General features: G+C 40.4%; 2 protein-coding genes, 2 non-coding genes and 1 pseudogene across 4 annotated transcripts; 3 read left to right on the top strand and 2 right to left on the bottom strand.

The window, feature by feature from the left end:
* Positions 1–12,710: 12,710 nt before the first annotated feature.
* On the top strand, positions 12,711–12,817 carry LOC112089995. Its single transcript, XR_002901354.1, has one exon. It is a non-coding gene; the product is annotated as a small nucleolar RNA R71 (small nucleolar RNA).
* Positions 12,818–28,185: 15,368 nt separating this feature from the next.
* Positions 28,186–28,292, bottom strand: LOC112090109. The gene has a single exon (XR_002901465.1). It is a non-coding gene; the product is annotated as a small nucleolar RNA R71 (small nucleolar RNA).
* Positions 28,293–59,378: 31,086 nt separating this feature from the next.
* LOC112089957 lies at positions 59,379–59,630 on the bottom strand (annotated as a pseudogene).
* A 1,941-nt stretch (positions 59,631–61,571) lies between these two features.
* On the top strand, positions 61,572–67,706 carry LOC112089744. The gene is made up of 6 exons (XM_024160497.1): positions 61,572–61,767; positions 65,709–65,870; positions 65,982–66,208; positions 66,260–66,849; positions 67,092–67,167; positions 67,242–67,706. The coding sequence occupies exons 1-6, from the start codon at positions 61,572–61,574 to the stop codon at positions 67,704–67,706; spliced, it is 1,716 nt and encodes a 571-aa protein (XP_024016265.1).
* A 343-nt stretch (positions 67,707–68,049) lies between these two features.
* Positions 68,050–68,585, top strand: LOC112089743 (uncharacterized protein At4g04775-like). The gene is made up of 2 exons (XM_024160496.1): positions 68,050–68,247; positions 68,304–68,585. Exons 1-2 carry the CDS (start codon positions 68,050–68,052, stop codon positions 68,583–68,585), a joined length of 480 nt encoding a protein of 159 aa, XP_024016264.1.
* The last annotated feature ends 3,504 nt before the right edge of the window (positions 68,586–72,089 follow it).

Genomic DNA, 72,089 nt, shown 5'->3' with positions numbered 1-72,089 from the left:
ATATTGATTTATATATTTTTATATCATGCGTACCTATAATAAATTGATGAAAGAACATCAACGACACCACCATTGCTCCTTCGAGTGCCTCTACCAATAACAGGGTCATACCACTCACATTTGAAAAGTATGATTTTCAAATTTGTCATCCCCTCATACTCGAGTTATATGATATCAGTTAAGATCCCGTAAAAATCAGATTCATCAGATGCATCAGCGTAGTTTTCTCCTTTAACACACACTCCAAAGTTACATGTCTTCCGTGCCATGCCATGGTGCTGTGTATGAAACAAATATCCTCTCGTAAAGTAAATCGGCTAGGTTTTGGCTTTATTGAATGGTTCGTGAACTATATCCTGAACCCAAATATGAAAAGGATTTGTAGCGTTCCACTAACTAACCTGCACATGTAAATATGGATTGATTATTAATCTGTTGATAGAAAACGTCCATAATTAGTAAAAATATAGAAAACATACATAATATTTCACCCATGAAGGATATTCATCAGCTCTTTTTGCAGAAATTTCTTTATCAGAGAGTTGTGGATATTTTGTGAAAATGTAATCTTCGAACATCCTGTACAACACAAACATATATTATACAAGAAATGATATTAGATTATATATCTGAAAAGGCTGAAATTCGATATACCTCTCAAATGGTTGAAAGTAATCACAATTTCGCAAAAAATATGCATGTGCAATTTTGTGATATTTTCTGAAAGCCATATTTCATGCATTTGCCCACTTGGCCAACCTACGTATGTAAGTATATCTGGAACTCCAGGGACATCATATACAGGGGCTTCACCTTCGTCAAATCTCATTAACCTGTCCCATTACATCATAATAAATATAAATTCACATATTAATGTGAAATTACCTTGTGGCCAATATTGAATTATAAATATGAATTCACACATTTGGAGTTTACCTTGATTTTGTTTTTATATGATCGGAAAAGTAGTGCTCTATAAAATAAGCAATCTCGTCGTTGATATATGATTCAACAGTTGATCCTGATGCATATCTTTTGTTCGTCGCTTTTGCTTTCAGTTTTTTGAAAAACCTTTCAAAATGATACATCCACATATACTGCACAGGACCTCCTAATTCAGCTTCATAAGAAAGATGTATAACCTAAGTGCTCCATTACGTCGAAAAATGATGGTGGAAAAATTGCATAAGATTAAGACTATGTTTTTTTTAGGATTTGGACCCTGTTTTTTTGCAAAGTTCTTGAACATAAGTCACGAAAGAATACTCCAACACCTATATATGTTATAGTTCAATTATAAATAAATTACTATAATCAGAAATTTTACATGTACTATTAAATAGACTATAAAGTACCTGATAATGCTATGTGGACGTTATGGTCCAAGAGTTCTGAAAAGATAAATGGAAGTAGCCGTTCCATAAAAACATGGCAGTCATGACTCTTCATGCCGGCAAGCTTTCCTTTTTCAATATCAACACAAGCAGCTAAGTCTGACGCATAACCGTCTGGGAATTGTACTGCTTTCACACATTTCAATAAGCTTCTTTTATCAGCTTCTTCCAATGTGTATACCGGAAAAGGAGCTTCTTTTATCAGCTACTCACTAATCATACTAATCTCTCTAAAACCTTTGCAAGTTGAGAAGATTGGCATGATTAATGATGAGAAATGGAGATGGAGAAGATGGATGATGATGGGTTTGCAGCTTTAAACACATAAATATCTCAATCTCTCTGATTAAAACTCACAAAGGGGTGGAAGATGAAGATAGAGATGATAGTTAATGATGGATTTCAGCTTTAAACCATAATTACTCTCTTGATTCAACTCAGAAAATGAAGATCTCTCTTACAAAGTTTAGGTTTTTCACAAAAGAGGCAAAGAAAAACAAAGAGAATAAAGCTTAGTCTGCTGGATAATGCTAAAAACATATATATAGGTAGGGTTTCTTGCTGGGCCAACCTAGGACAAACTAGGTTTTGGCCCGAAAAAGGTCCACAAAAACGTCATGAAGCGAGAATGTATCGAGGTGATTTTGGCCGGTGTAGGACGTCGATACTTCTTCGGCGATTTGAGGCTGGTTACACAGAGACACTACACCGGCTGAATTCACCTCGGTGTGGCGTCAAGGATAGCTTCAGTGGATCAATACCGAGCAGAATTCAGTCGGTGCAGAACGTCGATATTTCTTCGGCAATTTGGATTCCAAAAGCCAGCCAAAAACGTCAAGGTTCCAAGGTAATACCGACCAGATTTTGGCCGGTATTCCTTCTCGATATGAATGTGGACCGCTTGCGCAAAATCCTTCATAACTCCTTGCTCACTGCTCCGAACCTCGATCTTCCACTTCCACGAACTAGATGACGTCCTTATCTCTAAGTTTGGTGAAGGGACGAACCCCGTATGACATTTTCAAAGCCCCCGTCTCGTCGGTTCTTTGAGGCGCATCGCGTAAGACCTGAACGGGCCGCGAGACATGTGTTCCTTCCGATGGCGATATCTCCCAGTTCACGGCTCCAAATTGTCTGATTCCAAGTGTTCCGGAAACTAGACTCATTCCTATTGATTCTTGATGAAGACACCGGAGGTTGAATCGCATTGCAAGTCCTTCGTCCCACGCGATTAAAGTGAAGGTCTCGTCTGCACCAAACCATCTGTCCGAGTTGATGTACACAGGTGAGGGTTCCTCCATGATCCCAGCTCCAAGTTGCTCCCAAAAGTCTCCAAATGACCTGAGAACACTCCGAAAATTCAGAACACTCTAGGACCTAATGCAAATCTTAAACAAAGGTAGAACCAAAGACAAACTCTAATAAAACTAGCTAAATGTATGCATGAGACTCAATATTTGGACAAAAATGCAATCCTAATCATGACAAAATATGAGTATATCAACTCCCCCACACTTGTCCTTTGCTTGTCCTCAAGCAAACAAGAACAAATGAGAGAGAGAGAGGTTGAATGTATGGGAGTTCATATTTCTTTAAAGAGAGATCATCATTAAAAGAATTCAAAGCTCATTGTTTAAGTTACCAATTCTAGACTGCAATGCAAACTGGTTTACTCATAAAAATTAGCCATACTTGTCACCAAATGAACCAAACTCAAGCACCAACCTTCACAAGCATTCCTAACCTCAACCTTTTGACATTTATTTAAAGTTTCAAGTGGATCATGTTCATGCAAATCAAGTGAATTCATTTGGCTTGGGACTGGGTTTTGAGATTAAAATGATCTTAATCAAGTAACTGGTACTCCATGCAAGGGGATCACTCAAAAATTAGTAGACTTCAGTGAAATGCTAAGGGTAAAAAGCAATGGATGCATACAAAGATAGAACTGCATCTACCCCACACCCAAAATGCTTTTCACACTCAACTTTAAACCTCTCAAGACTCTTTCTCTAGCCTACTCACCCCAAATGGCATTTTGTCCTTGACACTCAATCAGCTCACATTACTCTCTTCATTTCATCTCTTAGGAGAATGCTTTCTTTAACAACTACTTAGTGAGTTTCTTTCCTTAAACACACAAGCTCTTCCTTAGTTCAGCCTCTTTTTTTGAATCTTTTCTCTTTCTTTTTTTTTTTCTTTTCATGAGGCTCTTTTCATTTTAACACATGAGCTTTACATTTCAGCACACACTCACTTTCTTTCATTTAAGCATTCATTCCCCTAACCAATCCGGTTCTTTCCACTTTCATCACTCAGATATTTTTTTTTTCTTTTCAGCTCACATTCTCAAAATCAATGCTCTCACTTTCACCTAAACCTAGACTAGCCCTTGATGTTGGACTAGTGTCTACATGCAGCACTATCTTTGTCGCTCTAAACCCAACACTTTTTACCAAGTCTACTAGAAACAAGGCCTCACAAATCATGCACACAAGAAGGGTGTTTAGGCTTCAAAGAAAGGTTTGGCTTAAGGCAGGGAACTGTCTCAAGATGAGAGATCAGTTATTTGAGCTAGCAAGAGTGATAAAAAGGGATAAGAAAGCTCAAATATGTATGTGGTACCCATGAATTCACAATGATATGCACAAACATGATAATTAGATGTCAAATTCAAGGGTTCTCACTTAAGAAAGGTTGAGGCTATTCACAACTTGATTCAGCTAGCACAAAAGTACTGAGACACCAGTTCAAAGCATGGTTCACACTTGATTTCATACCAGTTTTGCAATGCTTTAAGGGACCAAGCTCTTAAAATGATGCTCTCTTCAAGAAAAAATCTATCATTACTCCCATTTGCATATGATGCAACCTATATGAAAATGCAAACTAGACTCAACCTAAAATGTGAATGCAACTACATGAGCATTTTTTTTTTTGTGAATTTTCTTTTCAGATTTTTCAATTTTTTTTGTTTTTATATGCACTTAGATGAATGCAAAATGAGACTAAAAGTGAAAAGGAAAATAAGAGCAGGATAAACATGATTAGTAAACACAAAACCCCTCCCCCACACTTAGATAACACAGTCCCTTGTGTTATAAAAGCATGAAGGAGAAGTGCAAAGCAAAATCACAAAATGCAAAGAGAAAATAAGCTAAGCTAGATGCATATTTACAAGGATGGAGTGTTACCTTCTCAAGGACTTAGAGATGGGGCTGGAGACCCCATGGAGTAGGATGGATTGCTAGATTGGTCTGAGGGAGATCTCATGGCGTCCCTCTTGGCTCTGACCTCGTCCTCCTCTGAGTCTGGTGGTGAATTGTTCTCTGATCCACAGATTCTAAGTAACTCCCCTTGGTGAGAGCTCTCGCCAACTTCTCCTCTTTGGAACCTCTCAAGTTTTGTACTCAGCTTCTTGATTTTAGCGGCCATTCTCTTAACTGTGGTTGCCAAAGTTTTCACTGTCTCCACCAGCTTCTTGGTGTTCTTGTCCTGCCACTTGTTCCACCTCTGTAGGTTCTTGGTTCGGTAATGTGCAGCAACAGTGGCATCATTGGGCATCTGACCATTATAAGAGTCAAAGAAGTATCTATGACTCCCATACACTGGATCTGGCAAGAAGGGCTCTTCCTGAACCGGTTCCTGATCTCCATCAGCATCATTAGCAGGCAGTCTCTGCTTCCACAACTTCCTGATAGTTATAATGGGAGGATGGATCTCTGGGTTGTAGTGCTGATCCTTGGTGACATAGAAACAAATGTTTTTACTTTCAGAGAGTGAAGTGAGGGAAGGATTAGGCAGAAGGACTCTTACTTTCACCTTCTTATCAATGCTAAGGTTATAAGCAAAGGAATCACCCACATCACCTTCAAGAAATGTAGTCTTGGCCAAATGAAGAGCATCCATTAACTCAAAACCGATTTGTTCACCTCTCATCTCAACTCAAGCACTCAGTAAAATAGGAGTGATCAGGCCCCCTATGCGCATGGAGGGTGCCTTCATTTTTGTGTCATGAGCCCATTTCCTAATTGAGAGAAGGTTCTTGACTAGAATGGCCGCCATTGTTGGTTTGTGAGGATCACCATTAAAAGTCATGCCACTGCTGAACTTAGGCATCAAGGGTTTAAGACCTTCTCCAATGAGCATCAACTCCTCATCATACACTGTTGAGTACTCTTTCTTTCCAAGGAAGGTGTGAGCTATGATCTTGTGCACCATCCTGAGCATTGGACTCCTGATACAAGCTGCCTTTGTTACACCAGCTGAATAATCACCACTTTCTATTGTCCCCCATAGCTGATCCAGGTCGGATCCATAGTAGATCAACCTTCTTGAACACGTCCTTCCCTCAACAGTGAACCCAAAGCATTCACTTATCTCCCTAAAGGTCATCTCATACCGCTCTTGTCCAATTTTGAATGCTATGGTTCCAAAACCATCTTCAAGCTGAGCTGGTCCAATCTCTCTATAGAAATCAACCTGTAGTGATGCAAGAAATTGGCAAGTCATCTCTTTGTAGGAGGGGTGAGGCGTTTCTATTAAGCTCCCAAGTCCAATGGATTGAAGCACTGCCTTTACATCTTCAAGAATACCAAGTTTCCCCAAGATTTCAAGATCAGGGAAGTAGGTTCCTTCATGTGCCACAGCTTGGAGTTTTCTGAGATAATCTGAGTAAGCTGGAGGTTTTGGCTTTGGCTTCTTCACCACCTTCTTTTTCTTTTGGGGCACAACAGCTGGTGAACCCACCTTGCTCTCTTCCTCACTAGATTCCACACTTGGGCTCCTCTCAAGTCTTTTCTGTTTCCCTCAAGCCCTTGAGCTTGAAGCTCTTAAAGCCGCTGCTTTCCCTTTGTTTTTAGACCCAGCAGAAACTGATTGTGACCTTTCCCCTGAACCAGATGCAACTGCCTTGCCATTGTCCCTTCTTGGTACTTTGGGCTTCAAAACAGGATTTCCTCTTGCCATGGTACCTGTTTCAACAATTTCTCAAACAAACAATGAGTTTCTAGAGAAATAAATCCTTGAAATTTCCAAAATGATTTTTTCTTGAAATGAAATCAATGGAAACAAATCAAGCAAAATCACATTAAGCATTCGCAAGCAGTACCAAGAGATTCTCACTTCAAAATAATTTTCTAAAATCCAAATTTCAGCTCAAGAACAACAAGTTCTAAAGAGAGTCTAAAATCACGATTCAAGAAACAATTGGGTACCAGTGAGCTCGTTTCTAGCTACCCACGGCCTAAACTTCAAGGTTCTAACAAGATTCAAGCAATGCATACTCAATTCCACAAAAATTTCTTCAAGAAAAATCAAGAAGACCAGCGTTTTTGGTTTTTGAACTCAAGAAGCAAATTAAGCAAAATGTACCTTGGAGTTGGGTCAAATGATGACCAGAAAAATTGATCCACAGCAAAGAAATGAAGCTCTTTGAGAGCAGCAATGGAGGTTTTTGCGAAAATGAGAGAGAAAGAGGATGGGAACCGATTTTTTTTGTGTGGACCACAACTGCTTTTGGTGTGTGGGAGACAGCTGTAGGTGGCTGGAGTCTTTGACTTTGACCGAGCTACCCTTTGGACTGCTGGACAATAGGCTGCACCAAGGTCATATCGACGTGCATTTCCTCGGTGTGGAGGTCGGTGTCTGTCTAAATTTTCTTCCTTTGTTGCACCGAGGTCTTGCACCGTGTAGATTCACCTCGGTGTGGAGCATGGCCTGGATCCTCTCTGTGCTGCACCGACCTCAATCTGCTCGGTGTACAGGTCGATATATTCTCGGGATTCTGAGCCTGTTTACACCGAGCAGAATACCGAGTGGATTCTGGTCGATATGAATGCATTCCTCAGCCGAGTTCTCACCTTTTCTCTTCTCCATTCCTCTTAAAACTGCACCTGGACCTCTCTAAAACCTGTACACACTTGGACGAAAGATTAAAAAATCCTAAAAAAAACAACCAAAGAAAGCAAGAAAAGAAGCTATATACAAGGATAAGCTTGGGGTGTCTCCCAAGAGCACTTTGTTTAAAGTCTCTAAGTTTGACTTTGATACAAAGTTTATGCTGATGCTGGATCAACAAGGGGAACTGATGTAGCTTCCTCCTTCTTTTGTGAGATTAAGTAGTGCTTGATCCTTTGCTCATTGACCACAAACTCTTGACCATCCTTTCCTTCTAACACAACAGCTCCATATGGCCTCCCCTCAAGGATCTTAAAGGGACCAGACCATCTAGACTTAAGTTTTCCAGGAAATAGCTTAACAGCAGCACCAAGTCACCTTCCTTGAACTCCCTTCTCAAAATCTTTTGATCATGTAGAGCCTTGGTCTTTTCTTTATAGATCTTGGAGCTCTCAAAAGCCCCCAACCTGATCTCTTCAAGTTCATGGAGTTGAATGATCCTTTTCTCTTGTGCTGTTTTGATATCAAAGTTCAGCAACTTCACAGCCCATAATGATTTGTACTCCAGCTCAACAGGAAGGTGGCAGCTCTTCCCATATAGCAGATTGAAAGGAGATGTCCCAATTGGAGTCTTAAAGGCTGTTCTATAAGACCACAATGCATCATCCAGCCTTTTGCCCCAATCTTTTCTGCTTGAGCTAACAGTCCTCTCAAGAATGGCCTTAATTTGTCTATTAGACACTTCAACCTGGCCACTAGTTTGAGGATGATAAGGAGTAGCTACCTTATGTTTCACTCCATGCTTCTTCAGCAATCCCTCCAAGGTTTTGTTCACATATTGAGACCCTCCATCGGAAATAACATCCCTGGGTACTCCAAATCTTGGGAAGATTATGTTCTTGAACAACCTGACCACTACCTTGTAATCATTGGTAGGGGAAGCAATAGCCTCAACCCACTTGGACACATAGTCCACAGCCACTAATATGTACTGATTCCCATAAGATGAGATGAAAGGCCCCATAAAGTCCACTCCCCAACAATCAAAAACTTCAACCTCTAAAATTGGATTTTGAGGCATCTCACTCCTCTTTGAAATGTTCCCATGCCTTTGACAGGCATCACATGCTGAAACAACTCCTTGAGCGTCCTTGAAAATTGTAGGCCACCAGAACCCACTCTGAAGAACCTTGGCCACAGTCTTGAATGCTTCCATATGACCCCCAAAAGCTGATCCATGGCACTCTTGCAACACATGTTGCATCTCCTCTTCAGCAAGACACCTTCTATACAGCTGATCTTTGTTCAGGACATACAGGTAAGGTTCATCCCAATGATATCTCTGGACATCTCTGAAGAACTTCTTTCTGTGGTAAGCATCAAGTTCTGGTGGACTCCACAAGCAAGAAAGTTCACAATATCAGCAAACCAGGGCATTCTCTTCTCTTGGATGCTATCCACTTCTTCAAACTCTAAGTAAGAGTTGAGCACCATCAATGATTCCTCAGGGAGACTGTCATTAAGAGGGACTTCAGAGTCCACTCTTAACCTAGAGAGATGGTCTGCAGCTCCATTCTCTATACCCTTCTTGTTTTGTACCTCCATATCAAACTCTTGAAGTAAGAGAACCCATCTCAAAAGCCTAGGTTTGGCATCTTTCTTGGTCATTAGATACCTGAGGGCTGCATGATCAGTATATACAATGACTTTTGATCCCACCAGGTAGCTTCTGAATTTATCAAATGCAAAGACTATTGCCAGCATTTCCTTCTCTGTGGTAGCATACTTCTCCTGGGCAGAATCAAGGGTTCTGCTGGCATAGTATATGACATGAAGTCTCCTGTCTTTCCTCCGGCCAAGCACAGCTCCCACTGCATAGTCTGATGATCAGTCATAACCTTAAAAGGAAGGGACTAGTCTGGAGCCTGGACAATGGGTGCACTGACTAATGCATCCTTCATCTTCTTGAAGGCTTCTTCACACTCAGCATCAAAGACGAAGTCAACCTCTTTACACAACAGCCTTGTCAAAGGTCTGGCTATTCTTGAGAAATCTTTGATGAATCTTCTGTAAAACCCTGCATGCCCAAGGAAACTCCTTATCCCTTTGACTGAAGTGGGAGCTTGCAGATTCACCATCACTTCCACCTTTGCTCTGTCAACCTCTATGCCCTTCTCAGAGATCTTATGCCCAAGTACAATCCCTTCCTGCACCATGAAGTGACATTTCTCCCAATTTAACACCAGGTTATGCTGCTCTCATCTCTCCAGGACAAGTGAAAAGTTAGAAAGACAATCGGAGAAGGAGGAGCCATAGACTGAAAAATCGTCCATGAACACCTCCACCTTCTCTTCAATGATGTCAGAGAATATATGCATCATGCAACGCTGGAATGTGGCAGGGGCGTTCCAAAGGCCAAAAGGCATTCGCCTGTATGCAAATGTCCCATAAGGACAAGTAAATATGGTCTTCTCTTGGTCTCTTGGATCTATGGGGATTTGAAAGAATCCAGAGTAACCATCTAGAAAACAAAAGAAGGGATGGTTTGCAAGCCTCTCTAGCATTTGATCAATAAAAGGCAAAGGAAAATGATCTTTCCTAGAGGCTGCATTGAGCTTCCTATAATCTATACACATACTGTGTCCAGTTATAGTTCTAGTAGCAATCAGCTCATCCTTCTCATTTCTTATTACTGTCATTCCCCCCTTTTTGGGCACCACATGGACTGGTGAAACCCATCTAGAGTCTGAGATTGGATAAATTATCCCAGCCTCTAGGAGTTTGAGAATCTCTTTCTTCACTACCTCTTTTAAGTTGGGATTCAGACGCCTTTGGTGCTCTATGGATGACATAGACTCTTCTTCTAAGTGAATTCTATGAGTGCATAGGGAGGGTGAGATACCCTTTATGTCATCCAGAGAGTAGCCAATGGCTCTCCTATGTTTCCTCAACACTTCTAAGAACATATGCTCTTGGTTCTCTAACAGCATATCATTGACAATGACAGGATATGACTCATTGAGACCTAAGAAAGCATACCTGAGCCCCTTAGGAAGAGGTTTGAGTTCCACTTCAGGTGCTTTGTTTGCATCCCAATCTTTTTCCCAAGCTGTTAGAGAGGCTTGTTGTAGCTCTTCTCCTTGTGATTCACCCTTAGCATTGTTGTACTGCCTCTGAACCACCTCAGAACCCCTTGAGAGCCCATTTCCTCCTTGGCCGCCGTGTTCACACCGACATGATTTTGCTTGGTGTGGGAGATCGATATTTCTTCGGCGTTTTGGACCCTCTCACACCGAGCTTGCACACCGACTGAATACACCTCGGTGTGGTTCAAGACTTTGTCTCCTTGCACATAATTCTGAGACACCGACCTCATTTCACCCGGTGTGGCTGGTCAATATGTTCTCGGCATTTTTTCATCCCCCACACCGAGCTGAACACCGAGTGAATCCTGGTCGATATGAATGCAAGGTCTTGACACAATTGAGCTTTTAAACCGATCTTTTTCAGCCTCTGAACCTTCATAGTGCAAGTTCAAGTAAGAACTGGTGCTCCTCTCTGGCTTGTGAGAGTCTAAAAGCATCATGAGCTCCAAAGCTTCATCCTCAAAGATAGCCATGCTCTCCATGTTCCTTTGTTAAAGCTATCTGAAGATGATCTTCTGTATTTAACTCTTCCAAAAGCTCATCAGCAAGCTCATCCATTATCTCAACATAGAAGCATTGCCCTTCTGTTGTAGGATTCTTCATCATGTCTTAGATATCAAACTTCAGCTTCTCTTTACCAAGTTGAAGCTCTATGATGCCACCTCTCACATCAATAATTGCTCTGACTGTGGCCAAGAATGGCCTGCCCAAAATAAGAGGATCAACTGGTTCCTCATCCATCTCTAGCACAACAAAATCAGTTGGAACCTCAAAACCACCTATCTAGACAGGCAGATCTTCCAACATCCCAACAGGTAACCTAACTGATCTGTCTGCAAGGACAAGAGAGATCCTAGCAGGTTTGAACACTCTAAATCCAAGCTTCTTCGCTATGGAGAATGGCATCAAGCTGACAGATGCTCCCAGATCACAAAGGCACCCAGAAAACATCAGGGGATTTATGGCGCAAGGGAGTGTGAAGCTCCCTGGATCAGTTAACTTTCTAGGGATGGACTTTCTCTGAATGATGGCACTGCATTCATGACTCAATACCACCATACCTTGAAGCTCTTTAGTCTTGTTCAGAATTGCATCTTTTAAAAACTTACCCATCTTTGGCATCATTAGAAATGCATCAATGAGAGGCATTGTGAGTAGTGTCTCATTGAGAGCCTTCTCGAATACAGCTCTTGCCTTGTCTACAAGCTGCTTCTTGAATCTCCCTGGAAATGGGAGCTTGGGTTGGTATGGAGGTGGTGGGACATATAACTTTTCTGGTTCAGGTTCCTTTTCCACCTCTTTACCTTTTCTCTCCTTGATCTTTCAGCAACTTGATCATTTTTTAAGGCTGCCTCCCCCTCAGTTTGATCATTGTCCTCAATGATCACATTGTTGTGCTCAATACCAGGTAGCTCTTTCCCACTTCTCAGTGTAATGGCTTTAGCATATTCCTTGGGATTGGGTTCAGCCTTACCAGGTAGTTGTCCTTGGTTCCTTGAGGTAGAGGCCTGGTTTTGCTTCAATTCCTTGATGTCCTGCTGCATTGATGCATACTGGCTTGCAAACACTTGTTGACCCTGAAGCAGATGTTGCAGAATCCCAACCATATCTGACCCCATCTATGGCTGCTGGTGAACAGGTGCTGACTGGAACTGATGTTGAGCCGGCGCTTACTGTTGGAACTGTGGTGGACCAAACCGTGGTGGTGCCTTTGGTTGCTGTGGCTGACCATATTGCTGTTGAGGCTGGCTGAACTGTGGCTTAGGCTGGGAAGAACTCTGAAATTGAGGTTTAGGCACAAAACCATGTTGGGGAGGATACACCTGATCTTGTAGGTTTGCCACATTGGTGCTCCTATAAGACAGGTTGTTGTTGGCATTGTAGTTGTTGAACCTTTGGAATCTGTTTTGGTTCCCAATGTAGTTCAACTCCTCGTGTGTCAAGCCTTCTTCATTGATGTTCTCAAAGCTTGGAGAATCATCATACTCACCAACATAATGAATTGGTTTTTGAGAAACCAATTTCAACTTGTCTAGTTCACTCCTCAACTCTTTCACTTCTCTAGTGAGCCTCTGTTCTGAGCTTGACTGATCTGTTTGTCCTGTCATAGTCTTCACCATAAGTGTCACTAGACATAGCTAGGTTCTCAACAAGTTCCATAGCTGATGTAATCTCCTTTGCCAAGAAATTTTCATTGGAGGCTGTGTCTAATTGGTTCCTTATCTGTGGTAGAGCTCCTCTATACAGTGTGGAAAGTAGAGGAGCATCAGAGAAGCCATGGTGTGGGCACTGATTAGTATAGCTTCTAAACCTCTCCCAAGCTTCACCAAAACTTTCATTGTTGTGCTGCTTGAAGCTTGAAATTTGGTTTCTGAGCTTTGCTTGTTGGATAAGCTTCAATAGCTTAAGGCCCAAGATATCCTAATTAAGTTAGAATTAGGAATAAGATAGGCCAATTAGGATTAGGAATAGAAAATGAAATCTATACATATATATATGTTTGTTGAGCTTGTGACAAACATAAGAGAACCCTAGAGATTGTTTAGGTTTTGAGGAATTTTCCTAAGCAATAATAAAGAGAGCTAATTCTTTAATCTTGTGTTCTAAGTTTCTAAGTTCTTAAGGAACTACATTGTGGTATCAGAGCTATAGATATCGGTGAAGGAGAGGAAGCTAACCTAAAACGATGGCCGGCGACGACGATTCCAAAGGAGAGGAATCAAAGGCGATAACCGCCACAGCCACACGAAAGGAGACGCCTCCTTCATCTTCTGGGATCCAATGTCCCATGCTTACTCAAACGAACTACACGGTATGGTCTATGAGAATGAAGGTGACCCTACGAGTTCATAAAGTCTGGGACACAATCGAACCTGGATCGGAAGTAGCAGAGAAGAATGATATTGCAACGGCACTGCTATTTCAGTCGATTCCAGAAAGTCTTGTGCTACTAGTCGGCGATCATGATACACCAAAAACGATATGGGAAGCAATCAAGTCGCGGAATCTAGGAGCAGAAAGGGTAAAAGAGGCACGCCTCCAAACCCTAATGGCTGAATTCGAGAGGCTGAAGATGACCGACACAGACACTGTCGACACCTTCTCTAGCAAGATTTCGGAGCTAGCCTCAAAGTCTTCAGCTCTAGGGCAAAAGATTGAAGAGACGAAGATGGTTAAGAAGTTTCTTCAAAGTTTGCCAAGAAACAGATACATTCAAATAGTCGCGTCTTTAGAGCAGGTCCTTAACCTAAACACGACTAGATTTGAAGATATAGTTGGACGGCTCAAGGCGTACGAAGAACATATCAAAGAAGAGGTTCAAGTCGAACCTCAAGGAAATCTGTTGTTCACAAACACCGCGACACAAGGGAACCAAGCAAATCACGACGAATCACAAGGTCTTGGAAGAGGTCGAGGCCGAGGAAGAGGCTCTCGAGGAAGAGGCCGCGGAAGAGGCAACGACAAGAAGGATAGATCAGAGATTGTATGTTTTCGGTGCGACAAGCAGGGGCGCTTCGCTTTGGTTTGCCCTGAACGAAAGAAAAAGCTTCAAGAGTTGAACAAAGTTGAAACAGAGGAAGCAGATGAAGTGCTATACATGCATGAGATCATATTCCTCAATGAAGAAAGGGTAATTCCAAAGAATTTTGAGTCCAGCGAAGGAGAAGAAGGAATATGGTATTTGGATAACGGTGCAAGCAATCACATGACTGGTGTGCGATCCTACTTCTCGGAGCTGAATGAAAACATCAAAGGAAAGGTTAAATTTGGAGACGGTTCATGTGTTGATATCGGTGGGAAAGGATCAATTCTGTTTGAAGGAAAAACAGGTGAACAGCAGCTACTAACAGATATATACTTCATTCCATCACTAAAGAGCAAAATACTTAGCTTAGGACAAGCTACAGAGAACGGTTGTGATGTTAGAATGAAGAGAGACTATCTGACATTACGAGATCCAAGTGGACGACTTCTAGTAAAGGTAACTAGAACCCCAAATAGACTCTACAAGATTAGCCTCAAGATAGGAAAACCGATCTGTCTACATTCAAAAATCGATGAAGATACATGGAGGTGGCATGCAAGACTTGGGCATATCAGCTTCAAAACGATCAACACGATGTCAGTGCTTGAGTTGGTTCAGGGCTTACCCAAAATCGCATGTGAAAAGGAGCTATGTGAGTCTTGCTTGGTTGGGAAGCAAGCACGTCGAGCCTTCCCAAAAGCAACTCAATATCGAGCAACCAGGGTACTAGAGCTTCTTCACGCCGATTTGTGTGGACCCATATCACTGGTCACTCTTGCTCGAAACAGGTACATCTTTGTGATCATTGATGATTACGCACGATACATGTGGATGATCTTAATGAAGGAAAAGAGTGAGGCATTCGAGAAGTTCAAACGTTTAAGACTCTTGTTGAGAAGGACTTCAACAAAACGATCTTAACATTGAGAACAGACAGAGGTGGGGAGTTAAACTCGAAGGAATTCCATGATTTTTGCAATCAGAATGGAATTAAAAGACACTTGACAGCCCCTTACACACCACAGCAAAACGGTGTGGTGGAAAGGAGAAATCGCACACTAATGGAGATGGCAAGGAGTATTCTCAAAGCAATGAGAGTTCCAAATGTCTTGTGGGGTGAAGCAATACGTCATGCAACATATCTGATAAACCGAGTCCCTACAAAAGCATTGAAGAACCAGACACCATACGAATGCTTGAGAAAAACGAAGCCAAGGATCGATCATCTTAGAGTATTCGGATGTGTTGCTTACGCAAAAAACGAATCTGTCAACTTAAGGAAGCTCGATGATCGATCAAAGACTCTTGTGCACCTTGGAATCGAGCCAGGATCTAAGGCGTACAGGCTCTATGACCCAACAACTAAGAAGATCATTGTAAGCAAAGATGTTGTTTTCGATGAAAAGAAAAGTTGGAATTGGAAGGGAGCCGATGAGAACAGCAATTCTGAACCGGGAATGTTTCATATGACATGGGGAAGTGAGGTAGACGAAGGACAATGACCATACTCTTCCAGCAATCACCAAGAAAACTCTGAGAACAAAGCAGAACCGGTACAGGAAGCTGAAGAAGATAGCACAGTCGATATTCAAGAGCAGGCAGAAGTAAGCACACAACCTCATCTGAGACGATCAACGCGAGAAGTGAGACGCCCTAAACGTTTCCATGATCACGTCCTCTTCTCAGCTGATATCGAGTGTGAGATGCTTCTGCTTGCACTAAAAATGAACCAAGAAACTTTAGTGAAGCAAAAGGCTCGGTTCAGTGGACAAAGGCGTGCGAAGAGGAGATAGACTCGATAAACAAAAACAAGACATGGAGTCTTGTAGATAGACCAGTCGGAGCAAAGATTATAGGGCTCAAGTGGGTATTCAAGGTAAAAAGGAATGCTGATGGGTCCATAAATAAGTTTAAGGCTAGACTAGTTGCAAAAGGGTATGTGCAACAAGAGGGAATTGACTTTGAAGAAGTCTTTGCCCCTGTAGCTAGAATAGAAACCATTCGGCTACTTATTGGTCTAGCCGCATCTCATGGCTGGGAAATCCACCATCTCGACGTTAAGACGGCCTTCCTACATGGCGAACTATGCGAAGAAGTGTATGGCTCACAACCAGAAGGATTTGAAAAGAAGGGAGAAGAGCACAAAGTTTTCAAACTTGTTAAAGCTCTGTATGGCTTAAGACAAGCACCAAGAGTATGGAACACTAAGCTTGATCAGATTTTAAAAGGAATGAAGTTTAAAAAATGTTCAAGAGAGAGTTCTGTGTATCGCAAGGAAGAAGGAGCTAATCTTCTAATAGTTGCCATCTATGTTGATGATCTCTTTGTAACAGGAAATACACTTGAAATCATCAAGGAGTTTAAACAGGGGATGTCGACGAAGTTCGAGATGTCAGATTTGAGTAGACTTACTTACTACCTCGGCATAGAAGTCAAGCAAAGTGACAAAGGAATTGAGATCAAGCAAGAGGCATATGCACGCCGAATATTAAAGGAAGCTGGCCTAAATACGTGCAACCCTACTCATATACCAATGGAATTTGGATTGAACATGTCTAAAGGTCAAGAAGAAGAACCTGAAATCGATGCTACCTTGTATCGAAGAAGGATCGGCTGCCTAAGGTATCTCTTGCACACGAGACCTGATCTTTCTTTCGCTGTTGGGGTGTTAAGTAGGTACATGCAAGTTCCTAAGGAGTCACACAGTCAAGTACTGAAACAAGTACTAAGGTACCTCCAAGGAACATTGTTGTTTGGTCTGAAGTTTAAAAGAGGAGGATCTAAGAGGATTATTGGCTATAGCGACAGCAGCCATAACGTAGATCCTGATGATGGAAAGAGTACGACCGGACACGTCTTTTACTTTGGTGATTCGCCAATCAGCTGGTGTTCAAAGAAGCAGGAAAGAGTTGCTCTGTCTTCCTGCGAAGCCGAGTTCATGGCTGCCACGGAAGCTGCCAAACAGGCGATTTGGCTCCAAGATTTGTTAAGTGAAATCACGGGTTGGAAGGTTCAAAAGATAGTCATTCGTATTGACAACTAGTCCGCCATTTCACTTACTAAAAATTCAGTCTTCCATGGCCGGAGCAAGCACATCCACAAGCGATATCATTTCATCCGTGAATGCGTCGAAGAAGATCAAATCGGAGTCGAGCATGTACCGGGTGAAGAGCAATGCGCAGACATCTTAACAAAAGCCCTTGCAAGACTAAAATTGAATAAGATGAGAGACTTGATAGGAGTTCAAGATCTTTCTGAAGATAACTTGAAGCTTAGGGGGGTGAATGTTGGATAAGCTTCAATAGCTTAAGGCCCAAGATATCCTAATTAAGTTAGAATTAGGAATAAGAAAGGCCAATTAGGATTAGGAATAGAAAAGGAAATCTATACCTATATATATATGTTTGTTGAGCTTGTGACAAACATAAGAGAACCCTAGGAATTTTCCTAAGCAATAATAAAGAGAGCTAATTCTTTAATCTTGTGTTCTAAGTTTCTAAGTTCTTAAGGAACTACATTGCTGTCCTAGAGGTAGAGAAGAACTTGGACAAAAATGCTTGCTTGCACTGCTCCCAAGTCTGAATGGAGCCTCTTGGGAGATTCTTCTCCCATTTGTGTGCTTTGTCACCAAGACTGAAGGGAAATAATCTGAGCTTGAAGCTGTCCTCAGATACTCCATTTATCTTTGTTAAGTCACAAACCTTATCAAATTGGTCCAAGTGTTCCAAGGGATATTCCATTGCCAATCCATGGAACTTTGAGTTTTGGACCATATTCAGTAAGGATTCCTTCACTTCAAAATTGTTGTTTTGCACAGGTGATGCTAGAATTCCAGCTCCATACTGATGATAATTGGCCCTGTCATTCTCTCCTACATAGACATGTGGCTGCTCATATCTCCTTTGTTGTTGCGGGAATGGTTGATGATGATGAACCGGTTGTCTTTGGTGAGCATTGGCCTGGTGCCTTTGCTGTTGAGCTGGAGCTTGTCCCTGATGGACATGAGCTTGTTGTTGCTGCTGCACTTGCTCCTGCTGAACATTACCCTGATGTAACCCATGACCAGCTCCATTACCAATTCCATTACCAGCAGCAATACCAACTCCATTACCCTGCTGAACCTTAGCCTGTTGTTCCTCTTGAGCCTGGTGCTCAATGTCAACCACATTCTGTCTCTGATCTTCAATATCAGCTGGATCAGTCTGTCTTCCACGCCTATCCCTTCTCCTTCTTGGAACCAAAAGATTAATGTTGTCGTTTAAGGGGAAAGGTGGACCACAGCTTCTTGATCTGGACCTGGTGTTCATGCACCTGAAACTCACAACCAGAACTTGAAAGAAATTAGAAAACACAAAAGAAAATGTTTGATCTCAAGAAATGACACAATCTTAATGCTATCACACTTTGGCAACGGCGCCAATTGATAACTTAGAGTTTTCAAAGCTCTAAATGAGGCGTTATCAATCCCTTTTGTCACTTTTCAGTACAAAGGGTATCAATCCATCATGCGTAGACACTAAGATGCATGATCAGTTCTTAATTCAAGCCAAATGAGTGAGGTTTTGATGTTACTTCCACTAAACAAACCTAAAACAAGAATTAAAGCTAATGATCAACTTACACAAGCAAATGACAAGATGAGATGATATGAAATGATGGAAGCATGAGATTCTAGACATGATAGTTGGCTAGGGTGCTTTGATGCTAAATCAGGAATGCTAATGACAATGATGAGACATGATTCAAGGGATTTAGAACTCTAATCTAGATTAATACTCTCATGAAGGCATTAACCTCTATACTAATCCATTTTCAAACCAAATCATCATTTGTGAAATATGAATTAATCAGCATTAAGAAACAGTTCTAAAAGATCATTCAAGCAAATAACAAAACATCATCATGCAGCAAATGCTTAAACCTCTAATACAGCTCTTTCAGGAATTTCATCAAACACTTGTGGTGCATGAAATTCCCAGAATCTAGATCACAAGTGATGTGCAAGGATCTAGCCTAGAGAACAGCTGTTTAGAGAAATGAATCAATGAATCTAGCCCTAAGCACTCCTAATCTAATACCTTAGCACCCTAACCTACACATCTAGAACCTCATTAAGCTAAACTACTCACTAATCATACTAATCTCTCTTAAACTTTTGCAAGTTGAGAAGATTGGCATGATTAATAATGAGAAATGGAGATGGAGAAGATGGATGATGATGGGTTTCAGCTTTAAACACATGAATCTCTCAATCTCTCTGATTAAAACTCACAAAGGGGTGGAAGATGAAGATAGAGATGATAGATAATGATGGATTTCAGCTTTAAACCCTAATTACTCTCTTGATTCAACTCAGAAAATGAAGATCTCTCTTACAAAGTTTAGGTTTTTCACAAAAGAGGCCAAGAAAAACAAAGAGAATAAAGCTTAGTCCGCTGGATAATGCTTAAAACACATATATAGGTAAGGTTTCTTGCTGGGCCAACCTAGGACAAACTAGGTTTTGGCCCAAAAAAGGTCCACACAAACTTCATGAAGCGAGAATGTATCGAGGTGATTTTGGCCGGTGTAGGACTTCGATATTTCTTCGGCGATTTGAGGCTGGTTACACCGAGACACTACACCGGCTGAATTCACCTCGGTGCGGCGTCAAGGATAGCTTCAGTGTATCAATACCGAGCAGAATTCATTCGGCGCAGGACGTTGATATTTCTTCGGCAATTTGGATTCCAAAAGCCAGCCAAAAACGTCAAGGTTCCAAGGTAATACCGACCAGATTTCGGCCGGTATTCCTTCTCGATATGAATGTGGACCGCTTGCGCCAAATCCTTCATAACTCCTTGCTCACTGGTCCGAACCTTGATCTTCCACTTCCACGAACTAGATGACGTCCTTAGCTCCACGTTTGGTGAAGGGCTCAACCCCGTATGACATTGGAAAAGCCCCTGTCTCGTCGGTTCTTTGAGGCTCATCACGTAAGACCTGATCGGGCCGCGAGACATGTGTTCCTTCCGATGGTGATATCTCCCAGTTCAAGGCTCCAAATTGTCTGATTCTAAGTGTTCCGGAAACTAGACTCATTCTTATTGATTCTTGATGAAGATACCGGAGGTTGAATCGCATTTCAAGTCCTTCGTCCCACGCAATCAAAGTGAAGGTCTCGTCTGCACCAAACCATCTGTCGGAGTTGCTGTACACAGGTGAGGGTTCCTCCATGATCCCAGCTCCAAGTTGCTCCCAAAAGTCTCCAAATGACCTGAGAACACTCCAAAAATGCAGGACACTCTAGGATCTAATGCAAATCTTAAACAAAGCTAGAACCAAAGACAAACTCTAATAAAACTAGCTAAATGTATGCATGAGACTCAATATTTGGACAAAAATGCAATCCTAATCATGACAAAATATGAGTATACAAGAAACACTATAAATACTCAGTTTTAGGTCTTTTGTAAGGGAGCCTCTTTCTTCTCTTTGAGAGAGAACTCATTTTTAGTTTTAGGTTTTATTTTTATGCATTTGTAGAAGCTCTCCATTTCCACTCTCTCTTCAATAAGAGAAGTTTTTCTGCAACTTTGTTTCTTTACTTTTCTTCTTTCTAGTTCTAAACCGATGATGATGTCTACCTCATCCATGTCTGAGTAGTCACCTAGTTGGGTGATAGGGTAATCCAAAAGGACCCCATGTTCGAATGACATCTAGGTTTTTAGGAAAAAAGATTTCGATTTTTATCATGATTCTCCGATTCATCCAAATATCAAAGCGGTAATTCTGGATTGATGACCTAGAATCCGATCCTAGGTTAAATCCGAGCCATGAGAGTGTTGTATCTGGGTTGCCTGAACCGGATCTTATGGACGTTCCCGTTGTAGGAGACGAAAGCTACCTACAGAGGATACGTAAGAAGAGATGGATTCCGATCTACAAAGCATGATCTCGTTCTGGCATGAGAGCGAGAGTTAATTGCCATGAACAAGTGATTAGATGATTAGGGTGACGAGAGTTGGCTAATCTTACATGTGTCTATCCTAGTTTCAGAGTCATAGAAAATCCTTGCCTAAATTCCTTGTGTTTTAGAACATGAACCGTAAAGATGAACCTTGAACCCAGCGCCGTTTGTCATATAAGTTTTCAACCGATTTTTACTTCAAGCCTTTTTAATTCTTTGCATAATTAGATTTAGCGACAAACCAAAACCTCTTTTTATTAGATTAGGTTTACGATTGTTTTTAGCATCAGTTAGAAGTCCTCAACAGACAGATCTTTATGGATTCGATCCCTAAGTACTACTGCATTTGCTGTGCACTTGCAGCTTGTCTAGAGTAAAACTTGTGTTGCCAACTGCACTCACATCAATAACCTGCAGAATATTGGAATTGTGTTTTTAAACACGATTCCTGCAGTTTTTTTCGCAACCTGTTCAAACCGACTTAACATATTTCTAGAGCAAGCCCTAAGATCATAAAATTAAATTTATTTTTTTTTTCCTTGTAGTGAGATTGAACTTTTGTAGCAAAACATCGAGACTAAAAAATTGAAAACAACGTCTTTAAAACCTAAATTTATATATTTTCTCATATGAAAAAGTTGAAAAGACGAAGAACATTAAAACATATAATTGAAAATGTAGATGTTTCCAAAAAAAGACTGATGCAATTTTTTAGATGAAATTTACACTTAATAAATTGAAAATTGGAATAAATGCTATTAAATTTATTATTAAAATAGACATTTATTGGCCTTTGGAGTGCTGATGTGGCGAGCTGTAGGAGACGGTTCACCTTTTTTCATATATATTATTTTAAATACAATAGAAATTTTCATTAAGCTAAATCCTTAAATTCTAAAAAATGTCACATATAAATTGAACAGAGTTCTACATCTCATTTAGGAGACTCACTAGATTCAAACCCGTGTGTCTGTATGGGAAATTTATTTTTTAAACTCATTTTATAATGTAATCTATATTTTTTATAGATATAATATTTTTTTAATAAATGATACAAATATATTTTTACGTTTAGATAAAATTTTTTTTCTCTAATAAATTTAACCACGAATATAAAAACATAATTTTAACCCATCCATTCGATTAATCCGAGAAAACTATAAATATAACATAATTTTACCCCATCCATTCATATTACCATATATATATATATTTTATAAATATTTAAAATTTTAAAATGATTAATTATGAAAAAACAATATAATAATATATTGTTTATCATCTTTATCATTATGAGAATATTATTAATTTTAGATATTTAAATAAAAATAAATTAATATCTTATTTATTATTTTTATAAAAATAACAGCAACAAAGTTTTGTAATTTTGATAATTAACCCTAATTTTTGTAATTTTGATAACAACAACATTCTGTCTCTGAAAAATCCTTAATTCATACAGGCCACTGCTCGTCTGATGCTCATCCTGGAATAACTAGAACTCCCCTCTTTGAGCAAGCAATCTATTCCATCATCACTCAAGTTTCTCAAGATGAACATCAGTGATAATACCTGATTTTGACAATTTTTATGGATCACTTTCAATATCTTATGCAGGTGTTTTCACTCAGTTTAAAGGGTTTTATAAGTGTTTTCCATGTTTTGGTGTTTTAAAAGACTTTTTAGGAAACTTGGATTCTAGGAATGCATTTTGGAGCAAAAGTACATTTTTGGATAAATTCAGGCCGTCAGAAGTTTGGCAACAAAAGAAGACCTTCTCACCATCTGATCATCCCCAAATTTGGATGAAACAACCAGCTTTCCAACACACTTGGGATCAATGCAATCCAATGGTTTGATCTAGATATCATCAATGCACTAAAGGCCAATCAACACAGTACGGGAAGGGACATGAGTTTTCACCTGTGGCAAAACATCTCCCCACTGCGGCTCGGGAGTTTTCACCCGCGGTGGACCTCTATCCGAGCCTTAGAAGCCCAACTAAGGCCCAAGACACTTTCTGCGCTCATTTTACAAGCCCTAGATGCCCAGAAGAGGAGAAACACTATAAATACTCATGTTTAGGTCTTTTATAAAAGGAGGTCCTCTTTCATCTCGTTTAGAGAGAACTTCATCTTTAGTTTTAGGTTTTACTTTTAAGCACTTGTAAAAGCTTTTCATCGCCAATACTGTCTTCAATCAGAGAAGTTTTTCTGGAACTTTTGTTTCTTACTTTATTGCTTTTTTATTCTTAAACAAATGATGATGTCAAGCTCAGCCATGTCAGAGTAGTCACCTTGTTGGGCAAAGGGACCATCAAAAAGGGATCTCATGTCGAATGACATCTAGGTTTTTAGGTTCAAGGACTTCAAGTTTTGAAATGATTCTCCCATTCATCCCAATTTCAAAGCGGTTCTCTAGATTGATCATCCAGAGTCCAATCAATGTTGGATCCGGACACGAGAGTGTTGTATCTGGGTTACCTGAACTAGATCTTATGGACGTCCCCGTCGTAGGAGACGAAAGCTACCTACGGAGGTTACGTAAGCCGAGATGGATTCTGATCTGAAATGCATGATCTTATTCGGGCATGAGAGTGAGAGTTAATTTCCGAGAATGAGTGATTAGATGATTAGGGTGAACAGAGTTGGCTAATCTTATAAGTGTATATCCTTGTTTCAGAATCATAGAAAATCCTTACCTAAATTCCCTGTGTCATAGATCATGAACCATAGAGATGAACCCTAAACCCAGCGCCATTTTTTATATAGTTTTCAATCAATTTTTCAAGCCTTTTTAATTTCCTGCTTACTTAGATTTAGTCACAACCAAAACCCCCCTTTTAATCTGATTAGGTCTATAATTGTTTTTAGCATCAGTTAGGAGTCCTCAACACACAAATCCTTGTGGATTCGATCCCTAAGTACTACTGCGTTTGCTGTGTACTTGCAGCTTTGTTTAGGGTAAAACTTGTAGTTGCCCACTGCACCCACATCAATAAGCCACCTACCTATGCACCGTGCAACATAGCCCTATCTTATGAGGACGAATACGAAGAACAATACCTAGAAGAGGAAGATTATCGTTTGTTCATTTGAAGGTGGTAACCTAGACAGCTCATCAGAACAAAGTTCACCGATCTTTAGATAGAGACTCATAGAGTTTAAAGACTTTGTGAAGACAATCCCCATCTACGAAGGTTATGATGATATCTGGAAGCTTGGTTGTTTACAAGTCTTCTTTAGATACATCAAGGAGACTAAAGAGGACATTCGAACCTACTTTGGGAGAGCCAGACGTCTATCTTTTTCTAGAACATCATCTGATACTGCTATTTACTCAATCCATCTCCAAAAGCTTGAATAATACGCCTACTACACCAACAAGATCAGCAAGGAGAAGCTAGATAAGTTCAACACTGTAGTTCGAATTCTGCCCCATATAATCACCTTTGCCAGAGCTTGTAAAGACTACATGATCGGCCCCTACTTCTGTGAAAGCAAGGAATCTATTCCTGAGATAGAAGACTTGTTCATTCATGCCAAATAAGGAAGACCTGTTCGAACACTTCACAAAATCGAATATCAAGGTCAATTTCTTATCCCTTCTTCCATTAGAGGTGAAATATTTAACCATGTTCTTTGTGATTCTGGAGCTTTTCTCAAAATAATGTCAAAAGTAACTGCTTTGAAACTTGGTATTAAGCACCTTCACCGGACCAGAACAAGGATCCTTCTAGCTGATGAATCCAGTGCCACATCAAAAGGAGTAGCTTATGACATTCCTTTGAGGATAGGAGACTACATTGTACATTGGCCGAACCGGAGGACCTTTTTTGCCAATGTCGACAAGGAAATCTTCTTTAATGCTGTCCCTTACAAAAGCAAAGCAGGAAAACACCCAGTGACAGAGGTGTTTAAAGAAGAACTTTGGAGTGATGAAGAACCTTTTAGAGAGAACAAGGAGATTTCGAAAAAGACTTGTCTTAGGACAAGGTCGTCACTGGACTAAGCCATTCCCTGCACCAAGTCGAGCTAAACGACTTAAAACAAAAGCGCTTAATGGGAGGCAATCTTTATGTATTGTTTTTTTAAGGATTTTCTTTATTTTTCTATTGATAATTTTTTTTCCTTATTTCAGGTGTTTCTTATAAATAAAAAAAGCCAAAAAATAAAAAAAACCGAAAAAACCAAAAAGAAGGATTGGTTCCCAACTGTTTGGCCTAACAGGAACTAAGGAGAAGCAGGATTTGGCCGCAAGAAGCTGGCCGGGTTCGCATACAACCGACCTGCAGCCGAGCCATGATCGACCCTTCCCGAATTCCTACCCGCGGCCATGACCAAGACTTCCATGGTCGCGTGAGTCCTACCTGTGGCCAATAGTTGTTCACATTACCTCCGACCCATCTCACCTCATTTCACTTCACCAAACTCCATCCCACCTCATCAACCAATTCCCACCACTTCCCATCACCTTTTAGCACCTTCCCACATCTTCCCACATCTTTCCGCATTGATCCGGTTCATTCGCGTCAGCATCTCGGTTCGAAGCTCATAAATCATGCATTCACCTCAGCATCATTTGTATCATCAACACTATCCCCTAATGAATTCCGCCAGCATCTGCATCATACATTGCATCCTGCATCCAGGTAAGTTCTCTTTTGCTTACCTTTTCATAAATTCATACATTTTTCTCATCCAAAATCACACTAAGGACAGTTTGATTTAAGTCTGGGGGAGGATTTCATCCCTTTCTAACCACTTTTCTTTCATGAGTCGTGCATTATTGATAACACCTGATTCTTACTATTTTTATAGATCACTTTAATATCTTTTGCAGGTGCTTTTACTACATTTTCAAAGGTTTTCAAAGGATTTCTATGTTTTTGGATTTTAAAAGACTTTTCAGGTAATTTGGGAGAAAGATGTGCAAATTGGAACAAAAAGAATTTTATGGATAAATTCAGACCGTCAGAACTCTCATGGAGAGACGAAGACTTTCTCACCGCCTGATCACCCCCAAAATTAGATACTTAACAGAAAACTCAACCAGATTTGAAATGCACTTGGTTTGGAGACATTCCAACGGTTGGGTCTCAAGATATTCCATTTTCCTTGGAGACATTTGAAGACGGCCAGCAAGCCAGGCGACCGCGGCCAACAGGCCATTTACCATGGCCAGAGCCACGCGACCGCGACGAAGCACCTATTCCCCATGGACACACTTCAAGCGACCGTGGCCAGACATCTCTGACTTAAAAAGCCCATTTCTAAAGCCCAAGTCATTTTCAGCCTAAATTCTGGAACCCTAGAGACCTTAGAGTATTGAAGTCTATAAATACTTGTTATTTAGGTCATTTTTAGAGAACACCTTCATACTTTTTTAGAGAAACCCTTTTTCCAGCCGTTTTATGCGATTTTTAGAGATGATTCTCCAACTTTGAGTTCATCAATAGAAAAACTTTCTTTCATCTTTTTTTTTTTACTGTTTTTGATTGCTTTCATTAAAGCCAATGATGATGTCGACCTCAGCCATGGCTGAGTAGATCCCGAGTTGGGCATAGGGTTCCCAAAAGAGGCTCTCATAATCGAATAAGACATCTAGATTTTTTGATATAGATTTTAACTATGTTCTCTATTTATTCTTATTCTTAATGCATGTATGCTTGATTGATCACCTCGTATCTGATCTAAATAGTTAGTGTTGCGAAAGTTTTCATTAAGTATCCGACGTAGAACGAAACATGTGATTTTTCCGTAGGAGTGGAAACCAACCTACGACGAAGTCTTGAGTAGCGAAGAGTCCTATACAAGCTTCTGCGTCTCCTCCCCTCCAGGGCCAGAGTGGAAACCTACTGGTCATGGTTGCGAGAGACAGTTGGTATGATCACGATGATGACGTAGTCATACTGCCATACTATAGCTCTAGAACCCTAATATTTCGATATCCGTCAATCTCAATCTAAAATTCCTAGTGTTGAAACCGATTATGATTCCTTTAGAAGTCCCGAAATCCCAGCGTTTTTAATCATTGTTTACAACTTAATCGATTTGCATTTGTTTCCTTTAGATTCACATTTTTCACTTGTTCGAAGTTCTGCTAGTTTCATTTTTGCTTTCATTTGATATCCTACTTGCTCTCTAGGATATATTTATTTGATTTCTTTAGTTTTAGTTTAATTCGTAACAAATACTAACCCCCTTAAAACCAATTTAGTCTAGACATAAACTTAGAAATCGTAGAAAAATAAAAGGCACACAAATCCCTGTGGATTCGATCCCTTAGTACTACGACTGATAGTTGTGCACTTGCGGCTTTCATTTGTTTTTATTAGGGTAAAACTTTTTCCCCCACCATGCAGCACATCAAGTTTTTGGCGCCGTTTCTGGGGATTTGTTTCGTTGTCCTTTTTATTTTTCTTGTTATAATTTCTGTTATAGACATCTGATCTCTAGTTTCTTCTTAAGTTTCTGAATTATCTTTCTCTTCTTTTGTTTTTCTCTGAATTGTATGAATACCAAGGGCAAACCTTCACAAAACATTCCAATTCTAGACGAGATAGACAGATACGAAAGAGAACTTCGAAGACTTAGACGAATGCAAGGAATGGCCGACGATGACCAACCTAGAGATCCTATGAACCGTAACTTAAACATGGACCAAGATGGGTCCGAGCATGGTGAAAACTGAGAGGATGATCACAGAGGAGATGATCAGCCTTGGCTAGATGGATATGGAAACGAGATCCCTCCAAGGAACCCCCAAAAACGAGAGAGAGAAGAGCGCGAAGATCTTGATGCACCTATCAATGTAGCCGATGGTAACAACCAGGAAATCCAGCCAAACGGACGCAATAACCACCCTGTTCAGCAAGCAAATCAACACCAAAGACAAGCCAGAAACCATCTCACAACTGATTTTGATGCACCGACTCAGAACTTCCAAAATTGATCTACAATTCAAGTACCATTCCCCAACCGGAATGAGTTTGAAGTCAAGCCTTAAATAATCTCTTTGGTGAAACAAAACCAGTTCCATGGAGTTCCTTCCGAACATCCAATAGATCACATTGAGTTCTTTGAAGAAATCTGCAGCATGATGAGAACAAACCAAGTTCCCGCAGATTATCTTAAGTGTAAGTTGTTCCCTTTTTCATTAGCAGATAAAACTCACTGTTGGTTGAACTCTTTGCCTCCAGGATCGATCACTAATTGGGAAAAATGTAAAACCGCTTTGCTGAACCACTTCTATACTAATTCAAGGTCGAACCTACTGAGAAACAAAATCCAAAGTTTCCAGAAAGGAGCGGTCGAACCTTTCTATGAAGCTTGGGAACGTTTTAAAGAGTATGAACGTGACTGCCCCCATCATGGATTTCTAGGATCAAGCCTACTAAGCAAATTTTACAGAGGTTTGCAACCAAAATACAAACTTTCACTCGATACAGCCAGCAATGGAGATTTCGGAAAAAAGACTATATCACAAAGAAGAGCCCTCATCGAGAATTTAGCTCAAGCCAATAGGAATGACTATTTGGAATATGATCGTTCGATGAAGTCAGTTGGGACAGACAATAAAGAGATAACCGAGAAGAACATGATGAGCCAACTTCTAAAAAGCCACAATCGCCTAATACATGCCTGTGAGACCAAAAATGGCGCAGAAGATGAAGATTTTTGTGAGAACAATCACACTAATCCAACCCTTCAGGAAGAAGAAGTGAACTATGTAGGAGCAGAAGCACCATATCCAAACCGCTTCAACAATGGTTTCAACAACAACTTCCAGAATGCCAACTTCAACAATCTTTCTTACCGGAATCCAAATGTGGAGAACCCTCAGGACCAGCATTACCCACCGTAGCAAAGATCATTCCAAAACAAGTTTCAAAATGGAAATTTCGGAGGAAATAGAGCTTTCCTGCCGCAGCAACCATATAACTATCAAGGTACGATATTCAATAATCAATATGGACAACAGCAGAGAGTTACAACAAACGAGCTAGCTTCGCAAATTGGAAGACTTGAACAGTCTATCCAACAGCTTGTCATGACAAATGAAAAACTAGTTAAAGACATGAACGTAAAGGTGGATTGCATGTACAATGATCTGAACGGGAAGTTTGAAGCTTTGTCTTCTCATGTCAAAAAGCTAGATGTCCAGGTTGCCCAGAAAACCGATTCTATGAAGAGACAGAATGGAGCTCTTCCCGTGAGAGTTGAAGACAACCCCAAAAGATTTTGCAATGTCATTACTACGCTGCCCGAAGAAGGATTTGCAGCCGATGAAGAGGACAATGAAACCTCAGCTTTCATACCCCTCTACAAAAATGTCGATGCAAAACAACCACCCTTTAAGGTATCCCAACATCCCCGTTTCAAAGGCTTACAAAAGCCGATGATTCGGGACGTTTCTCTTTCCAATGTATCATTTCAGAAATCAAGTTCACAAACTCTTTATGCGATTCCAGAGCCAATGTCAGCATCATGTCTAAGAAATTTGCCGAGAAACGAGAGATAAAAGCACTAAAGAAATCAACGGTTAAGGTAATTTTTAGAGATTCTTCTCAAAAAGATACCGAAGGGGCGATTCAAGACCTGCAGATTCTAGTTAGAAACAAGATTGTTCCAGAAAACTTCCAAGTTCTGGAGATAGATCAAGACAAAGAAAGGCCACTCATATTTGGCCGACCATTTCTAGCAACAGTAGGAGCAGTAATTGATCACGTGAACCGGTATGCTGTCTTCCTGAATGTAGATCGCAACATGTTTTATCCCACTGTCCGAGACGAAGTTCCAAACGTCAATTCGGAGACCAAGGGTAATCGGCCAAAAGAGAAGGACAAAGAGAAGCCAAATCACAAGTCAAGGCCATTTGCAAAAATCAAGATCATTGTCCCACCAGATTTAACAGAATCTAACGAGGAACAAATCCAAGAGCTAATTGAGAGCACACAAAAAGTATTAGGAAATGTTAAAGTCTGCAGAAACAGTAAGGGAAAGAAGTTGGTATTAAAAGGAGAAGAATTCAAATCAAAAACACTTGGGAATGTTGAAGGCACATCAAGAGAAGTGCTGTGTCGTCTTACCTGATTCTCTTAACCTAGGTCGAGCTAAAGGACTTAAAACAAAAGCGTTTAATGGGAGGCAACCCATTTAGGTACACTTTCTTTTAATTTTCTTTTCCTTTTTGCATTTATGTTTTCTCTTTCTTTTAAGTTTCAGGTAATCTTATAAAACAAAAATACAAAAAAACTAGAAAATTAGAAAAACCCAAAAAGAAGTACAGGTTTTTAGCTGCTCGATCCAGAAAAAATCCGGAAAAAGGACGTAGGCCGCAAGAGGATTGGCTGCGGACGTGACCAACCAACCCGCAGCCAACCTAGCATCGACCGTGGTACCATGAATATACCTGCAGCCGAGCTTTGATCTATCGCGATTGCGTGTCTCCTGACCGCGGCCGCTGGTTGTTGAGACGGGACCCCCGATTCCCGGTAATTGTCGACAATTCCCGGGCCAGTTCATTTTGATTTTCTGTAAGTTTTTAAATTTTTTAGTTCCCGGGACCGTAACTACCAAGTAAGGTAAATCCCTGTAAGCTTTTAAATTCCCAAAAAGTTTCCCGTTTTTGTGACAAAAACACTTTTTAAAGAAAGGGAAATACTCTTTTTGGATCAAAACTCCTTTTCCTTTTCTCTTCCAAAAGACTTGGATATTTAGGAGATAGAACATCTTCTTCAATTCTTAAGCTTTTTAAGAGATTCTTGGACGAAACCTTACTCTTTTTCAAAGCTGATTCCAAATCTATCATCAAATCTCTCTTTCCAACAAGATATGAAGCTCAAACTCGCCATTTTTTAATTAATTTTATAATTTAGGGGGTTTGTAAAAGGCTCAAATCTAGATTTATTATTGGTAGATATAGCTTAAGAATAATAGATTAGCCTTCTAGGTTGTTTAGAAATCGATTTTAACACCTCATTTAAGGGGATTTGAGAATTTCGGAATTTGGAATCTACATGCTTTGTGAAAACCAAAATTAGACTAGTAAAATTGATAAATTCAATCAAGTCTTGTGTGATTAGTGAGTAGTATTAGGTAACCTATAGATTTTTCATGGAAATTTCTCAATTAAACCGGATTTTAGATGATTTCTATGTCAAGAACATCACAAATCTGAATCTGGTCATGAACTAGTCGATTTTTTTAATTGATATCAATTATGCTTGCTTGTTGTTTTAACTAATCTCTTGATACTCTGATTTGTATCCCTAATCGTTAATGTGTTAAACTCAACATCCATATTCAATCCTTTTCCGAGAATTACCTTTTCTTGTAGGGATATGGATCGAACCGAATCTTGAAGGAGCTGTCGCACTGGTGACAGCTCTTAGACAGTACCCGATGATAGTACTCTTGGAGAGTACCTACTAAGCCGAGCCAGACCAATAAAAAGAGGTCGAGTGATGAGGCTGCTCAAACATTCGCGAGTAGCCCACACAACTTCTGAACCACCGAAGATCAGATACATTGGGAAGGAGATGAACCCGAGAGTCGACTATGCAAGGAGGTTCAAGAAGCTAAACATCAAACCGAAACCTTGCATCGACTACCATACACTTGAGATGCTCGGGATTAGAGAGGATATTATGTGGTACATCGATGCACTTGGACTGAGACCATACATGGAGCTGAATCTTCCCACCTATGTTGAGCTAGTTTGCGAGTTTCTAGCAACCGTCACCCTTTACCACACGAAGAGGAGGAGCCGCAGAGCATCCGACGGTGTTCTATCATTCTTTATCCACGGACAGTCCTACTCACTCACCATTTCTGATCTTTGTGAAGTTTTTAAGCTTCCATACATTGATGGCATCCATCTCGAAGAAGAGCCTGACTTTGACTTATGGAGAGAGATGGGTCATGGTGTCTATGATAGTGGGAGATCCAAGTCAGCCCTTTTTACTCACCATGCGGTGAGAGTGGTGCACAAACTCTTGGCACACACGATTTTCTCTCGAGCTAACATGGGATGTGTCCTCAAGACCGAGCTTATTACACTTCAGATACCGTTTCTGGACAACCCTCGACTAGCCTGCTTTGCCTGGATCATCGCACAGAACATGGTAAAGGTGAAGCATGATTTACATGGACGTGAGGATGCATATACTGCTTTTGTGAGCGCCATTACAGCCATATTACAGGCTGTAGGGTTTGATTTCTCATCTGATGTTCCACTTCTCGACATCTGGAATGACCTAGTCTATCTCTCTCGCGACCACACTATCTCTCGTGCCACTTTCAATCCAGACAGGTTCTGTTACAAGTACTGCACTGGCACCAAGGAGCACCGAGTCTGTTTACCTTCAGCATCAGTCTCGAGACTGTGTTACGAAGCGCTTTCGCAATAAACTCCGGGATCTGATGAGTTTCTACCCTTTGTACCTAGCCTTCCACTCACTATCGGGCAATACATAGTGGCTGAGGCCAAGCGCGACGCAGCTGCAGAACATTCTCGCTATCAGCCATCAGTTTCCACCAACCATACTTCATTATCTACATCATCACGCACACAGTCTGACCTGAAGCGCAGAGTTGAAGGACAGGAACAACGTTTTGAGCGCGTCATCACCTTCCTGCAAGAGCAGCACCAGTTCGATGCAGATTCATCAAAGGAGGATTGATTAGATCAGCATTGCATCATCATCTCAAAATCCCCACGGTTCTATCATTATTTTCTTTTCTTTTATTTTTAGACTATCTTGCTTTTATCTACCATCGTCTCACTAACTTTTTCACATTGAGGACAATGTGATTCAAGTCTGGGGAGGATGTCTATCCGTAATAATCATTTTGTTGCTTTGTTTTTCATTTTCAAGTACTTTGTAAAATCTTTAGATGTAACCTATGCGACTTTTAGTATTTTTCAAGAATGTTTGAAACAAAACTATGATGATTCAGACCTGCATGCTTCTACACTATGCATGATAGCTTGTTTGTGGTTAGCATTAGACTAGGCGGTAGCTAGAGTACTTTCACTACAAACTCCCACCAGAGGACTTCTATTCATGGAGATTCTTTATGACAGGATATACTAGCTTGTTTTATTTGACATTAATATTGATATTTAAATTTCTCATCATTGATTATAGGCAGGGATCAAGATATTTCATCTTTAGCTGGTACCATACCTTCACCCAACCTTTATTTTCAGACTTTAAATACTCTCTCTTTAGTTTATAATAGCAGATACGTGCAAAAACGTTGGAGAGAGGAGGAACGACGCAGTTTTCAGTCACTGAAGACGGAGACCTGCGACTTTGCTGGAAATCTTACCAGAAGGATTCAACATCTGAGAGAAAACTCAGTTTGCCTTGGAAAAACTTCAAAATCTTGGTAGAATCTCATCCTCTAGACTCTCTCTCTCTATAAAAGACATTCCTTCTTTCAAAAAAAAAAAAAAAAGAGAGAAAAGGAAATAAAAGTCTTAGAGAGTCTAAAATGATCGAATTTTATACCTGAGGTGAACTAGAGTTTGATTATATAGATTTTTGGAGATCATCTTTCTGATTCCCAGAAAAGATCTAAGTCTGGGGGAAGCAGTTGTTTACAATAGGAGGAGAAAAGATTATGCTTAGCATGGAGAAGTGACTGAAAATTGCGGGTGTCAACAGGTCCACTCTCTCTCTTGAGGTTTTGCATAATATCTTGCATCTTCCAAATCTTCAGGTAACCCAGAAACAATCTAAACCTCACCCCTAAAAAGACCCTTTTTTATACCTAGCTTAGATCGCCTCGCTTATACTTTCTTTGATGAGAACCACCGAGATTTTTATTAAATGTTAAGAGCTAGTTGACTGGAAGTTAAATCTAAGTGCATAGATTTCCGCATGACGGATTAACAAACTAGTTATGCTCATATTTTTCGTGAGAATTTTCTAGGCTTTCCCAGATTTCATGCATAATGCTTTATATTAGTCTAGAAGTATGGTCTCTGAGATTTTGTTAGTTCCTGCATTTTCAATTCTCTCACCGAGATTTGGTTTTTGTTTTATTTGAGGACAAACAAAAGTCTAAGTCTGGGAGAATTAATAACACCGGATTTTGACCATTTTTATGGATCACTTTAATATCTTTTGTAGGTGTTTTACTCCATTTTCAAAGGTTTTCAAAGGATTTCTATGTTTTCAGATTTTAAAAGACTTTTCAGGTAATTTGGGAGAAAGATGTGCAAATTGGAACAAAAAGACTCTTTTGGATAAATTCAGACCATCAGAATTCTCATGGAGAGACGAAGACCTTCTCACCGCCTGATCACCATCAAAATTGGACACTTAATAGAAGACTCAACCAGCTTTCAAATGCACTTGATTTAGAGATATTCCAACGGTTGCATCTCAAGATATTCCATTTTCCTCGGAGACATTTGAAGACAACCAGCAAGCCACGCGACCACGGCCAACAGGCCAATCACCATGGCCAGAACCACGCGACCGCGGCCAAGCATCTATTCGCCATGGTCACGCTTCACGTGACCGCGTACAGACATCTCTGACTTAAGAAGCCCATTTCTGAAGCCCAAGTCATTTTGCAGCCTTAATTACGGAACCCTAGAAACCTTGGAGTATTGAAGACTATAAATACTGATAACACCTGATTTTTACCACTTTTATGGACCACTTTTAATATCTTATGCAGGTGTTTTCACTCATATTTAAAGGTTTTTAAGTGATTCCCATGTTTTAGAATCTCAAAAGAGTTTTCAGGTTATTTTGACAAAAGGGATGCACTTGGGAGCAAAAAGCATAACTTTGGATAAATTTAGACCGTCGGAAGTTTGGTAACAAATATAGGCTTTCCCACCGTCTGATCATCCCCAAACTTTGACACACGATAGAGGAGACAACTAGCTTTCCAATACAAGTGGAATCAAAGCAATCTAACGGTTAGATGTCCAGATATGGTCGATACACTGAAGGCAAATGATCACAGTAAGAAGCTTACCCGCGGCCAGAACATCACCCGCAGGGGTGCGAAATTTTAGACCGCGTGGAGCTCAATTCCGAGCCTCATAAGCCCATATCAAAGCCCAATTCACTCCCGTCATTATTCCTGCAAGCCCTAGGCATTCCCGAGGACTCAAGATACTATATAAACCCCTTTTAAGTCGTTTAGAAGGGTGTGCCACATTTTTCACCAGGAACCCTAGAACAGAAGCTCGCCCAGAAGAGGAGCCACCGAGAGGGGCACCATCGGCCCTCCTTCTTCAACCTGTTCTTCGTTTCTAAACTCTGTCTATTTCAATTATCTGCAGTTCTAAATACTCTTATATTGTTGAATTCAACTATGTCTGAGTAATTTCTCAGTTGGGTTTTAAGGGATTTTTCAAAGGGAATTTCTTGTCTTGATTATATGCTTTATTCGATTTAGGGTTATTGATCTTCTAGGATTCCTTCGTTCATTCTTATTCACTATACTGTTTCTGTTGAAAGCCGCTTAGAAATTGATTTCAGTAATTGGAGCCACGAGAGTGCTGTATCGAATTACCAGACTTAGAAGTGATCGAGCGAATTCCCTACAGGAGACGAAAGCTACCTGTAGAGAATCGCGAGCATAGATGAATTCTGTTTTTAATGCATGATCTTATTCGCAGCATGAGAGCGAGAGTTAATTGCTGTGTTGAGTAATTAGATGATTAGGGTGATGACAGTTGGCTAATCTTACATTTGTCTATTCTAGTTCGGGATCCTCACTAGTTGATTTCCTTTATCGATTTGTTTGTCTTTTGATCACTTCATGAACCCCTGCGAAAACCCTTTGAACCCAGTGCTTGTTTCTTATTGTTTTACAACTTGCTTATTTCGATATACACTTAGATTTAGTGACACCAAAAAAAAAAACCCCCCATTTGCTTGTTTTGCTAGTCTTAAGTCTTGATTGATTCGCACTGAAAGCTCAAAATCTCTGTGGTTCGACCCCTAAGTACTACAGCGTACATCTGTGCACTTGCAGATATTTAGGGTTATAAATTTAAAACGTGAAGCTAGAAGTAACCCTTGATTCTCTTAGCATCAAATACTTGTCATTTTAGTCATTTTTAGAGAACACCTTCATACTTTTTACAGAAACACTTTTTCCAGCCATTTTATGCAATTTTTAGAGAGGATTCTCCAACTTTGAGTTCATCAATAGAGAATCTTTCTTTCATCTATTTTCTTTACTGTTTTTGATTTCTTTCATTAAAACCAATGATGATGTCGACCTCAGCCATTACTGAGTAGATCCTTAGTTGGGCATAGGATTCCCGAAAGGGGCTCTCATAATCGAATAAGACATCTAGGGTTTTAGATCAGGGATTTTTAACTATGTTCTCTATTTATTCTTATTCTTAATGCATGTATGCTTGATTGATCACCTCATATCTGTATTAGATAGTTAGTGATGCGAAAGTTCTCATGAAGTATCCGACCTAGAATGAAACAGGTGGTTTTTCCGTAGGAGTGGAAACCTACCTACGACGAAGTAGTGAGTACTGACAAGTCCTGTACAAGCTCTTGCGTCTCCTCCCTTCCAGAGCCAGAGTGGAAACCTACTGGTGAGGATTGCGAGAGACAGTTGGTTATGATCACGACGATGACGTAGTCATACCGTCGTATTCTACCTCTAGAACCCTAATATTTCGATATCCGTCAATCACAATCTAAAATCCCTAGTGTTGAAACCGATTATGATCCCTGTAGAGTTCCCGAAAGCCCAGCTTTTTTAATCATTGTTTATAACTTAATCGATTTGCATTTGCTTCCTTTAGATTCGCATTTTTCACTTGTTCGAAGTTCTGCCAGTTTCATTTTGCTTACATTCGATATTCTACTTGATTTGTATGATAGATTTATTTGCTTTCTTTAGTTTTAGTTTAATTTGTAACAAACACCAACCCCCTTAAAACCGATTTAGTCTAGACATAAACATAGAAATTGTAGAAAAATAATAGGCACAGAAATCCATGTGGATTCAATCCCTAAGTACTACGACTAATTACCTGTGCACTTGAGGCTTTTATTTGTTTTTATTAGGCTAAAAATTGTTCCCCCACAACGCAGCACATCAATTATCTACATTTTTCCGTTTTCTTAAAATTTCTCAAAAATGGTTTTCTTAAAGGGAATGGTGAAAATGTATTATGATAGTTGACTGTGTGCTTTTAGGCTAATCCCTAGTGACATGCTCATTTTTAATTTAGGAGTAGAATAGGCGGTAGCTAAGCACATTTGAAATGAAGTATCCTAGAGGAATTTGAATGGTTTTTATTTAAATGAAGGAATACACTAGCTCTATTTTATCTGGACTTAATATTGACATAACCTTCTCATTGAAGCATTAGATCAGGGAAATGAATCAAATATTTAGGACTCTTTCACCCTTTTACCACGCTTTGTTGATCATGAATGGCTAGTTCATCTTTAGCTAGTTTCCCACCTTACCCGACCTCTTTCAAAACCACATGCATTCTTGTTTTTCATTGTCCTAGATGCAGATATGTGCAAAAAAGTCGGAGAGAAAGAGGAAAAACGCAGTTTTCAGTCACTGAAGATGGAAGCCTGCGATTTTCTAGAATGATTCAACAAAGGAGAAAGCTTGGTCTGCCTCAGGAAAATTTCAAAAAGCTGGTATATTTTCGTCACTTACACCCTCTCTCTTAATAAAATGTGTTTCCTCTTTCACAAAAAACAAAAAAAGAAGAAAATAAAAATAAAAAATAAAAAAGAAGGGAAATAAAAACCTTAGAGAGTCTAAGAGGATCGATTTTCTTTTATGAGGCAATTGGTTCTATTATTCGGAGTTTTGGAGATTATCTTTCTGATTTCTGGAAACGATCTAAGTCTGATGTAGGTAAATGTTTACAACAAAAGAGGAAGAATTATGCAACAAAATTTGGCAAGGAGGACTGACTGAAAATTGCAGATATCAACAGGTCCATTTCTCTTTTGTAGTTTTGCATAATATCTAGCATCCTCCAGATCTTCAGGTAACTATAAACACTTCAACTATACCACTTAAACAGCTCTTATTACCAAAAGCTGTCTACCCTGAATGATGTCTTTGATGAGAATTCATTATACACTTAATGAATATAGAGAGCTAGTTGACTGGAATCGAGATTTAGATTGTTTAAGTTTTGCATGACTGAAAAAGTAGACTCGTATCTTTTGTGTTTTAATGAGAATTTTCTAGACTAGGTTGTGATTGATGTACGATCGATGATCATAGTTTAGAGGTTCATGTCTGTGAGATTTATGCATTCCCTATTTTTGTTTTCACTTCACCTTACTTGATTTTTTCTTTGTTTGAGGACAAACAAAAGTTTAAGTCTGGGGAGTTGATAACACCGCATTTTGACCATTCTAATGTATCGGTTTTAAATGCTTTTATAATGCTTTTTATTTTTTTTGTGTGTTTTGTTATTTTTCTCTAGTATTCGTAGTTTCAAAACTCTTTTCAAGAAAGTTAGGTAAAAGCTTAGCAAAATGGATAGAAGACCAGATTTTCAGCTTAGAGTCAAACCGTCAGAAGTTCATCCCCAAATGAAGACCTTCTCACCGTCTGATACAGCTCATATTGGATACCTTAAAGACGGAGCAGCTAGCTCTCCTGCACACTTGACATCAGGACAATCCAACGATTCAATCAAAAGTTACGCTGTTGGAGGTGAAAACTGCCCCCCCCCCCCCGGGTTTCTCCGGTACAAACCGAGATCGGCATGACGTAAGCCCGGTTTATGAAGGAAATGTATCGGGAATATTGGGCCGAGTGAGTTCTTGGGCCGAACGCAGCCCATCAAGCCAAAGTCGATCAGAAACTTCTCAAAGGAACCGAGAAGTTCTCTGAGTTCAGAGGAAAAAGGAAAGTTTCCGAGTAGAAAAAGGAAACTTACGAGAAGAGAGGAAATTGACATGAAAAAAGGAAAACGGCCGAGAGAAAAGGAAAGTCTTCTCGGTCCCATATCACAGAAAAGACTCAGGAAGACCAACTTAGGAGATATATATAAAGGAAGAGGAATCGACACCAGAAGACACAAGAAATTCTGGAGAGACTTGGAAATCGAAAGCTCAAGGCATTCATTAGCTTCTTGATTTCTTAAGTCTTCGTTCGTTTATTATTATCATATAAACGAACACAGTTGTATTTTCGACCGATCTAATAAAATCCGAATTTTCGATCTAAGTTACTGTTTTGTCCCTTGTCGATATTCACATATCAACAATTGGCGCGCCAGGTAGGGGACTTAACAGAATATTCAGTTTTAGATCGGATTTCGGAGAGATCGGATCAGCGATGACAGACCAAGCCAGCCGGAACTATGCGGTCCACTGCTGTCGGATCGGCAAACGCACCAGCACCACCAAGGACAAGGTCAGGAACTAAGAGTCTAAGAGAGGAGTTCAACAAGTCAATAGAAGGGCTGATCACACTTATAGAGCACGAGGAACTCAAAGAGAAGCTACTCAAAGGGGAGATCACCCGAGGGACACCAATGGAGCCTCTAACCGAGTTCAGCACGTTTGAGACACAACCAGACGACGTGGAAGACTCGGCCGGTTCAAGCCAAGACCTTCAAGAAGCCAAGAAAGTCAAAGAGGCACCGAGCAATGACTACTCTCAACTCAAGCGTCAAGCCATATCATTCTTACCTGTTTTACAAGGCATCAAGGACGCTACTACGTTTGTCATCTCCAAGCAAGTGGAAATGCCACTCATCGAACCAATGTAAGTGTTTACAATTGGATTATATTTCACGAGTTTATTGTTTTTTTTGCAGGAGCTTTTCTTTGCCTTCGTCGTTTTTCTTAGTTTTTAGAAATTTTCCATTTTGTTGCTTTAGTTAAACGATGAGCTTTGTAGTTTCATTTTCTGTATTTTTCGGCCAAGAGAAGCCACCCCGCTGTCGAACCATTATATAAGGTTCCTTCTCAGCATGTAAACTTTTAACCTATCAATAAAATAACCGAGTTTTCTTTGAAAGCAAAAACCCTAGCCGCAGCTAGTTCTCTTCCTCTTCTTGGGTGCGATTCCTTTGAAGCTGAAGAACAAGACTTATCACAGACTCTTCCATCATCTGTGTGGCGTCTCTCGATCCATTGTTACCCGGTCTCATCGTTTAATCACTCCCTTTCTATCGAGTCATCTAGAGAGAGCCGTACGGCCAACTAGAGATTCACCACCTTTCCATCCAAGCAAGGACAAGTATCTCTTATTCCTACATCATCTGGTATCAGAACTTAGGCTCGTGTCAGGTTAATCTATTCCCTTGTTACCTTCTAGTCTCGTTTCATTCTTGAAGAAAATCAAAAAAAAAAAATTAAATTAGATCCGTTTGTTGAAGTCATCGCATCTTGTTAGAGTTCTCTAGAAAATCAAAAAAAATAGTACCGTTTGTTTCAAGTTTATATTCTTATCCTCATATCCTATAGTATTGTCATTGCATCAAAAAAAAAAAAAAAAAAAAAGAGTCATCATACTTATAAGATTTGTTATTCGCGTTTTAGTAGCCGAAACTTTCATACCGCACCAATTGCACTTGATCTTTTGTTGTTTTTGTTGCACGCAGGGACGATATGGGAGAACAAGGAGAGGTTAACATGGCTCAGATGCTTGCTAATATCCAAGCTCAACTCGCAACCTTAGGGGAGCGAATGACACGGATTGAGCAACCACCACCGGCCCCAAGAGGACCTATCAGAGGTGTAAACGCGCGGAGAGGCAACCCGGACGAAGATGAGGTCATGGAGGATCTTGACGATGGTGATCCACCGAACCAAAACCAACCCCGAGGACAACACCAACGAGGCCGAGGCCAAGAAAATGGCAAAGACCTCAAGCTCACCGCACCAACATTTGCCGCCAAGGTGAACCCTGATGCGTATCTTGATTGGGAAAGAAGGATGGAATACATCTTCGATTATTACCAATACTCGGAGGCTAGAAAGGTATCCTTAGCGGCTGCACAACTAACTGACAATGCCTTGGCATGGTGGGATCGAGATGTTTCCGAAAGAAGAAGGCATAGGCATGGGCAGGTCAATAATTGGGAGGACATGAGATTCAGCCTCAGAAAGAGATATGTCCCGCCTACTACCACCGAGACTTGCAGAAGAAAATTCGCAAGCTCACTCACGGAAGCAAGACCGTGGAGGAGTATTTCGAAGACTTTGAGACTCTTAAGAACCGACTTGAAGTAGAGGATTCAGCTGAGACCCTGATGGCCCAATTCATTGATGGTCTTAATGATCGGATTGCTAGAAAGGTCGAGAGGCAGACTTACCATGACTTGGAGGATATGTTACATCATGCCGTGCAAGCTGAGCAACACATTAAGAGGAAGAACACTTCCACAAACCGGAGCAAAACCACCTGGACGCCACAACCTCAACGAGCTCTTGATAAGGGCAAGGCAGTTAAAGTGGATAACCGGATCCACAAGTCCACTCCTGAAACTTCCAAAGCCAATAGACCCGAGGTTAGTAAAGCTTCCACACAACGAGCTAGAGATATAACTTGTTTCAAATGCCAGGGCAAAGGACACTATGCGAGGGAGTGCCCAAACCAAAGAGTAATGATCCTCAAATCTAATGGAGAGTATGAATCACAAGACGAAGGAGAGGAAGCTGAGGACACTGATGAGGACATAGTCGACTATCCTGACCAAGGAGAGCTCTTAGTAGTGAGGCGAGCACTTAGTGCACTCTTTGAGCCAGAAACTATTCAGAGAGAGAACATATTTCACTCTCGGTGCACTATAAATGCCAAGGTATGTAGCTTGATCATTGACGGGGATTCTTGCACTAACGTAGCTAGCAAGTATCTTGTAGATAAGCTAGGGCTCACCAAGACTAAGCATCCCCGACCCTACAAGCTCAAGTGGTTGAATGATGAAACCGAGCTCAAGATTGCTGAGCAAGTAACTGTACCCTTTAGCATTGGTAAGTATACGGACCAAGTGGTGTCTGATGTGGTCCCCATGCAAGCCGGGCACTTGCTCCTAGGGAGGCCGTGGCAATTTGACAAGGAAACTCTACACAATGGGCGCACAAACTACTATACCTTTACACACAACAACAAGAAGCATAACCTAGCACCACTCACTCCGCAAGAAGTGCATGACATGCACAAGGCCATGTCTCGAGGCTCAGAGGTAAGTAATACCAACCTTTATGTTACCCCTACGGTTGTGCTTAAGTCTCTTGAATCACGAGAACAGGTGCTATTAATGATCTTCAAGGAAGGTTTGTTTTCAGGTCAGGAACAACAAGAGATCCCTCCAACTGTTAAGGAGCTGTTGGACCGCTATTCTGATGTGTTCCCGGAGGAGATTCCACCAGGCTTACCTCCCATTAGAGGAATACAGCATCAGATTGACCTGATCCCTGGAGCACCGTTGCCAAACCGAGTCGCTTACCGAGTTAATCCCGAGGAGGCCAAAGAATTAGAGAAGCAAGTACAAGATCTAATGTCAAAAGGCTACATACACGAGAGCCTAAGTCCGTGTGCTGTCCCTGTCTTACTAGTGCCCAAGAAAGATGGCTCATGGATGATGTGTGTTGATTGTAGAGCCATCAACAACATCACCATCAAATACAGGCATCCCATACCTCGACTTGATGACATGCTAGACGAGCTTAACGGTGCCACCATCTTCTCTAAGATCGATTTGAGAAGTGGATACCATCAAGTGCGAATGAAGGAAGGAGATGAGTGGAAGACGGCGTTCAAGACAAAGAGGGGCTTGTACGAGTGACTAGTGATGCCATTTGGACTCACCAACGCACCAAGCACCTTCATGAGGCTCATGAATCACGTTCTAAGAGCCTACATCTGTAAGTTTGTAGTAGTGTACTTTGACGATATACTAATTTACAGCACTTGTCTTGCAGATCACCTGGAGCATCTTTCACAAGTTCTAGAGACACTTCGGTCAGAGAACTTATACGCCAACATTAAGAAATGCACCTTTTGCACTGATCAAGTAGTATTTTTAGGCTTTGTTGTTAGCTCACAGGGTCTTAAAGTTGACGAAGAGAAGATCAAAGCTATTCAAGACTGGCCCACGCCAACCACCATCGGCCATGTGAGGAGTTTTCATGGTCTCGCAAGCTTTTACCGCCGATTTGTTAAGGATTCCAGCACCTTGGCAGCACCACTAACATCGGTGATCAAGAAAAACGTGGAGTTCAAGTGGGGGCAAGCACAGGAAGAAGCATTTAACAAGCTAAAGGATAGCTTAACACATGCGCCTGTTTTGGTACTTCCAAACTTTGAGCTGACCTTTGAAATTGAGTGTGATGCGTCTGGTACAGGTATAGGGGCTGTGTTAACCCAAGGAGGCAGGCCCGTGGCTTACTTCAGTGAGAAACTAAGTGGGGCATCACTCAATTACCCCACCTACGACAAAGAGTTGTATGCACTAGTAAGGTCCCTTGAAACTTGGCAGCATTATTTCTTATCCAAAGAGTTTGTTATTCATACAGATCATGAGACCCTCAAGCATTTGAGAGGACAAACTACACTTAAGAAGAGGCATGCTAGATGGCTAGAGTTCATCGAGACCTTCCCTTACATTATCAAGTACAAGAAGGGCCAAGAGAACATAGTAGCCGATGCTTTGTCAAGAAGGCATGCTCTCATATCTACGATGGAGGCCAAGGTATTGGGTTTTGAACATATTAAGTCACTTTATGAGAATGACACAGACTTTCAGGAAGCCTTCCAAGAGACCAACAAGGCGGCTTATGGCTCATTTTATCAACACGATGGATTTTTATTCAAAGACAAGAGGTTTTGTGTGCCGCAAGGTTCTATGAGGGAACTACTAATCAGAGAAGCTCACGGAGGAGGGCTCATGGGGCACTTTGGGAGGGACAAAACTCTAAGCGTGCTGATGGAACACTTCCACTGGCCACATATGAAGCGAGATGTGGAGAGGTTTTGTGCAAAGTGCATCACTTGCCTTAAGGCAAAGTCCAGGTCACACCCATATTGTCTTTATTTACCGTTGCCTATCCCTAACCTACCATGGGTAGATATCTCTATGGATTTTGTTCTAGGGCTGCCAAAAATCAACAATAAGGACTCTATATTCGTAGTGGTGGACCGATTTTCCAAAATGGCCCACTTCATCCCATGTAACAAGACCAACGATGCTACACAAACCGCTGATCTCTTCTTCAAGGAAGTGGTGCGTTTACATGGAGTTCCAAGGACCATAGTCTCTTACCGAGACACTAAGTTTCTCAGTCATTTCTGGAAGACGTTGTGGAAGAAGCTAGGGACCAAGCTGCTCTTTTCCACCACCTGTCATCCACAAACCGACGGCCAGACTGAGGTAGTAAACCGTACACTCTCCACCTTGTTGAGAGCTATGGTGGGTAAGAACTTAAGGAATTGGTTATCATGCTTACCTTACATTGAATTCGCTTATAACCATGCTAAGCACTCAGCCACTAAACAATCTCCTTTTGAAGTTGTATACGGGTTTAACCCTTTGACCCCATTAGATCTCTCACCGCTTCCCCAAGCTGTCTATTCTAGCTCAGAAGGGATCACCAAGGCTGATTTTGTGAAAAAGCTACATCAACGAGTTAAGGAAAACCTGGAGAAGAAGACTGAGAAGTACAAGCAACAAGTTGATAAGCACCGAAGGGAGGTCACATTTGATCCAGGGGATGGGGTCTGGCTCCACATGAGAACCAAGAGATTTCCACACCAAAGGATATCAAAGCTCTTACCGAGGGGAGATGGACCTTTCCGAATCTTAGAGAAAGTCAATGACAACGCATACAAGCTTGAACTTCCAGGTGAGATGAATATTTCTCCAACCTTTAATGTCACTGATTTAGCTCCTTTCCATGCAGGAGATCCTGTTCTGCGGTCAGAACCTTTTCTAGAGGGAGGGAATGATGAGGTCATCGAGACAAGCCTAACACTAGCTGATGAAGAGCCGATCAACATACCCACCATGAGACATGCACCAAGGACAAGGTCAGGAACTAAGAGTCTAAGAGAGGAGTTCAACAAGTCAATCGAAGGGCTGATCACACTTATAGAACACGAGGAACTCAAAGAGAAGCTATTCAAAGGGGAGATCACCCAAGAGACACCAATGGAGCCTTTAACCGAGTTCAGCACGCTTGAGACCCAACCAGACGACGTGGAAGACTCGGCCAGTTCAAGCCAAGACCTTCAAGAAGCCAAGAAATTCAAAGAGACACCGAGCAATGACTTCTCTCAACTCAAGCGTCAAGCCATATCATTCTTACCTGTTTTACAAGGCATCAAGGACGCTACTACGTTTGTCATCTCCAAGCAAGTGGAAATGCCACTCATCGAACCAATGTAAGTGTTTACAATTGGATTATATTTCACGAGTTTATTGTTTGTTTTGCAGGAGCTTTTCTTTGCCTTAGTCGTTTTTCTTAGTTTTTAGAAATTTTCCATTTTGTTGCTTTAGTTAAACGATGAGCTTTGTAGTTTCCTTTTCTGTATTTTTCGGCCAAGAGAAGCCACCCCGCTGTCGAACCATTATATAAGGTTCCTTCTCAGCATGTAAACTTTTAACCTATCAATAAAATAACCGAGTTTTCTTTGAAAGCAAAAACCCTAGCCGCAGCTAGTTCTCTTCCTCTTCTTGGGTGCGATTCCTTTGAAGCTGAAGAACAAGACTTATCACAGACTCTTCCATCATCTGTGTGGCGTCTCTCGATCCATTGTTACCCGGTCTCATCGTTTAATCACTCCCTTTCTATCGAGTCATCTAGAGAGAGCCGTACGGCCAACTAGCGATTCACCACCTTTCCATCCAAGCAAGGACAAGTATCTCTTGTTCCTACATCAAGAGGGATGCGGTCCAGTGCCAGCTGTTTATCGAGAGTCTAGGAGGAATAGCTCTCGACTGGTTCTCACGACTCGAGGCGAACTCGATAAATAACTATAAGGAGTTGACGACGGCCTTTGTTAAACATTTCTCAATGTTCATTGGACAGAACACCAAGAACTCCGAGCTATGGCAAATAGCCCAAGGAGCAAGCAAGAGCCTCTGTGATTTCATCCAGTGTTTTAAGACGATTGTCGCCAATTGCACGATCAGAGATGAAGCCGCTCTCTTATGTCTCCAGAAAGGAGCCCGGATAAAAACTAGTTTCCGGAGCGCGATCACGCACAACCCCCCACAGACCTTGGAGGACGCAATACACCGAGCTAATACTTACATCGCCGAAGAAGATGAAGAGGCCGCTTATGAGCAGAGCTATTCGGCAAAGCAGACCGAACGTCCGAAGGCCACCACTAACGAACCACAGTCGGGCTATAACAGAGGGTACGAGAATCGCAAGAAGTTCTACGCTAATGCCATCCAGCAATCGGCCAGTTAGTGGAATAATAACTGGGTCTGCAGTGAAGAAGATCAAGACGAGTCCTTGTTATGCGAATTCCATAACCGTAAAGGACATAGCACCGAGGACTGCACACATCTGCGGGAATACCTGCTCGCACAGTATCTAAAAGGGCAAATCTCGCTCGACGATCTCCGTCGCTCAAATGTTCCAAGAAGCAAGTCGCCTCGACCGAATAACGTACCACCCGAGAACACCGTCGCCAAAGATCCACCAGCTCCGCCAGCTTTACCAGCATTACCGCCTCCTCCACCGAATCCACCTGGTTTACCCGAACAACCAAAGCGCAATCGTGATGACCGTGCGCCAGAAAATCACACTCCCAACGCAAGAAAGCGCGTCAACATGATTATGGGAGCTATATAAGCCTGCAGCTATTCGGTTCGAGCCATCAAGGAATACAGTAAACAGGCCGCCAACGCGCCTAAGCTCCCACACGATCCGCCGAAGGGAACACCTTTTGATATTCACCGAAGCCGAGACAATTGGGTTGCACAAACCACATAACGATGCCCTCGTCGTCGAACTACTTCTCGACGACGTTGAAGTTAGCCGTATTCTGATCGATACAGGCAGTTCGGTCAACATTATTTTCAAGGACGCACTTGACCAGCTCGACATACCATCAGACAAGATTGAGCCCTTCATCGAGCCACTCACAGGGTTCGACGGCGAACACTGCATGAAGGTCGGCATGGTCAAAATCCTGATCTACATCGCCGGAGTTGCGAAGATCATCCAGTTCCTTATTCTTGAAAAACCAGCGATCTACAACGCTATTCTCGGCACACCATGGCTACATGCGATGAAGGCAGTGGCTTCAACGTACCATCAATGCCTGAAATTCCCAACTCCTGACGATGTTTACTCTCTCCGAGGAAACCAAGCCGTCGCCCGATCGTGCTACATAAACAAATGCAAGCTTTGTTTGGCCAACCAAGCCTGCATCATCAGTTCGCAAGGTCGACGACCGAGCTCGTTGTCCAGCAAACAAAACCCAAGCAAGAGTCTGCAAATGGAGGATTTGCGTCGACTTCACCGACCTCAATAAAGCATGTCTGAAAGACAGCTTTCCTTTGCCTCATATCGACCGCCTCGTGGAAGCAACTGCCGGAAACGAACTACTCTCGTTTATGGACGCATTCTCCGGGTATAATCAGATTCTTATGCATCCACAAGATCGGGAAAAGATATCGTTTATCACGGACCGCGGCATATACTGCTATAAGGTTATGCCTTTTGGTTTAAAGAATATTGGAGCAACGAATCAACGCCTGGTGAACCGAATGTTCGCAAGCCAGCTCGGGCGAACTATGGAAGTCTACATCGACAACATGCTCATCAAATCACTCGTCGCTTCCGATCCTATCGGTCATCTTCGCACATGCTTTGATATTCTAGACCAGTATGGCATGAAGCTCAACCCAACTAAGTGCACGTTCGGTGTGACGTCCGGAGAGTTCCTCGGATACATAGTCACACAGCGTGGCATTGAAGCCAATCCGAAACAGATCGCAGCTATACTCGAGCTCCCGTCCCCGACAACCAAACGAGAAGTCCAGCGACTAACCGGACACATTGCAGCACTTAATCGATTCATATCCAGATCGACAGAAACGTGCTTGCCGTTCTATCAACTTCTCCGCGGTAACAAGCATCTAGAATGGAACGAGAAGTGCGAGGAAGCTTTTTCTGAGCTTAAAAAATACTTGTCTACGCCGCCAGTTCTATCTAAGCCCGAAACTGGCGAAACTCTCTACCTGTATATCGCAATTTTGGAGTACGCGGTCAGCTGTGTCCTAGTTCGAGAAGACCGTGGCGAGTAGAAGCCAATTTTCTACACAAGTAAGTCCCTCGATGGATCGGAGTATCGCTACCCAACCTTGGAGAAGTTCGCCTTCGCCGTGGTTATCTCCGCACGAAAGTTACGCCCATACTTCCAGTCGCATTCGATCGTTGTCCTAACCGACCATCCTCTTCGTACCTTCCTTCACAGCCCAAGTCAATCCGGCCGACTCGCCAAATGGGTCATTGAACTTAGCGAATATGATATCGAATACAGAGGAATGACTGCGACGAAGTCCCAAGTCTTGGCAGATTTATTGGTCGAACTCCCACCTGAGCTCGTCGATGCTAACCCGGCCGTACAGCCTTGGATCCTCCATGCCGATGGCTCCTCTTCCCATAAAGGATCCGGTGTCGGGATTCGTCTCAAATCTCCTGAAGGCGAGGTCATCGAACAATCATTCCGGCTCGGCTTCCCGGCAACTAACAACGAAGCCGAATATGAAGCGCTAATTGCCGGACTACGGCTCGCCAAAGGAATCGGCGCCGAGCACGTCCACGCCCACTGCGACTCTCAGCTTGTAGCTAACCAGTTTCACGGCGAATACGAAGCCAAGAATGATCGTATGGATGCGTACCTCAAAGTCCTTAAAGATATTGCATCGCAATTCTCGACCTTCGAGCTCACAAAAATAACGCATGATGAGAACGCAACCGCTGATGCTTTGGCCGCCCTTGCGACTAACTCCGATCCTGATCTCCGACGGACAATCTCAATCGCGGCAATCGAACGACCTAGTATCGAGCCCGCTCCAAGCTGCAACATCGTTACAAGACGACGCGATTACGAAGCCCGACCCAACCTAGCTCCACCCCTCACCCGAAAGACAAAGTCTAAGGAAGTTGTCGCCGATCTCGATACCGAAATGAACGAACAAGACAACAACGAGTCCGATCACTAAGACGAATCCAAAGGCCAACAAGTTCCAATCAATATCGAAGCCGAGGGCGAAGATGAGCCTGAAGATTGGACTTTAGAGATTGTGAGCTACATTGGCGACGGAACTGTTCCCGCAGACAAATGGGCAGCTCGGCGCCTTAAGGCTCGCACAGCTCGATACGTAGTTATTAAAGGCACTCTCCTTAGATGGGACGCGTCCGGTGTACTTTTGACTTGTGTTCACGGTAACGACATCATGGAAGTTATGCAAAAAGTACACGAAGGAGAAGGAGGAAATCACTCTAGAGCTCGGTTTTTGGCATTTAAGATCAAAAAAGCCGGTTATTACTGGCCTACTATGCTTTCCGGCTGCGAAAAGTATACCGCACGCTGCGAGAAGTGCCAACGTCATGGCCCGATGATCAATCTTCCTACTGAACTACTGATGACCTCGACTGCACCATATCCTTTGGGCGATGGACATCATCGGTGCATTTCGCCGATCTACAACCCAGAAGCAATACGTCCTGGTCGTTACCGACTACTTCACCAAATGGGTCGAAGCCAAGGCATACCCCGAGATACACGGCATCGACGTCAAAAAGTTCGTCTAGAAATTCATCATCTACCGACACGGCATCCCGTATGAGATCATCACAGATAACGGAACCCAGTTCACTTCAATAATTTTCACAGATTTTTGCGCCAAATGGAAAATCCGCCTAAGTTTCTCTACACCGCGATACCCACAAGGGAATAGGCAAGCCGAAGCCACGAACAAAACCATTATCGATGGTCTGAAGAAGCGATTGGATACGGCTAAGGGAACTTGGGCGGACGAACTCGATGGCGTCTTATGGTCCTATCGAACTACACCACGGCGCTCCCCCGGTCAATCACCTTTCATCCTCATGTGTGGTACGGAAGCTATGTTTCCAGCCGAACTCAACGATCCTAGTATTCGCCGAACCATGCTCACTCAGCAACCCGACGCGAATAAGGATATGATGCTCGACACAATTGACTTAGTCGAAGAACACCGAGAACGAGCGTTACTCCGGATCCAAAACTATCAACAATTGGCAGCTCGTTACTACAACAAGAAGGTTAAAGGCCGCCACTTCGAAGACGGCGTTCTCGTGCTTCGCAAAGTTTATCAGAACACAGAAGAAAAGAATGCTGGAAAGCTCGGCGCGAACTGGGAAGGACCATACCAAGTAATGAAGGTTGTTAAACCCGGCGTGTATCAACTCATGAAGCTCGACGGAACTCCGATCCCGCGATCTTGGAACTCAATGCACCTCAAACGATACTACTACTAATTCATGACTCGAGCTAAAAAAAAAAAAAAAAAGAAGCCTCTGAACTACTTAGTTCGGAGCAAAAATACCTTTTTGTACTTAGAACTACGAATGGCTTGATCCCTTTTTAAGGGTACGTAGGCAGCTCGTTACCGAGTCCATCTATAACATCAATAAAATCTTATTAAGTAAAAACGTCTATGTTTTAGTTCGGTAATCACAAGATACCAAACTTCTATTTGTTTAACATCGACTTCCTGGCCAGTTTTTCGATAGTATTCCACATAAATGCAAACTTAAAAAGCCGAGATCCGTCTCGCAAACACCCACATGGTGCCGTGGTAAAAATCACGTTAAAAAGTCGGGGCCAGTCCCGCAATAAAAATTCTAAGTCACCAAGAACAATTAGCCGAGCCCATCTCGCATACTTAGGTTCGACTTAAAAAACCTTGAGCTCGTATCGTGCGGTTACAGGAGTTCGATCAGACTCACTCTTCCAGTACGATACGACTCACTTGGGTTCCCCAGGCCGAGCTCAAATGCTTGCACAACAAGCCGAAATCCTCAGATTCGCACTATAAACCAAGTTCTCAACACTAGCACATATAAGCCGAATTAACGCAATTCACTACCAAAAGATAAAATTAAGTTCGAACACCACTCACTAAACATCGATCTACTACGTAAGAAAAAAAATTAAGAAAGAGATACTTCCGCAAGTAGAACGAAAAAGCATATCATAAAGCCTTTCGAAAGGCAAATAAATTTCAAACCCACCGAGGGTTCAGAGATAAACAAAATATTACATAAACATATAAAATAACCCATTAAAGGGCAACTGAGTTTGACTTAAAGAAAAAAGTAAAAAGACTAAACAGTCTTCGAAGTTGCAGCTTGATCGGCATTAAGTATATCATCATTTGAGCCGAACTGCTCACCTCTCGCCGGATCCTGCGCACTTTGAGTCACGTTCCCAACCGGAGCATCATCATCCTCTTCCGGAAACGGAGACATTCGTTTATCCTCTTCTGTAAGATTGCAAGCATCAGCCGAACGGAAGTCTTGCAGCGCCTTAGCATGCTTTGCCTCGATCTCGGCCACCATCTCGGGCGGGACTTCGTACAAACCCTTCTTCTTCAGCTGTTTGATGAAGCCGAGAACTCTGGTAAGCTGGTTGACCACCAGGTAAGGCTTACGAGCACGGTCAGCGTCATCCAAACTGCGGATAACCTTTTCTAGGCGTTCGCAAGCCTTTGCATGAACGCTCTTTGCTCGACCTTTCCAATGGGCCACCAAACCTTGCAGTCGTTCCTTATCTTTCTCGAATTCCCGAGAAAGTAAGTCCTGCGCCTCGGTCAGTTCGGCTCTCACGGCTTTAAGCTTCAAACTCTCCTGCTTCAGCAGGTCAACAACGGTGTGAAGAGTATCATTGATCTGGAGCTCAGTGGCAAGACGCTCCTCCGCCTTAGAAATTCTTTCTTCTAGCTCGGCGACTCTCACTTGCTCGTCATACAGAGCAACCTCATACGCTGCGACCAAATTGTTGGTCTGGCTGGCGAGCTGCGAAAAAGAGAATTAAATCAGAACTCATACTTAGGGAAAGAAGTAAAATAAAAGAAATGGAATCAGGAAATTCCCACGGCAGTTGTACGTGCGATCCCTTTGTACATGTTAGGAAACCAGAGCTCGGGAATCGTCGGGAGCTCAGTAGAGATCTTATGATAGAGCTCGGCGCAGGCATCAACGTTCTCCTCAAAAGGAGTCTCCTCATCGTAGTCGAAGCAGACTTAAGCCCTCTTAGCCGGCTCTGGCTCCGGAGAATCCTCGGCACAACCCCTTTCTTGCCTTTTCCGGGTGTTGGAAGCTTTAGGTCGATCTTGAGGAATCGCAAGGTCTGACGTCGCAGCCGCTAGGGGATCGAACTCGGCGGTAGCATCCTGCGCCCGAGAAGAGTCTTCGATCCTCTTAATCTTCTTTGAGGACTTCTTCTTCTTCAGCTTCTTCTGCCCAGCCTGGTCAGGCTAGTTCGCAGCAGGCGGCAGTTCTTCGGGCTGCTCGTTAGTCCCTTCAGTGGCAGGGATAGGAGCCAGATCTGCAACGTTCGGTTCCTCCTCATCGAACAGAGTGGGATCTCATCTAGTGAAAGCATCCTGGCAGTTCGAGCTCGTCTAGCTTGTGGTTTTGGTGCTTTGCGTCTGGGAGCAGCTCGAGGCTTGTTTGCTTGGCTCTGTGGCTTCAGGGGCTTCGGTTCCTTAACAGAAGCTGTAAAACATATAAGGAAGAGTTCGGAAAAAAATTCAAAATAACGATCTAAAGATGAAACTATTAGTCAAACCTGATTTCTTAGCTCGGCGTTGAAGAATCTCTTCCCAAACTTCAGGCCAGCGGCGTTTGCCGGCTTCGAACCGAAAAAGGAGTTAGGAAGATACGAAAACAAAATCAACAAAGTATAAGATCATCTATATCTACTGATCGGAATCTTCCACTCTGATTGAGTTGGGATGTCAGAATTGCTGACTGAGATCGTTCATCTCGAGGAAGAAGTACTGGGATTCCCAGTCGTTATATTTACTGGGTTTGACCCCAGTGACGATGTTCTTTCTCGGCTTGGCGTTCGCTGCGAAGAACCACTCCTTGGACTTGTGGATATTGACCGAGAAGAGGTCTTCGAAGAGCCGACTAGTCGGAATCTCGTCGAGCTCAGTACACAGAGTAACGAAGCCTACGTAGTTCGTTATCGATGCCGGCATCATCTGAGTGAGAGCTACGCCACGCCGATTGCAGTATCCAAGTAGACGAGAGGGAATTGGAAGAGAGAGCCCGCATTGCGCGAAGTATGTCAAGTAGATGCAAAGGAAGCCTTCGGGAACGTCCCATGGCCGATCTCCAGCCTCAGGTATTATGAAGATGACCCTATCTGAGAGCCCGTTTTCTTCGAGTACGACCTGAACTGCACCCGGAGAAAGAGAAGAAGACGGCACGTCATGAGGACGAACAACTCTTCGCTTTGGAATTGGAGGTGATGCGTGGTTCACTGCTTCAAGGTTGTCCTAGGCAGCTTCTACTTTGGTAGCGTTCCCCTCGGGATTCTCTTCTTCAGACTCCGCAACCTCCTCGATCTCGTGGTTAACGCCATCAGCGTTCGACCCAGCTCGAGCTTCAGTTTCACGAGTCTCTGTTGCCAGTTGCTCGGGTGCTTCAACTCACGGTCGAGATCGGCTACTATTTGCACCAGCCGATCTAGAATTTTTGCGAACCAGCTGCGGAGGATTATTCTCCCACTGGGAAGAGTTTGGTGAATGAGGATTTGAAGAAGAAGAGCTCGGCTCCGAAGATTCGCGACGATCTTCCGGTAGAATTTGATTAGAGGGAGAGTTGATCGAAGAGCTAGAAGACATCTTGAGCTCGGAAATATAGAGTCAAAGGGGGATCTGAAGAGAATGAAGAACAGTTTGAAGATCGATCGGAAAAGATTGAAGATCGATCGGAGAACTTGAAGATTGATCGGAAAACTTGAAGATTGATCGGAAAATTCAAGGGATTGCGGCGGAGAAAGTTGAAGAAACTAGAGAGAACTACGAATAAAAACCTAGAGAGAGAGCAGCGTACCTTATATATGCTTGAACGAGAATAATGAATGCGAGAAGAAGTTATTCCTTTATAAACAGTGGGAATCGTGGTTCCTTGATTTTCGCGAAATCCCGGAATTCACGCGCCTTATTGAAGATAGGGTGCAAAACGTCCGGGAAGGTGAATCGATTGTAGTTACCGAGCTCGGTTTGCTACCTACATTTAGGTTTAGATCGAATGAGTTCGACTAAAAGCCGTACCCTTTCATCGAACTGAGGGGGGGGGGGGCTAACTGTTGGAGGTGAAAACCGCACCCCCGGTTTTCTCCGGTACAAACCGAGATCGGCATGACGTAAGCCCGGTTTACGAAGGAAATGTACCGGGAATATTGGGCCGAGTGAGTTCTTGGGCCGAACGCAGCCCATCAAACCAAAGTCGGTCAGAAACTTCTCAAAGGAACCGAGAAGTTCTATGAGTTCGGAGGAAAAAAGGAAAGTTTCCGAGTAGAAAAAAGAAACTTACAAGAAGAAAGGAAATTGACATGAAAAAAGGAAAACGGCCGAGAGAAAAGGAAAGTCTTCTTGGTCCCATATCACAGAAAAGACTCACGAAGACCGACTTAGGAGACATATATAAAGGAAGAGGAATCGACACCAGAAGACACAAGAAATTCTGGAGAGACTTGGAAATCGAGAGCTCAAGGCATTCATTAGCTTCTTGATTTCTTAAGTCTTAGTTTGTTGATTATTATCATATAAACGAACACAGTTGTATTTTCGACCGATCTAATAAAATCCAAATTTTCGATCTAAGTTACTGTTTTGTCCCTTGTCAATATTCACATATCAACATACGCGAAGAGCAAGATGTTTGGTCAAGCAGCAGGCCAGCCTTCTGGACCGCGGCCAATACTTGTTTTCCCCGGTCGCACAGCCTCTGACTGCGGATAATCAACGTTCAGACCCAAAAAGCCTATTTTCAACCCCAATCGATTTCTTTCTTTGGAGAAACCCTAAGTGACGCCCAGAAATGACTTGAAGGCCAATAAATACTTGTTTTAGGAACCCTAGACGACATTTTATCATATCATATATTGTGTAAGTCTTTTTTTAGAGCTTTTCATACTTTTAGTTAGTTCTAGATTTAGAGAGATAAAAATCTATCTCTTGAACCCTCTTTGTTTCTTTGTTTCTGAGGTACATTTTTCAAGCCTCTGTTCATACCATTTGGTGTGAAAGGAATAGATGCAGACATGGAGAAAACAGAACGCCAAAGGAGCTGATTACAAAATGGATTGACATCATCATGAGGAACAGACTGAGCACACTGAAAACAAATGGTGTAAGGTGATTCGAAGATGGACTTTGCATCTGGTTTGCTACAAGGAGGAACTCATAACTCTCTTTAAGTGTTTCTCAGTTCTTTTTCTTTTTTTAATTTTCAAGCATTCTTTAGAGACGAAAGTGTTGTAAAAAGTCTCTTTTTTCTTTTGAATAAAATTTAACATTCTATTAAAAAAAAACAAAAAACAAAATACCAATTTCAATTCAGCTTTTCAATACTATGTTTTTGCTTTCTTTAATCATGTCTGAGTAGTTTATTTGTTGGGTTTAAGGGAATTTTTGATGCAGATTATATATGTTTGATGAGGATCGCAGGAGCTATTAAGCCAAATCCTAGAACTTTTTCTTCTAAATTTATTTTTAATGTATGAGAGTAGCATCATGAACTATAATCTGATTTAGGTTCGCAGTAATGCGAAATTTTTCATTAGGGGCCAGATCTAGTTTGAGAAGAAATTCTGCCATAGGAGACAAAAACTTCCTATGGGTGAGTTGTGAATGTAGATGAGTCTAGTGCAAGGTGGCGTACATCTGTGCTTGGGGCCAGAGACGAAAGCTACTGGTCAAGATCTTGGATGACAGTTGGCTATGATCACGACAATGACGTAGTCATACCTTCTTGCTCAAGTTCTAAAAGTTTTAGCTAGGATCTTTTACAATACTTTTTAGCAATGTTTTGAGTCGTTCATACCCCGGAGATATTTCTCTTACAACCCAGCGCCTTGTTTTCATACACCGATTTTATTTCAAGCTTTTCGTATTAGGTCATTTTTAGTTTCTAGCTGATTTTTCCTAAGTCTTAGATTAGGTCATTTTTAGTTTTAATCGTTTCTTTCTTTTTTGCTTAGTTTAGAATTTACGATTTAGTGACACCAAAACCCTTTAAATATCGTTTAGTTCTAGACTTCCTTACTTCAATCTCTTTCAAAAGTTTTTGCAGAAAAGATCCTCCTTTCCTGTGGATTCGATCACTAAGTACTACAATTGATTAGTTGTGCACTTGCGGCTTTCATTGATTCATTTTAGGATAAAATTGGTTCCCTTTCACCCCGACATATCAGTATGTTGTTTGATGCACTAGGATTCTATCCTCTAAATGTTTAATTTGCAATACGAAACAAAATTTTTTTTTTGCGAGATCTTTCATCTCAAATTCTTTCATCAAATATTCCACTGTGTGAAAAGACTCTACATAACTTCCAATGATGTTTAAACCATCAGCATACACTTAGATTATAATAAATCATCGCTCAAATCTCTTTATAAAGATGCATGGACTGATAGGGTCATTCTTGTATCCTTATCTTACTCACTAAGAGGAATACCACGTACGCCCTGATTGATTCAGTCCATAAAGAAATCAATTTAAGTTTATGCAGTATTGTTCTGGAGAACTAGGATTTGCTGTAGCTGGCAGTTTAAATCCTTTCGAACTTTTATGTAAATATTAATAGACCATATAAATAGGCTGTGACTACATCCATCAAATGTGACTACATCCATCAAATGTAAATCAATTTATTTTTTATCACCAGACATACAAGGAGCCTGAACGTACATAGTTGCATCCAACCATATAGAAGAGTATGTCTCTTCATAATTAATTTGAGATCTTTGTGAAAAACCTTGTAAATAACATATTCTTTTATTATTTCTATTATTATGAGATTAATATTTAAATTTAAATATTTAATTTAAATTTAAATTAATATCATGTTTATTTTTTTTTTGTAAATATACAATAATAATAGAATTTATGATTTTTGATTAGTTTTTTAACCTATATTTAAGAAATCCACAAAAATTATATCTTGATACGATAAAATTATATAATAATATATTTCTTTATCATCTAAATTTTTTAAAATTTAGATATTTAAATTAAATCTAAATTAATTTCATGTTTATTGTGTTTGTAAAAATACACAATAGTAACTGATGTTTTTATGCGTAACCTAATCTATATTTTAGGAAATCCAAAATAATCTAAATTAATATCTATATTCTTAGAGTTACATATTTAATTTACCAAAAGAAAGATTGTTTACATCAGCTCGGCGAAGCTAATTTCTTTGGAAAGGCCCAAAAAGAGTCAAAAAGCCTATCTAAAACCCGATAAAGAGAGATTATTCAATATGTTGATTCGTCATGAGCAAACCAGAGCGATAAGAAGTTCTTGAAGGAATTCCTTTAAGATATTTTCTACAACAAAAACTTATGATAAGTTTATAACGCGTATCTAGTTTCATTGGTGAGTTTTTTCTTTCATATTTTTACCAATTATTTAATTTGCGCACCCATCCTTAGTATATCTATTCAAGCCTAATCAGAAGAAAGTGGGATCCATTAGAGCAGGTGTAAGATCCACAAATAATGGCGGTCAAGACATTACAAATTTGATGATATTCGTTCGAAAAAACTTCAGCTAACGGCCTCTCCTCTACTTTTTCTGAGATGGGAGAAATATTTTTTTGTGTGTAGAAAGTAAAAAATAGAAGATTATGTTTACAAAATTTCCGAGGAAGAACCCGATACATTTTTCTTATATGAACCAGATATGGAGTAGTGACTAATAATTTGTTGATTACATGGACCATATTTAGATGAGATTTTTCTGTTTTCCATTCCAAGTTGTAACAAGAGATAAATGCTTATTATCGTAATTAATGTAATATGTGATGCCAAAATTATTTAGGTTTCAAATTATTTAAACTGTCGTTAAGCTTAAACGCCGTCTCTCTCACCTCAACCATCAATTTAAAGGATTCAAGCAATATGTAAATCAAACAGTTAATTTTCCATCAATTTATGTACATTTTTGGGATTCATAGTACAATTTTTAACTGTTGATAAACACACTAGATGAATAAAGTACTCTGAAATTTTTTCCTGGAATATATGATTGTACTATTGTTTATTACACGAAAGTCGCATTCACATCTAAATTTGTATCCTCTTGAAAAAATACTTTTGCTTAGAAAGATTTAAAATGTTAATTTATTTTATGGGTTTGTTTAAATAATAATTTGATTGTATATACTGATTTTATTGAATTTGGGAAAAAACAGATTTTTGTCTATATATTTTTTTGTCTAATTTGGTAGCAAATTAGAAACAAATTCTGGCATTTTCTTATGTAATTGGTTAAGTTGACCAAAACTTTTTTGGTAAGTCTATAAATTAAAACGATACACCATTTGTACATTCTATAAAAACTGTTCCACACTAGCTAAAATATCCTCAAAAACCAATATTTTCAACATCTTTTTGTAAGATTATTCTCTACAAGTAAAACAATGGAGAAAATATCTATGAAGTTTGCTTTCATTGTAATATTGACATTCATATCCGGTAAATTTCATAATTTTTATGTATAAAAAACTCAATAAAAGTTCTAAATATATTTTTTATTTATTTCTAACAACATATATTGGTTTTGGCTTTGCTTTTGTAGTGATGAGTACTGTAACAGTTCAAAATGTTGAGGCAAAACGTTTATTATCTGAAGAAACTCTTCAGAATGTGTTGCATGATGAAGTTAATGCGTTGCGAATGGCAAAACCACAAGGCTTTCACTGTAAGGAAGGATGTCATGTGAGCTGTATTCCCATTCAACTAGTTATTCGCTGTGTTTGTTTGTGCTAATTTTGAGCTTCTCTTGTCTAATGGAATAATTCATATATATTTCAGTAATAAGAACTTATTTAACATTTGTTACGTATACATTAATCATTTGGGAATTGTATGGAGAAAGATTACACAAGAAACAATATACTACCGATATGATATATATGTTGAAGATTATTGGCTTCTCTTTACTTAAAAGTATTTTTGTTCTCAGTCAAAACTTTGAAAATTAATGTTTGTTTCGAATTCATAGTATGTACTATATATACCTGTTAATAAACTCAAGATGAACAAATTTGATGATTTTCTTTTTCAATTATATGCTTGATACCATCTTTTATTATACTAAATTGGAATCCACATCGAAATCTCTATAGATTGGAATAATGGATAAATAGATGAAAATTTGTCAAACTATGTACAGCAAAAAAATGTTAAACCTTTTTCTATGACGATCATCCATGTATACGTGAAGTTATACTAATAAAAGTATGTTTAGGACAACGAATCATCAAGTCACCCATCGGATGATCAAATCCAAACTCTTCCTCGGCCTTACGGAGAGGAGCTTAGAACGAAGTATCCCTGCTTGTTCATCTGGTTCTCACCGACGTACACTGCAAGAAACCCTTTTGGTGCTTTGCTCGTTCCTTTTACAAAGCCGGAAAACATCTTCTTGCACCAAATAGACTTCTCATCAAAGCCATTTTGTATTTATGGAAGCTTGATTCTTGAAACTCCTGTATAAGATAAATGGAAGGGCTTAATGATATTCTTTCTGATTCGGAGTTGTATATATAGATGAATTGAATGAGTTGAAACAAGGAAACAATGATTTCTTGAAGTGTGAGACACACAAGGAAAAAGTTTCCACATATTTCTGTTTTCGCATATAAAGCAGAGCTTTTACAATCTGTACTCAAATAGACCCTAGAGAACAAGATCACATGTTACGGCCATCAAAAAAGTTTATCTGTGTTGATTGATGTATAATTATCTGTAAATCCATGATCAGTTAAAAAAATAAAATCAAATACATGGGACCAGATTAGCTAGGCTATAGAAACTACAAATCTATATAACATTTGTCACGGGATATGTTCTTGGAGAGATTGTAATAGAAACTTGTTAATAGAGAGGTTTGGCTATCAGAAACTGGTCTTTAAAGTAATCATTAAATGCTGAATAATTTGAAATGAATTTCACTAGATTTTCACGAGTAAACTTTTTTGAAACAAAAAAGCCAAATCCAACTTACAAAATAGTGCAATACACATTAGTTTTTTTTTAATTTTGTTAATCATATGTAAAATTTGAACAGTAGCAACATTAACTTTAAATCAATCATCGAAGAATCCATCTTTATATGGAAAATTGTGATGTAAATCTATATTTTTAATGCCGATCGAACATTTTCTCGGTTAAAAACCATCTATCTCTGCTTGATCTCAACCATTATTTTGGTCCTAGTATATCAATTACTCCCCTTCTAGGCTGCAGATTTAGTCTTACATTTTTTCACTAAATATGGTTTAATATTGATCGCATTTGGTAATCTCTAAATAAAATTAATTTCTTCTTCAGTATTTAATTTTTGACCAAAAAAAGATTAGATATGCAAAAAATAAAAAGACACCATTGATCCATGATATAAAAACGGTTCAACAATAGCTAAAACTATCTCGGATAACACCACCTTCAACATCTTTTTTGTAATAGTATTCTCGACAAAATAATGGAGAAAATATCAATGAAGTTTTATTTCGTTGCCTTCTTAGCCATTGCATCCGGTAATATTCATATTTCGTAAGTATGAAAAAAATAACTATATGTGCAAGTTTATATTTTTAACAATATATATTTGGCTTGGTTTGCAGTGATTAGTATCGTAACAGTTACAAATGTTGAAGCAAAGCGTTTATTACCTATAGAAGCTCCTCAGCTTATGTTGGATGATGAAGCTAATTCACCGCAGGCTGTATTATGAAAGTTCCACATCAGTAGTTGAAGAAATTGTAAAGTAGTATATAAAAGGTAAATGCCAATTCACTTAAAACCAATTGGCGATAAGTGGATTGACCTTTATCATCTATATACTGCTTTACAAATTCTCCAACTACCGATGTTGGACTTTCACATAATACTCCTCACGCTTAAGCCATTCAGGATTGAAGCGTGATAATTTGTGCGAACAAACATCCACGGGGAGGCCTCCCACCGGGGAGGACCCAAAGATCAGGTGGCTCTGATGCCTAAGAAATTCAGGAGTATGATAGAAGGGAATGTAATCTCTATGATCTCTCTCATGTTCAACATCTTTATTTCTGCAGTGACCATAATTTATATCCTCGAACCTTTGAATTTCGTTTAGAAGGTTGAGATGTCTGATTCAGATTCCCAATAACATTCATCAGAAGAAAGTTCTTTGAACTTTACCAGATACTCCTTCCCATCATCTTCTCCTCTTTAAGAAATGCTCCGGTCCACAGTGGTCCCCTCAGGATGAATGGCCACAAAGTCTTATCCCTTGTAACTCACTGACTCCATTTTAAAATGAAATCTCCTCACTCTTGTTTTTAAATCAGGGATAGATGTGTAAGCCTTTTCTAATTCCTCCTCTGGAAACCAAATCCGACAATCGAAGAGAAATGGCTAGCTTGGTTGATAGGCTACGTGTACGACCAGACCATACACCAGTTTATACCTATAGTGATTCCGATTCCGAATCCGAAATAGACTTTGTTCTCAACAAGGATCTGACTGCTAAACAGGTTGAAGGGGTAGCCAAAAGGAAACCAGTTAGTCCTCTTATCAAAATTGAGAAGATTCTGAACTGTGAAAAGGGTCCTACGGCATCTATAGATCTGGATTCCAATAATGTGGTACCAACACCAGTGTTTGTCAAGCAATATCTATTGAACTGGAAGGGCTTATCGTACCTGCACTGCACTACAAATCCATCCCTCATTTAAAAACAAGGGTGAAGAAATTTCATTTTAAAATGGAGTCAGCGAGTTACAAGGGAGAAGACTTTGTGGACCAGATTATTTCTTGCAGGGGAGAAGATGATTGGAAAGAGTATCTGGTGAAGTTCAAAAAACTTTCTTATGATGAATGTTATTGGGAATCTGTATCAGACATCTCAGCCTTCGAGAACAAAATTTAAAGGTTCGATGATATAAATTCTGATCACCACAAAGACAAATACGTTGAACATGAGAGAAATCATAGAGATTTCATATACTTCGATCATACTCTGTATTTCTTAAAGGCTCATTGCATCCATACCAGCTTGAAGGGTGTAACTTTTTTGTGGTTCTGTGGTCAAAGCGATCTCATGCAATTCTTGCAGATGATGTGGGACTTTCACAATAGGCTGTAAAACCACAAGCTTTTATATGTGATCCAAAGTGTCATATGATTTGTACAAGTCGTTGTTTTTGTATATGCTAATTTTGTATTTGATCTCGTTAAATCGAATTAAGAAGATATGTGATCACTAATAATAAAATATATTTGATATTTGTGATGAAAATTATATAAGGCATACTGATGATTATTGAACTTTTCTTTAAGGTTAGAAAGATGGACAAATATGTCAATAAATGCACAATAAGAACAAGTTAAGTTTTTCTACCATCAGTCATCATTGATAATCCTGGGAATTTGGTAGTGTCGTGCTAACATATTTAGAGGTCTAAGACAATTTGTAAAATTGTGGCCTTTTATAAATGTATAATTTTTACAAATCATAAAACTTGAAGATAAATATAATCGTAAAATCTATATCACTGAAATGTAAAATTATTTATAAAATAAATAAATATATAAAATATTTTAATTAGTTTGTCAAATAAAATTATATTAAAGTACCTAATACCTATCAAAACATATTATATGGTAGAATATAAAATTAATAATATGTGGATAATTAAAATTAAGTTCATTAGATTTATAGTAAAAGGATGACAGATAAATTATAATTTGAAAGTAAAAATCAGTATTACAAGACTTAAATTCATGAATACAAAATCTCTTAAAAACTCTAACAACAAACCTTTCACTAATTTAATTAATATTATTATTGATATGTGGCCTAAAAACTGAAATTATAGTTGTAGTATTGCCTTTTTTCCACTAACAGAGGCAGTGAGGCATGGCTCTGGAAAGTTGGATCCTAGAAGTTACAATAAGAAAGTATCTTCAGGACATAGGATCATTTAACCGCCCATCGAAAGATCGAATACATACTCTTCTTCTGGTTTACTAAGAAGGGCTCAGAAATTAAAGATGCTTTAGGTATGAAATTGGCATGAAGTATCTTTGCTTCTTCGTCTTGTTCTCACCAACATACACGGCAAGAAACCCTTTGGTTCTTTGCCCTTTCCTGTTATAGAGCCGGCAATAATATTCTTTGCAACCAAAGAGATTTCACACCAAAGCCATTTTGATTCCTGAAAATTTGATTCAGCTCCGGATGTATGAGATTAAAGGAAGAACTAAGGAGGAGCAAGATATAGATTTCTTGTGGTTGATGATATTTTTTCTCATTCGGGGCTGTACATATAGATCAAGTGAATTAACTGAAACCTCAATACTGCGTGAAATCAATTGAAAGCAATGGTGTCTACAAGTGTAGGACATACAAGGATGATTTTTCAACATGGTTCTGTTCTCACATGTAAAGCATAGCTATTACAACCGAGACCAAGAAAACAAGACCCCCTGTTAAGGTATATAAGAAGTTTCTCCTAGTTGAATCGATATATAAATAAATCTATATAGCTAGCTGCAACAGTCTATCTGCAGAGCCTTGTTTAGATAAAACACAATAAGAAAATAATCAATACATGAGACCAGAGTAGTTTGGGCATGCCATAAAAATTTCCAACCTATATTGCATTTTTCATGTGCTCTGTTTTAGAACTTGAAACCTGACCCCATCAGACTATAATTTGTTTTGGAGATGTTTGGCTTTTATTTAAAACCACAGAGATTCAAGAGATAGGACAGAAATCAGAAGAAACCAATGAAACATGATAGAACTGAACCAGGCCAAATTTGTATTTGTTGTATCAGTTAGTACAATTAGAAGCTATGGATAAGTTAGTACACGAGGGCTTGTTCAGATATAAGACTAGCACAGAGTATCACTGCTTGTTCATCTGGTTCTCACTGACGTACACTGCAAGAAACCCTTTTGGTGCTTTGCTCGTTCCTGTTACAGAGCCGGCAAACATCTTTTTTGCACCAAATTTGTAATTACGATTTGTGCCGCGGTAGAGTTGTTGGTTTGAAAATGCAAATTTGTCAGGTTAATGATGATAGATTTGTTGGTGCGACAGAGTTGATCATGAACGACAGAGTTATAGGTGAATATGGTGGCAGAGTTATTATGTGTGACACTTATTTGGCAGACTTATTCCACGGCAGACTTAGTTAGATATATTTTTTTTACTATGGTAACAAATTTGATCATGTTGGATAGATTTATTTGGCAGACTTATTTTGGTAGACTTTGCTTGGTAGATTTGTCGGAAAGTGATGACAGAGTTAACTTATCATGATAGTTTTATTTAGTCTTGACGTCAGAGTTACAGATGGAAATAAAATTACTAGACTCACCTATACGAGGGGATAAATTTAGTTTACGACTGGAGAAATTTACGCGCTGATGACAGAGTTATTGTCCTGTATTGACAGAGTTGTTTGAATCTTTATAATTATTCAAGTAGGACTTTACTGGTGACAGATTTATAAATACGACATGCCAGACTTATATGAACGTGATGGTAGATTTGGCTTTAAAAAGTTATGAAGATAGATTTAATTACCTTCCGATACAACAAAGTTATAATTTACTAGACTAACCCATCCCAAAGTGACATAATTGAATTGACAGATTTAATAAATCTATCGCTTTTTAATTGTGATTTAATGTTTAATATGATGTTATATCAACCCTAACATCTTTTTTATGAAGTTATTTATGTAAACATTGAAGTAAACAATAAAAAAAAATTGGTTAAACAGCTATACATAGGGGTTAGGTTCGATTGGTGTGTGTTCATAAGTTTTGATGGAATTCCTATTGTGATAGACTTGAATGGGGTTTTGGTGGCAGAGTTACGTTGTATGGCGAAATGACAATTTTGACCTTCATCTTCTTCTTGGTTTCATCGAAGATCTGGTTCTCGTTCTTCTTCCTCTGTTTTGGTTTCTTCGAAATCAGTCATTCTTCATCCACTAAAAACGATTGACTTCAAGGAAACTAAAGAAATCGTATTAGTTTGCGACAAATGGAAAACAGAAAAGAGAAGAATATGGGTTTTTGGCGTTGATGAAAAAGGGGATGTAGAGTTTTAGATTTAAATGTGAGAACCACCTTCGAGGATTACGAGATAGATAAGCGGCTCTATGTTATCGAATTGTCATATCTCCTGTCAAAGAAGATGTTGGTAAAATTACCAGTAGATACACCACATGTATTCATCAATAATTCAAGGCAACTGCTTGGATATCTGAAGTTAAGGAAAACTGAGCAAGTTCCACTGTGGGTCAAGTTGAAAGAGAGGAAAGACGACGGCGACGAGGAAGAGATCTACCAAGCGTCTACGGTAAAGAAGAAAAAGAAGAAGGATGCAAATTGGGTGGGTGGAGATAAAGAGGAAAGACTCCAGGTAAAGACCACCCAAAACATGAGAAAGGCATCGACGACGACATTGGTGACGAACATGAGGAATATAGATTTGACTGCTGTGATGACATCGTTGGTGCTACTTCAGATGATGAAAACTACAACAAGTATAGGAGCTCTTTTGAGGTTGGTGGAGAAGAGGAAATCAACTTAGGAATAGAAAAAGAGAAGATCTTGCGTGAGGTTGATGATATGTTTAAGCAACTAGAAATAGCTTCGCTTGATTTGGCTGTAGGGCAACGATATAATTGTAAAGGGGATTTATAGACAAGATTGCAAATTCTAACGGTGCTACATAACTTTGATTTTGATGTCGATCGATCTACCCAGTCATTGTTTACTGTGAAGTGCTGGGTTGAAGGTTGCACATGGAGAGTTCGAGCTACTTCGATTGATAACAGTGGGAAGTTTTATGTTAGCATATACATAAAAGAGCATAGTTGCTCAGTTACAGAGCGTTCATCTCGATCTCAACAAGCAACTCACCAGATATTAGGTCACATGTACAAAGAGTTCGTCAGTGGTATTGATGCGACAGTTATGCCTAATCATGTGGCTCCTTCACTAAACAAAAGATATGGCATTAAGGTAAGAGAAACTGAGTTAAATGAAATATTTTGATTATTGTGAGTGTTGTAGTACTCGGTTATAATGTTTATAATTGACCATTTCCAGATGGATTACTGGAAAGAGCATCAGACTCTTAAAACAGCACGTGAGTTGGTGAGAGGCACCGAAGAAAATAGTTATGATGGTCTTCCAACATACCTGTATAGGATAAGGAGAACAAATCCTGGGACATATACAAATCTAGAAGTTGATGCAAACAATTATTTTAAGTACGTTTTCATTGCCTATGGAGCCAGCATAGAAGGATTTGCCTTTATGCGGAAAGTTGTTGTCGTCGATGGAACATTTCTCCATGGAAAATATAAAGGTACACTACTTATTGCTACAACGCAAGATGGCAATTTCACAATATTTCCCGTAGCTTTTGCCGTTGTCGATACTGAAAATCATGAATCATGGGAATGGATCTTTAGGCAGCTAAGCATTGTTATTCTGGGTGACCATGTGATAGCTATAATATCTGACAGTCATAGATCTATAGGTCAGGAAATAACAAAAGTGTACCCACTTGCTAGTCAAGGGATCTGCACGTATCATTTACACAAGAATATACTTCTGAATTTAAAGGCGCAGATTCTTTTGGACTGGTTAAGAAGGCTGTATGTGCTTACAACCTGGCTGATTACAATATTATGTTTGAGTAAATTGAAGCTGTCAACCCAGAGCTGTATATGTATTTACAACAAGCTGATTTGCGAAAATGGACCCGGGTTCATTTCCCTGGAGATAGATATAACTTTACAACAACTAACAATGCCGAATACATGAACAAGGTTCTCAAAGCTGCAATGGGTTATTCAGTATGTCTGTTACTAGATGAAATTCGTTGTATGATGACTAGGTGGCTTGCCTATAAGAGGAAATTTGCAGCAAAGATGAAAACAGTTTTAACAATTGGAGTTGAAAAGTTGTTAGAAGTAAGTTGTTCACTTCTCTAACTTTACTGCATTATCATTTTGAAAGTCATGTTGAGCAGATTATTTTTTTGCAGGGTCGTGTAGAGCAGGCAAACCAACTCACTGTACAGGAGATTGATGCCAATGAAGCACAAGTCACTTGCGGGTCTTCCCTAAATGTTGTCAATTTGTTGCTAAAGAAATGTACTTGTCGCCGTTTTGACGTCGATAAAATCCCTTGCGTGCATGCCATTGCAACTGCAGAGGCTGAAAAGATGTCACAGATCGATTTGGCTCACCCATATTATCACACTACTTACTTATGCAATGGGTACGCGAAGTCCATAATGCCTTGTGATATATCTGTACCTGTTCCAAATAACTTCTGTGAAAAGGTGTGTCTACCTCATACGGTGCGGCAACAGCCACAAATACCAAAGAAAAGTAGGATTAAGTCAGCTTTGGATGTGGCTATGGAGAAAAAACGACCTCAGAAGATGTGCACTTGCTCGAAATGCAACAGTGGTGGGCATAATCGCCTTACATGTCCTCTAGATTAAATCTGTTGTGTGTTCTGATAAATAAGTTGTGTGTTCTGCTAAATCTGTTGTGCATGATGTTAACACTGTCATTATTGACTTCGTAAAAATGTTGTTGGTTTTGATAAAACTGTCATTACATGTGTTATAATATAACTTGTAATATGTCTGTCGTGATTGTTTACATTAAGTTTACAAAAACGACGCGTTTTGCAATATAGAATGCAAAAACGACACGTTTTGCATTATGTATGACACCTATATTAATGGAAACCCTAGATTTTTTTTATCTCTCTCGGGAATCTTATCCACTCGGCGCAAAGTTCTTCACTCTCTCTGCATACCGAAACAAACTACTCTCACGATGGCACTCAGTAACAACACTGCATTCAGATCCACTGATAACTCAACCGGCCGTCGTCATGGACTTCACGGAATTCCGACGAGGTGTTTCTGTGGTGGTAAAACGTCCATTGTGATGTCGCACACTATCACTAAACGGGGTCGGCGATTTTACGTGTGCGAGCACAATCGAGTTGGTGACTTGTATAAAGATCCGGAGGTGTCATAATGAGTTGTATGTTGATTCTGTATATTAACTAACTACTCTTTATGAAGGATGGAAATTTTCACGTGTGGAAATGGTGGGATGAAGCGATAACTGAGGAATTTAACGAGATGAAGGAGGATTTTGAAGCATTGAAGGCAAATGTTCGCTATGTTGGCAAGCAACACAGCAATATTTTCAAGTTGAATGCATTGTTGGAAGACAAGGACTTTATTGAGTGTTTCAAGGAGTTCTCCGACTCTAAGAAAAGAGAAGGTAAGGAGCCAAAAATGGTCGTCGCTGTCATCGTTGCAGTCATTGCCTTTGGTTTGTTTGTGTGCTTGATCAAGTAGAGAAAATGTGATCTCTACTTTCTCTTTTATGTTTTTTAGCTAATCGGCTACACCCTTCAATTTTCAATATGTTGGAAGGCCTAGTACTTGTATGCATTCAATATTGTTGTTGTTCCCTTATTGTAAGACTTTCATTTATTTTGTGTGTAAGACAATCAAATGTTGACCCATAGTTCTTTGTAATGTTAACCTTATTGCTAAATCTGTTGTCAAATAAATCTTATACCTGTCGGCAATCATTATACTCTTTAAAACTGTCGACACTATGCCATATATCTGTCATCATACAAACAATAACTCTGTCACCTTATAATCCTTAAATCTGTCGTGATGCTATCATTAACTATGTTTCTTTGTAACCTTTATATCTGTCATCAATTATGTACATCAGAAATCTGTCGTTATGTTCATAATAAAACTGTCGTCTACTGATTAAGAACATAATATAATTTTGTCGTCATACGATATCCTAAAATCATTCCCATTTAATAACTTCAACATAACAGAGTTCAATACAACAAGCTCAATACTCAGGAATACATAACAGATTAGCGAATGATGAAGTCAACATTACATATAACTACAAAACTGAATCTGTAGCTAAAGGAACCTTGTCGTCATTTTCTCCTCGTGGGTGGGGATCTGATAGTTGGACGAACAAATCTTGATTGGGTACCTCGTCAAAGATCTCTGCCACAAGCTTCAATCGAAGTGCTGGCATCGTAGCATCACTCAGACCGTCGAACAGACTACCTAGTGCATCACTCAGACCGTCGAACAGACTACCTTGAAAACAAATATGCCGCAATCACCGGTCAGTATGTTCTATGGCAATTGTTTTATTCTGTATTGCACATGATAACTAAGAGTTTTCAAAGCTCTTTGTAGAGGTTATCAATCCCCTGTCTTGTAGTACAAGGGGTTTATCAATCCATATGTGGTGTTAGACACTAAACTATGTGATCAGATTCTTAATTCAAGGAAACAAGAGTGGTTTTGATTATCTAATGACAACTAGAAACTTAAAAACAGGATTAAAGACTAATGACAATGACAAATGATATGAATATGATATGATGGAGGCATGAGATTCTAGACATGATAGTTGGTTAGGGTGCTTTGGTGCTAAACTAGAAATACTAATGACAATGATGAGACATGATTCAAATGATTAAGAACTCTAATCTAGGTTAATCCTCTCATGAAGGTATTAACCCCTATACTAATCCATTTTCAAACCAAATCATCATTTGTGAAATATGAATCAATATACATTAATAAACAGTTCTAATGATCATTCAAGCAAATAACAATACATCATCATGCAGCAAATGCTTAAACCTCTAATATAGCTTTTTCAGGAATTTCATCAAACACTTTTGGTGCATGAAATTCCCAGAATCTAGATCTCAAGTGATATGCAAGGATCTAGCATAGAGAACAGCTGTTTAGAGAAATGAATCAGTGAATCTAGCCCTAAGCACTCCTAATCTAACACTTTAGCACCCTAACCTACACGTCTAGAACCTCATTAAAGTGACTACTCACTAATCATACTAATCTCTCTTAAACCTTTGCAAGTTGAGAAGATTGGCATGATTAATGATGATAAATAGAGATGGAGATGATAGATAAAAGGGAAAACACTTCTCTAAATCGATTTTAAACTCAAAAGCAAGGTATAACAAGTGGTTTTTCACCAAGAAGGAAAAGAGACTAAAAATGGGATAAAAGTTATCTCCAAATTAGGTCTAAAATGTATTTATAGATGCCTTAGACGAACCGCAACCCGGAACAAACCGGGTACTGACCCGGCCTTGGTGGGTAAAAGATGAGTTTGCCACGGTCTAGCATGTTCTTGGTCAGGCCGTGGCAAGTGACCGTGTCAAAGTCTTGTTTGCGTGTTCTTGGATAAATCTTGGTGCCACGGTCTAGCAAGTCTGGTCCAATACCCGTGGCAAGTGGTTGTGTCGAACACCGAAAGTTTTTGAAAAGTTGCCACGGTCAAGTCCTAGACTGTGGCATTCAGACCGTGTCAATCGCCGAAAGGATGTAAAAAGTTGCCACGGTCAAGTCCTAGACCGTGGCATTGAAACCTTGTCAAGTGCCGAATGATTGTAAAGTCCTTCCCAGCCAAATGGTACTTTGCCACGGTCAAGTGTATACCGTGGCATGAAGATCGTGTCAAAAGCCGAATGTTTGCACAAAGTTGCCACGGTCAAGTCCTAGACCGTGTCATTGAAACCGTGTCAAGTGCCGAATGCTTTTAAAGTCCTTCCCACCCAAATGTTACTTTGCCACAGTCAAGTGTAGACCGTGGCATGAAGATCGTGTCAAACGCCGAATGTTTGCACAAAGTTGCCACGGTCAAGTCCTAGACCGTGGCATTGAAACCGTGTCAAGTGCCGAATGCTTGTAAAGTCCTTCTCAGCCAAATGTTAGTTTGCCACGGTCAAGTGTAGACCGTGGCATGAAGATCGTGTCAAACGCCGAAGGATTGCAATTAACTGCCACGGCCAAGTGTGGGCCGTGGCGTTCCATCGTGGCATCTTTCACTTAGCTCGCATCGTTCTGGGCTGCTTGGACCTCTTTGCCTTCCGGAAGGCTTAACTTCCAGGATATTGGTCCGAATTGTGTGATTCCGACTGAAGAGGACAGAAGACTCATATATCTCCAATTTTGGTGAAGGAAGCTTTGATGCTTGGGAAGTGGAAGGCTTCCTGGAGGGCTCACCTTCTCAGTGCATTTACACGATCAGAGAGAGGCGTCTAGACATGTGTCCATTCCGGAAACGTTATCTTCCTGCTCATAGCTCCGAATTGAATGATCTTGGACGTTCTGGAAAGAGGACGCAAAGATCTCTGATTCTCATGAAGGCCCCGGAAACTGAATCGGCCTGGAAGTTCACCGTCCTTCGCATTCTTCAGAGCTCATCGGGTCGGTCCAAAACGGCAGCGAGACAGGAGTTTCTTCCGACGAGCTTAACTTTCTGCTCACGTGTCCGAATTCCACGATTCCACTTTCTCTGGAATCGTGATCCAATCCTATCCAACTTTGATGAATCACCCGACAACTGAATCGGACCGGAAGGTTCCCCGGACAGGCAATTTCGGAAACGTGTCTGCACCCGGAGATTTTGGCCGAGAAATCCTTTAGCCGGTACGCGTTTTGGCCGATAAAATCCACCCGCGGTACGTGAGAATGGCCGAGAAAAACCTTCCTGGTGCGCGAGAATGGCCGAGAACCTCCAAAAACCCATTTTTGCCATTTTTCAACCCTTGATCACCATTTCTCTTCCTGGATCTATCTCTTCAACTCCAAATAGCTTTAATTGCACCTGGTAAACACTCAAAACATGCAAAGAATCATTTGGACCTAATGCATCTCCTAAGTCCTAAAACAAGCCCTAAGGACAGTGCCGTGTCTAGGTTTGAAGGGGCTTAAGGCGAAATTTAAAAATGTGGCCTCTATACAAAAAAATGTTAATAAAAAACATGAAACACC

The sequence above is a fragment of the Eutrema salsugineum genome, unplaced genomic scaffold (assembly GCF_000478725.1).
Source record: "Eutrema salsugineum unplaced genomic scaffold, Eutsalg1_0 scaffold_11, whole genome shotgun sequence".
NCBI lineage: Eukaryota > Viridiplantae > Streptophyta > Magnoliopsida > Brassicales > Brassicaceae > Eutrema > Eutrema salsugineum.
This window is presented reverse-complemented; position numbering and strand designations above follow the sequence as displayed.

Coding starts and splice junctions, on each gene's coding strand:
- LOC112089743 (XM_024160496.1), top strand. CDS start 68,050: ATGGCACTCAGTAACAACACTGCATTCAGATCCACTGATAACTCAACC. Junction 68,248..68,303: donor ACTTGTATAAAGATCCGGAG/GTGTCATAATGA, acceptor CTCTTTATGAAG/GATGGAAATTTTCACGTGTG.
- LOC112089744 (XM_024160497.1), top strand. CDS start 61,572: ATGGCTAGCTTGGTTGATAGGCTACGTGTACGACCAGACCATACACCA. Junction 61,768..65,708: donor GATTCTGAACTGTGAAAAGG/GTCCTACGGCAT, acceptor GTGCTACTTCAG/ATGATGAAAACTACAACAAG. Junction 65,871..65,981: donor TGTAGGGCAACGATATAATT/GTAAAGGGGATT, acceptor GCTGGGTTGAAG/GTTGCACATGGAGAGTTCGA.